At 44.8% G+C, this 72,089-nt stretch overlaps 1 pseudogene; it reads left to right on the top strand.

The window, feature by feature from the left end:
- The first annotated feature begins 13,281 nt into the window (after nt 1–13,281).
- On the top strand, nt 13,282–70,516 carry LOC120028423 (annotated as a pseudogene).
- The last annotated feature ends 1,573 nt before the right edge of the window (nt 70,517–72,089 follow it).

Here is a 72,089-nt window from a genome sequence, read left to right as displayed (position 1 = left end):
AATAAAGTCAAATAATTACTTCATCATGGAGCTTCTGGGACTTGACTGATGACATAATCCTTGGATTGTCATAAAAGCCACAGCCGAGGTTTCAGGCTGCGGTTTCATCCAACAATTCTGCATCATTTCCTTCACTGTTTTCTTTGTAAACTATATACAGTTTTTCTCCTCAGTCCAGCCACTCTACAGTGAATGGCTTTAGCACAACTTTTTCCTTGGCTTTAGTCTCCTGTGATTGGAACACATCAGATTTAACCAATGGCTGCTTGCGAACTCATATTCAGGAAATGAATGGGCCAATCATCAAAGCACTCAGACGATGCACCTAGCACTCAGGCCTCCCAAAGATACAGCCTATAGGCTTTAGCTCAGTGAGCTAGCATAGTCTTTTGGCATGCACTATTATTCTATAAGAGAACACCAAATTATACAATGAGCTCTATCGATCTATCTCTATCTCTATCTATATCTATCTATCTATCGCTTTGAGCTTCACTGATATGAAACATACTTGGCATTCCTCTCCAGCGGGAGCTAATGACTGTCATTGTTACCTCAACTATTATTCAATTATTATCGATGAGGACCAGGAATGTGCCTTGGCCCTCCCCTCATAACTGACAACATGCTGCAGGGTTCTCTGACACAACACTGGCACCCAGGAGGGAAAACACCAACATTATGTTTTAACTGACGATTGGGTGGACAGCGAGGGAAGGAGAGAGGAGAGAGAGAGAAAAGAAGGGAGAGACGTCAGCGTACTGGTCTGCCAGACAGTGCTCCAAGACAATACAGAAGGAGGATGACTTTGGAGCACCATGGGAACCAGCATACTAACCGATAGAGGCAGAGTCCGGAAGGGCACCTTATTCCCTATATCTAGTGCATTACTTTTGACCAGAGCCCTATGGTCAGCGAATATTGGCTACGAGCCTATGAGAGGAGACCTATGGGCTCTGGTCAAAAGTAATGCACTATTAGGGAATAGGGTGCCATTTTGAGTGCAAACAACCTGTTTAGGGATATGGAACCCAATTGAAATGAATTAGACATTAGTGAAAGGATTGTGAGGAACACAGTGATTCACTTCACACCCTAATGAACAGAGCCCTGTTGACACTGTAATGAATATGTCCTACTACAACCTCCTGACATCTGTCAGTATGTAGGAGTCTACAGGACCAACAGTGAATTGTGACACAATGGCACAGCATTACACCCCAGCCAACAATAGAATTCAATGGATAAACCAATTTGAGAGGAATGTTTTGTAGAGAAAGGGGGAAGAAAAAATACCCAATGGCACCCTATTCCCTACATAGTGCACTAGTGTCACGCCCTGGCCTTAGTATTCTTTGTTTTCTTTATTATTTTAGTTAGGTCAGGGTGTGACATGGGGAATGTTTGTGTTTTGTCATTTTGGGTGGTTATATGGTAAAGGGGGTGTTGGGTGTAGTGTATGAGTTTGTGTTGAGTGAATGTTTCTAGGTATGTCTATGGTTGAGTTAATGTTTCTAGGTATGTCTATGGTTGAGTGAATGTGTCTAGGTATGTCTATGGTTGCCTGAGTGGTTCTCAATCAGAGACAGATGTCTTTCATTCGTCTCTGATTGGGAGCCATATTTAAGGCAGCCATGGGCATCATGCATTTGTGGGTAATTGTCTATGTGTAGTGTTTGTGTCAGCACTATTTATATGTATAGCTTCACGGTCGTCAGTTTGTTATTTAGTTAGTTTTTTGTATAGTTGTTCGTTTCTTGGTTTTTCTCTCTTCTGAAATAAAAGAAGATGTATTTTGAACACGCTGCATTTTGGTCTTCACTCTCTTCGCAAGACGATCGTGACAGAATTACCCACCAATGCGGGATCAAGCAGCGTGATAAGCGGCAACAGGAGCAGCGCAAGGAGGAATGGCAATGGGAGCGTAATCTGGACTACACTACGTGGGAGGAAATCGACAGGTGGGCGATCGACCCAGGGCGAGTGCCGGAGCCCGCCTGGGATTCTCTGGCGCAGTGCGAGGAGGGATACCGGCGAATGGAGGCAGCACGACGACGTGGTAGGAAGCCTGTGAGTCAGCCCAAAAAATTTCTTGGGGGGGGGGCTTAGAGGTAGTGGGCCGAGGGCAGGTAGGAGACCTGCGCCCACTTCCCAGGCTAACCGTGGAGAGCGGGAGTACGGGCGAACACCGTGTTACGCAGTAGAGCGCACGGTGTCTCCTGTACGTGTTCATAGCCCGGTGCGGGTTATTCCACCTCCCCGCACTGGTAGGGCTAGATTGGGCATTGAGCCAGGTGCCATGAAGCCGGCTCAACGCGTCTGGTCTCCAGTGCGTCTCCTCGGGCCGGCATACATGGCACCAGCCTTACGCATGGTGTCCCCGGTTCGCCTACATAGCCCGGTGCGGGTTATTCCACCTCCCCGCACTGGTCGGGCGACGGGGAGCATTCAACCAGGTAAGGTTGGGCAGGCTCGGTGCTCAAGGGAGCCAGTACGCCTGCACGGTCCGGTATTTCCGGCGCCACCTCCCCGCCCCAGTCCAGTTCCACCAGTGCCTATACCACGCAACAGGCTTCCAGTGTGTCTCCAGAGCCCTGTTCCTCCTCCACGCACTCGCCCTATGGTGCGTGTCTCCAGCCCGGTACCACCAATTCCGGCACCACGCACCAAGCCTCCTGTGCGTCTCCAGAGTCCTGTGCATCCTGTTGCTGCTCCCCGCACTAGCCCTGAGATGCGTGTCCCCAGCCCGGTACCACCAGTTCCGGCACCACGCACTAGGCCTAATGTGCATCCCCAGGGTCCAGTATGCCCTGTTCCTTCTCCCCGCACTAGCCTGAAGGTGCGTGTCCTTAGCCCGGTGCCTCCAGTTCCGGCACCACGCACCAGGCCTACAGTGCGCCTCATCCGGCCAGAGCCATCCGTCTGCCCAGTGCCATCTGAGCCATCCGTCTGCCCAGTGCCATCTGAGCCATCCGTCTCCCCAGCGCCATCTGAGCCATCCGTCTCCCCAGCGCCATCTGAGCCATCCGTCTCCCCAGCGCCATCTGAGCCATCCGTCTGCCCAGTGCCATCTGAGCCATCCGTCTCCCCAGCGCCATCTGAGCCATCCGTCTCCCCAGCGCCATCTGAGCCATCCGTCTCCCCAGCGCCATCTGAGCCATCCGTCTCCCCAGCGCCATCTGAGCCATCCGTCTCCCCAGCGCCATCTGAGCCATCCGTCTGCCCAGTGCCGTCTGAGCCATCCGTCTGTCCCGAGCCATTAGAGCCGCCCGTCTGTCCCGAGCCGTCAGAGCCGTTAGTCAGTCAGGAGCCGCTAGAGCCATTCGTCAGTCAGGATCTGCCAGAGCCGCCAACCAGACAGGATCTGCCAGAGCCGCCAACCAGACAGGATCTGCCAGAGCCGCCAACCAGACAGGACCTGCCAGAGCCGCCAACCAGACAGGATCTGCCAGAGCCGCCAACCAGACAGGATCTGCCAGAGCCGCCAACCAGACAGGATCTGCTAGAGCCGTCAGCCAGCCATGAGCGTCAAGATCCGTCAGCCAGCCATGAGCGTCCAGATCCGTCAGCCAGCCATGAGCAGCCAGATCCGTCAGCCAGCCATGAGCAGCCAGATCCGTCAGCCAGCCATGAGCAGCCAGATCCGTCAGCCAGCCATGAGCAGCCAGATCCGTCAGCCAGCCATGAGCCGTCCAGCCAGGATCCGCCAGAGCCGTCATCCAGCCAGGATCCGTCCCTCAGTCCGGAGCTGCCGTCCCTCAGTCCGGAGCTGCCCCTTATCCTGGTGCTGCCCCTTATCCTGGTGCTGCCCCTTATCCTGGGGCTGCCCCTTAGTCCGGTGCTGCCCCTTAGTCCGGTGCTGCCCCTTAGTCCGGTGATGCCCCTTAATCCAGTGTGGTTAATGTGGAGGGTGGCCATTTGGAGGAGGCTACGAAAGCGGGTAGTGACTATGGTGGGGTGGGGACCACGACCAGTGCCAGAGCCGCCACCGTGGACAGACGCCCACCCAGACCCTCCCTTAGACTTTATGCTGGTGCGCCCGGAGTTCGCACCTTAAGGGGGGGGTTATGTCACGCCCTGGCCTTAGTATTCTTTGTTTTCTTTATTATTTTAGTTAGGTCAGGGTGTGACATGGGGAATGTTTGTGTTTTGTCGTTTTGGGTGGTTATATGGTAAAGGGGGTGTTGGGTGTAGTGTATGAGTTTGTGTTGAGTGAATGTTTCTAGGTATGTCTATGGTTGAGTTAATGTTTCTAGGTATGTCTATGGTTGAGTGAATGTGTCTAGGTATGTCTATGGTTGCCTGAGTGGTTCTCAATCAGAGACAGATGTCTTTCATTTGTCTCTGATTGGGAGCCATATTTAAGGCAGCCATGGGCATCATGCATTTGTGGGTAATTGTCTATGTGTAGTGTTTGTGTCAGCACTATTTATATGTATAGCTTCACGGTCGTCAGTTTGTTATTTTGTTAGTTTTTTGTATAGTTGTTCGTTTCTTGGTTTTTCTCTCTTCTGAAATAAAAGAAGATGTATTTTGAACACGCTGCATTTTGGTCCTCACTCACTTCGCAAGACGATCGTGACAACTAGCCTACTTTTGACCAGAACTCTATAAAGTGCACTATAATAGGGAATAGGGTGCCATTTGGGAAGCACCCCAAGTACAGTGGAGTAACATCCTAGTGAATTATTTGACTGGTGGACAGAGTATTATTAAGCTAATTGGTTGAGATTGGTGTTGTGTTGTTTGTCTTTGACAGCATGGTGGTGTTGCCAATGAAAATGTGCTCTAAGTATAGACCATGACGGGTAGCCTACCACACATTTGAATTCTAATCTAAAACATAATATTATTTCTCAATCATTTCAGAAAACCACAAATAATCACTTTAAAGGTTTGATGTGTTTTTGTTATAATCATATTATTGTTGTGGTTGTGTGGTTGTATGACTCTGACTCCTTTTAGAATGTCTTAAATTATATTAACTGGCAAAGCAAGGGGAGCTAGACCTCAGAAATGTATATGTGTCATTCTTTGTTACATAATTAGTGTTTGCTTGGAAGGTTTTTCCAAAAGTTGAAACGGTTTAAATAGTAGAGCCTACAGTGTAGGATCTCAGCTAGAGCTATTGATCCTGCAGTCTGTGTGTTCTCTTTTCTTGCATACAGTGCAATATAACGTCGGGCCTATTGTTAAACAGCCTAAATATCCAGATTTTTTCTCTCCCTTTTACATCCAATACTTAAAGCTCTCACCTTCAGGAGAGTTGGCAGCAGTAGCCTAGTGTTATGCCGTCTGAAAGAAGTGATTGCCCCCACAGAGGGAAACAAAATCACAGAGTTAGAACAGCAATGAGCAGAGAGGAGAGCATTCAGTCAGGGCCAGATGTTTTGGGTTATAATGAGAATCAGTTTTCAGGCAGCCGTTCCACGGTCCTGCCTGCCTGTCGATAGCAGTTTCACTAGTCGGGATAATCATTAGACGATACATAAGGTGTCAAGACCTAAACATCGCTGACAGCTGTCCCGTCCATGGGTCCTGCTGACTTCTCAAATATACATCTATTTAAGCTTAAAAAAACAACAGCACTGTTTGACAATAAATGTGATGACTGTATAACTAATCAGAGTCAAATACCCAAAATAAAGATGCAAAAACAAAAACCTGGAGTAAATTCTAGAAAACTTATAACACATTGTAAACACTTAAAAAACGTTAACTTTTGCACTTTGGACCCGAAAGAATAAAAAAAGGTGTATGGAAAAAGAAGAAGAAAGAAGACAAACGAAGAGATTCATCTTTAAAAGCATCCAAGCTTGAAAATTGTCTCGTTAACTTCATGACTGACTGTGTGTGTTAAGGGACCATGATAATGTGCTAGCCTATTCTGCACATGACAACAACGCAACGATTTGCGCTCAAGTTTTAGCCTAATAAAACGCCCATGTAACTAGTGCAATGTATAACACGTATAAACGTATCGCAACAATGTATCAAATGTATAGCAACGATTTATAATCACTACCTCGTAGTCTTCAGCTAGCGAGGTGAGACAGACATTTGACAGTAGTAGAACACTGTAACCGAGGACTTACATTCATATGCTCCTTCTCTGCCACTGAGCGCACGCACGTCCGTTAGCAAATATCCCAACAATAACGGTCGCTTCTTTAAACAAATTCCTTGTGGAGTAAAAAGGCAGAGTAAAAATCTAAACTAAAGTCAAAAACCTCCTAAATTAAATCCATTTCCAAAAGACAAAGCGGTATCCTTTCTAAATGATCCTTTAGGATGGTGAATGTGTTTTCACTCCAGCAACCTCTTGTGATTTCTTCTGTACCCTATTCCTTGTCAGGTGACGAGGGATAGGCAATTCAAAATAACTTTTTCCGCGACCGTTTCCTTTGTATGGTTAAAATGTTGTAGTCAGGACGTTATCAACTTCTCGGCATCGGGACAGCATCCACACTAACAGTTACTGCAGCGTCTAGTTGCAGAGCTGCTGCCTCTCCTTGCGCGGAGTGAAACCCGACACCTCTCTATGGCTATGGACAGCCCTCCTTCAGATTGTGCTAATTTATTAAACACGTGCAAAAGTGTAAGGTTATGTTGCTTGACAGCGCCGTGGTAGAGAGAGATGCCTCTGAGAGAGCAGAGAGGAGAGGTGGACATTTCTGAACTCTGGTGCCACCAAGCTATGTAAAAGGGAAGTGTAAGCCAATCTTCAGAATGTCTTTCGGTTCTAAATATCTCATACTCGATGAGCTGCTTGGGCTACTCTGACGCACCTGTATTCGGTAAATTACCTTTCATTTGCATGGTGAAGTAGGCTAAATGAAATGCTTCAGAATCACAATTATGTAATTGATTGGCAACATATTTTTCATTATCATAACCATCGACAAATGGATTTTGTAGCATGCCAAAATTCAGCTCCAGTAGACCGCCATGACAAGTTTGACATTGTTATTAGAACAGAAGGGTTTTTCCCTCTCAGACAATAAAAGGTGTGAAGGACATCACATGTAGAACGCCCAGACAGACACAGCCCTGTTAGAAAAAGAGAGCTAGACTACTGGGTTGTGTTCCAAATGGCAACCTATTCTCTATATATTGGACTACTTTTGACCAAAGTCCTATTGGTCCTGGTCTAAAGTAGTGCACTACAAAGGGAATAGGGTGCTATTTGGGTCTTACTCCTGCTCTCATGTCTTGTCACCGAGCCCTGTTCTTCTCTCCATCTGGCGACTGCTTGGTTGAGAGGAGCATGTTACAGCTCCGGTCGTTTATGCATCCCAAACGGCACCCTATTCTCTATATACTGCACTACGGCTGACCTGGGCCCATAGGGCTCTGGTCAACAGTAATGCACTATGCAGAGAATAGGGTGCCATTTGGGACACAGACTATGTTATTGCTCTATGTTCCTGATTCAGTTTTCTCTCTGTAAGAGCCATTCTTTTATCTTCTACAGAGCCGGAGCCATGGCCTTGGATACCTTCCTGGTGATATCAATCAGTAGAAACTAAACTTCAACGTATGTCGTTCTACAACCTGACAATCATAAGAGAATGGACGAGGAACCATGGGTTGGAGTTCATTTTTCATTCACTTCCCTTACTGTGACAGCTGCTTGACATGTCTTGGCTGTTCAAATCCAGTTCTGAATAGTCACATAATATGAATCTGTTTTTATCTGTGTCCCAACTCCTCTAGCTGCCAATACTGTGAACATAGTCTTCAGTTATTTCCTACTATGGAGACACATCCATATATTCCCATTCATGTATGTGGCTCTATACATTAAAATGAAATGTATTCTCACTATCTGGCCATCAGAAAACAGAAACTGAAGATCAATTTGCGCTTGGCCACATGTCAAGAACAACTAAAAGGCTTAAATAACTATTACAGCTGTCTTCCTGGTATGTCTGCAGATGGTAACTGTGTTTTAGCATGAGAGAGATCAAGATGATATGTCTCAATGTGTTTACTAGATTGAGATACTATATGCTTTTCGGTATTAAAATAGAAAATGAAGTTATCCTGAAAAACACAGTTTATTTATATGAATGGCATTTGGAAGAGAGACAGAGCTGGCAACGACACACAAGCGCTCGCTTTCTCTCTCACACACACACGCGCACGCGCGCACGCACGCACACACACACACACACACACATGCACACAGAGACACACACACACACACACGCACGCACGCACACACACACACACACAGAGACACACACACACGCACGCACACACACACACACACACGCGCATGCACGCACACACGCACGCACGCACACACACACACACACACACATGCACACAGAGACACACACACAGCGGTATAGTACATTGTCATGGGATGTTGGATCATAAAGAAAATTATTCGTTTTGGATGCGTCTTCTGCTAGACAGGACATGCAGGAGTGTTTCCTCCTTCTGACTCTGGTTTTCTTTTAAATATATTTCAGTACATTTTTGTTAATACTCAAGTGGGAAAATAATAAACATTTCAGAATGAATCTGGCACAGATCATCTCTCATATTGAACTCTGTAATAACACAATAACATCCTTCTACATTTATCCTCATCAACGAAACATTATATCACTCTTCACAGTCATTTACCTCCCTGTTCTAATAGACAAACCAATGGACTGGCTTTCAACCCAGATCCTCTGCATGCCTCAAGACTGTTAGCCCACTGAGCTAGGCAGTAGCTCTGGGAGGTTAACAAACACAAGTCTCCAGGTCTCAGGCAATGTTACTCATCCTTCGAACCACCTCCGTTACAGAATCATCCACACATTATCACATTTGCACCAGTTTACAACGTAACATCTACTTCCTTTGCATTCTCTTCTTCTTTAGATAAATGGGCCGAGGGTCCTAGCTAGAGACAGGGCCATCGCTGTGAAGTCACATCGTTGCGTTTGGACCTTAAACACACATACATCACTGCATATTTGTTCTATTACATTACCAGGATAATAAGCCCAGTATCCAGCCAAGTTATTTTATGTGCTTCTCCTCTCTAGTCTCTACCAACAACCTGTCAGAGCCTTGTGCTGATGGGACCTTTATTCAAAACAGACTCCTCAACCTGGAACCACTCACAACTGGGCTGCATGTTGGACCGCGTACTCAATGGCACCGTATTCCCTCCCTACATTGTGCACTACTTCTGACCAGAGTCCTATGGAGCTGCCGTTATGGGCCCTGGTCAAAAGTTGTGCACTATATAGGGAATAGGGTACCATTTCGGACACAGACTTAAAAGACTAGCCTCCTCCTCACAGGATACCATTAGGGAGGACCATTGCATGCCTCAGTTAGAACTGGAGGTAACTAAGCTTGTGTAAAAGAGCAGCAGCAGCAACAGATAAATCTCCTGTTGGATTTGTTGTTAGTTTGTAAGATGACAGCGATCTGATTGGAGACATCTATCAGGACATAGAGGAGAACAGATGTTTACAATGTAGCTGAGGGAAATAATGCAAACAAATAGGCTCAGCTCTCTGTCTGTCCTTTATCTCTGTCTGACTCTAATTTTTATTTTTTTATTTAACTTGGCAAGTCAGTTAAGAACAAATTCTTACTTACAATGAAGGCCTACCCCGGACGACACTGGGCCAATTGTACACTGCCCTATAGGACTCCCAATCACAGCCAGGTGTGATGCAGCCTGGATTCAAACCAGGCAGTGATGCCTCTTGCACTGAGATGCAGTATCTTAGACCATTGCGCCACTCAGGTTTCTCTTTGTCTGTCTGGCTCTCCTTTCTCTCTGTCTCTCCTCTCTCTGTCTCTCTGTCTGACTCTCCTTTCTCTCTGTCTCTCTCTCTGTCTCTCTTTTCTCTCTGTCTCTCTGTCTGTCTCTCTTTTCTCTCTGTCTCTCTGTCTGTCTCTCCTTTCTCTGTCTGTCTGTCTGTCTGTCTGTCTCTCTGTCTGTCTGTCTGTCTGTCTGTCTGTCTGTCTGTCTGTCTGTCTGTCTGTCTGTCTGTCTGTCTGTCTGTCTGTCTGTCTGTCTGTCTGTCTGTCTGTCTGTCTGTCTGTCTGTCTGTCTGTCTGTCTGTCTGTCCTTTCTCTCTCTGTCTGTCTGTCTGTCTCTCCTTTCTCTCTTTCTAATTTCTCTCTCTTGCTCTCTGTCTTTTCTCTCTCTCTCTCTCTCTCTCTCTCTCTCTCTCTCTCTCTCTCTCTCTCTCTCTCTCTCTCTCTCTCTCTCTCTTGCGCTCTCTCTCTCTCTCTCACTCTTCTGTCTCTGTCTCTGTCTGCCTCTCTCATCTCTCCTAATTTCTCTCTCTCTCCTTTCTATTTTTTCCATCTCCCTCCCTCTCTCTACCCCCTCTTTCTCTCTCCTCTCTGCTGTCCTGTCAAATCATTCAATAGCGTGTGTTTTCCCAGTGACACTGTAAATACCTTGAGACCTGACTAATTCCAAAACAAATATTCTCAACAGCATTTATTCAAAGGTACTGACAACCTTCCATACAGTACACCTGCTACAATGACCATATTTTCATTACATTAGGGGAAATATAGAATATATTTACTGTACTAACATGCTCCCCAGGTTGCAATAGTGAATCTTTTGGCTCTGCCTCTCTAAAACTATACTGCGTTCCAAATGGTGCCATATTCCATACAAAGTAGTGCACTATAGGTAGGTAAAAAGTGCCATTTGGGACGCATATTATCATGTATAGACATAGGACAGTCAGTGCCGTTGAAGTTGCATCCTCATCACTTTGCTGCTGATGGGTTCTCCATCTTTCATAACAACTCATGTTTTAAATGATGCCCCTGTCACACGGCACCTCCTATAAGATAAATATTCTGTTCCATTTTCATACACAGCGGCGGCTCCTTAGTGGTCGACGGTTGCTGGGCCACCGTAGTGGAAGCCTCATCCTGATCAGGCAGTGATGTATTGGGAGCAGTGGGCTGTGTGAAGCATCACTGAGGATCACACACACATGCATGCACATGCGCACACACACATAGGTGCACACACACACACACACACACACACACACACACACACACACACACACACACACACACACACACACACACACACACACACACACACACACACACACATGCACTGTGGAAGGAAGATCAAGGTGCTATAATGTAATAGAGTAGAGATCTGCTTTTCAACTTTGTAGTGCGGTGTCGTCCACATCACGGGGCTGTGGTCGGGGTAATAATGGTGTGATGGCTATTTCTGTGACATCTGACCAGGGATTAGACAGCAGGCCACAGAGCCTGGTTCCTATGGAGCAGCTGGAAGTACCAGAGAGAAATAATAAACACGGCTAGCCTAACCAGCTTCATCAGGAGAGAAAATTAAGACTGCAGTCTGAAACCAACAAACCTGGTGGCACTGAAACTTATTTTGGTAAACGGCTGAGGGATGCAGAAATGTAAGAAATGTAACCCCTCTCAAGTTTCTAGACAGAGCTATGGATGCTAGGACTGACAGTCATCAGATCAAAATGATCGTCTTAAGCATGTTTTAAAGCTGTACAGTGTTTGTTTACAATTGCAAAATAAGCTTTTATTTTGAGCTCTGATGGGGTAAAACAGCTGAACTAAGCTCATGAGGCATGTATAGTTTAGCCAATATTCTTCAACAATCAACCTCTATATATTATTCATTTAAAAGTTCAAAAAAATGGATGTACTAATTGCAAACTGTAGCTTTAATAAGTGTATGACAGGCTGCTTGGTAGAGAGAGTCATAACAGTGCAGAAATAGCATGGAGCAGACCAGCCCTGATTTCAGACTGGGCAGTAAAACGAGATGGGGGCTACTTTCCAAATGGTATCGTATTCCCTTTATAGTGAAAAGGGGGCCATTTGGGAGGCAACTGGAGTCTGTCTTGTGTACATATCACTGTCCTCATAACAAACCCACAAACTTTGAGTCATCTCATATTTATATTTGAGAGGGGTATGAGCAGATAATAGAACAAACGATTGTTGTGATCATCATCACATATTGGAAACCTGCGCTTGGCAGAACTATACAGAGACATGCCACCTTTCTCTGTCAACTGGTTTTACTGTGAAACAGAGCAGGCACTGTTTGAGCAGTGTATCTAGCAATGTATGTGTTCCAAATGGCACCTTGTTCCCTATTTGGTGCACTACTCTTGACCAGGGCCCAAAGTAGTGTGTTATATATGTATTAGGATGCCAGTTGGGACACAACCAGTGCTCACAGTACTCAATGGAATATATTAAATTGTTTTCAGTAGGAAAAAAATCTAAATACAAACATTTTATGAAAATGAACCGGCTAACAAATACTGACTGTATTAGAGCAAACCGTGTGTGAAAAGACCCAATTATAATGTATTTTCAAATCTGTTTGTTGTTGGGTTGTTTGACATTATATCCTGCTGTATATAAACATATCAGTTCTGTCTGTTGGGGTAATACCAAACATGACTATAAAACAGGTCTAGCAAACAGCAGTTTTCAGCACATTCCAGATTTAGAAACATTTTCAGTGGCTGACAATGCACCCTATTCCCTATGTAGTGCACTATTTTTGACCAAAGCCATGGAGTCAAAGGTAGTGTGCAAAATAGGGAATAGGGTGTCATTTGGGACATAGTTTAGATTTGGGTCTACATGACCATAACACATGCCACTCCCTGGTTCTCCATCAAAACTACAACCAGAGAAGGTTGTTGACTATCTCTGCTATAACCCCCATACACCTGGCTGTACACAAACTGACATATATTTATACAATCCACAAACATTACTCCATGTTTCCTGTGGTTAACTATAGCAAGTTCATTGGTCCATAGAGTTGGTGGGTCAGCCAGTCTATCCATGTTGGGGATTTGTTTCTCATTGTTTCTCAGGTTCATTAAACTGGCCTATAAACATTATGGCTGCACATGCACACACACTAGTCAGAACACACTCATAAACCCACCGCTTTCAGTGGCTGTGTCTCAAATGGGACTCCATTCTGTATATATGTAGTGGACTACTTTTGGCCAGGACTCATAGGGTGCCACTTGGAACACAGACACTGAAAGCTGTGGGTTTATGAGTGAGTTCTGATTAGTTGCCGCTCTCCTCTCCTCCAGTCCAGTGACTAGCTACATCACTATATTACGATGAGAAGTTGAGAAGTCCCAGTCCAGGTTTGGAGAATTTAGTTCCTGATCCCACTGATGTTGGGGGCCCCCGTCCTCTCTACTGGGGTACCGTGGTGTGTGTGTGTGGGATTTTGTTTGAGGAAACATGAAGCAGAAGCAGGGGGTGGACGGTTGGTTCCCCCTAGAATACTGTTAGTTATGAGGTAACCTGAGCCTGGGTCTGTTATTGTTCTCTTAATAGCTGTGAGAACCATGTGTGTTCTGTGTCTCAAATAACACTATATTCACTAGGTAAAAGTAGTGTACTATTTAGGCAATAGGGTGCCATTTGTGACGTACACTCAGACTTATTGGGGTGGCAGGTTGTGTGGATAAATACTTTCATCTCTGTGTTGTGGTGTGAAATATAAACACTTCACACACACGGCGGGTCTATAGGATAGAAATCAGATCTGTAATATAGGAAAATGAAGCACGGCACGTTTGTGATGTAAACTTCCAGAGCAGGTACATTTGGCATGATCAGTGGACTTATGTGTGTGATGTGTGTGTGCGTGCGTGTGTGCGCGTGTGTCTGTATGTGTGTGTGTGCATGTGGTTGCGTGTGTGTGTGGGTGCATACCTGCGTGCCTGCATGTGTGTGTGCATGTGTGCCTGCTTGCTTGCTTGCTTGCTTTGCGTATGTGTGTGTAGGCTTTCAGAGTGGGGGAATAGGGGAAAGGAGGGCACAGACAGAAACAGAGTTCACAGGTGGTTTCCATTAGGCTGCGTATCATTCCTGCCTCTCCATCATCTTCTGGTTCATCATCTTCAGGAAGAAGTGCTTTTAAAGAGTCTCTGTTTAGTGTTTCTGGATCCTGCCTCTGGAAAATACTACAATAAATGAATGCTACTAAACGCATGCTGAAAGGTTGGAGGCTGACCATTGACTGAGGAGCGTGCTAGACATACAAACTCTGTGCAAACAGCAACACAATGGAACACCTCAACTCCACCCACTCAAAACACCCACCCCTTTGAGAACAAACAAATACTTGGAGGATTTCTTTAGAGCCGACTACACCAATTGGTTTTGTTTGGCTATTTCTGAGAAGTCTGATCTCTTACTAACAGTGGCCTCAAGTCTATTCTTCTTCTCCTTTAGAGCTAGAGGCCCTCCTCCTACCCTGAAGAGTGGTTAACCTCAGAGAGGATAAAAAGACAAGCAGTCCATCATCATATGAGTCATAGGTTAAGTCCAAAATAGTACCTTATCAAAAGTAGTGCACTATATAGGGATGTAGGGTATAGGGTGCCATTTGGGACGCACCCATAATGTTTGTCTGAGTCTGCCCTGGGCAAACTAAATATGTCTCTTCAGCCCACTGTAGCAGAGGAGGACATGAAATGATGTCTGTCTCTCCATTCTCGCTCTCTCTGTCTGTCTCTTCTTTCTACCGTGGTTCACAGAGACACACCCTCTCTGGGGCCACAGCTCTGTGATGTCAGCTATCCAACTAACTTCATTACCTGTATTATCTGCTATTATGGGATGGAGAAAAACGGGAGACTATTGGTTCCTCATTGTGAGCCAAGTCACGGTTGACTTACAGTTAGAGAGATATGGAGATCACACACACACACACACACACACACACACACACACACACACACACACACACACACACACACACACACACACACACACACACACACACACACACACACACACACACACACACACACACACACACACACACACACACACACAGATCACCTCTTAACCCCACCACTGGTCTCCCCAGTCCCCACAGTCAGCATGGCTTCAAAGAGTATAGACTGCAGTATCAAATACATGCATCAAACACCCTCTCCCTGTTTATACAAGACATACAGTGCTATATAAATAAACACTGTGTCAGCTGCTGTGTTCTGTCCTTTATTCTGCTTCCCTCCGGACATACAGTGTTCCCCATTTCCCCTCGTAAAGTTTGATCTTTATCCTAATCCCTCATTTACCTGTTAATGATAGTGTCTCCGGATCTATCAGTGACACCTACCACCATACAATGTAATGTATTGGCTATGTACTACTGGACCGTGCTATTATTCTCAGAAACTATTAGAAGTTAACTTACAATGACAAAAACAAGCTCTATCTCCTGTCCTTGTTTTGTACCTCTGTGTATGTCTCTTCCCCAGGTAATGTCCTGATGGTGTCTGCGACCCTGGGTTGCTATCATCCGTATCCACGGAAGACTGCAGGTGGCTGAAGGCCAGGCGGAGCCAGGGCCTTTGTGCTAACCCCCTCCTCCCCATCCCCCAAACACAAACCCTCCTCCAGTCTTCCAAAATGGCACCGCATTCCCTATATAGTGCACATCATTTTGACCAATACCTATATTCCTAATAGTGCACTACTTTTGACAAGAGCCCTTTGGGTACTACTTAAATGTAGTAGATTATTTAGGGAATAGGGTGCCATTTGGGATGAAGCCTTCATCTGTAGTGAGCACATCCATCTGTCTGCTGAGGTCTGATTCTTCACACTCGGTCAGCACCTCCTTTTGGCAGCAGCAGCACGGACTGGCAGAGCCGCTGCACTATCCATCCGTACAGTACGAACCTCGCCAAGGATGAGGATATCCAACTACTGTATCAGTGGGAACTGGGAAACAATTTCTCTCGCCCAGGGAAGCGGCTATAATGTGATGCACCTAGAGGCAGACAGACTGGCTGTTGGGGGTTTTAGATGCAGAAAACAGCCATACATTCAGGTCGCCAGGATCAATTCCAACCAAGCTCCTCCAACTTGTCCAGTCAAATCAAACTCTTAGTAAAATGATAACCTGGTCCCAGATCTGTTTGTGCTCTTGCCAACTCCATTGCTGTCATTGTCAATCCATGTTTGGCATAACAATGAGTGACAGGGAGTTGCATGATAAAAAAACAGATTGGCCTTCAGGCTAGTCAAATTATGCTTTTAGTCCAAGGATATAAGCTTTGGTGGTAATTTATCGATCATTAATCAAATATCCATATATTCTGACACTAACATTCCAGGGACTTTGTTCTGAGTCTGAGTACGATTCTGATGCAGATCCCTTTAATTTTCCTCCTGGAATGTATTCTGTTGTCTACCAGTCTAGCACTGGAATGAAGCCCCCTTTCACAGACTGGCTCAGGAATTCTCTAGCAAAACAATTCAATTGTTCAAGTAAATACTTCTTTGCCAGGGACCAAAACAGAGAGAACAGAAAGAAAACGATGGCGCTAATCTCATTACTTTGAAACGTTGTCGCTTCACAGAGTCTGGAAAGTTCTGATTCTCCTCAGTCCTTCAGCAATAACAAAGTCATGACAACGGGAGTTGGCATGGTAATGGTAATGAACACCCACTATTTGGCCTATGATGTCATCTCTGCGTCCCAAATGGCACCCTAATAGGAAACTTCAGATGCACCTTTGTTTGGACCCATGCTTTAATCTCTAGAGACAGACAGACAGACAGACAGACAGACAGACAGACAGACAGACAGACAGACAGACAGACAGACAGACAGACAGACAGACAGACAGACAGACAGACAGACAGACAGACAGACAGACAGACCTACGTAACCTACAGTCATTCAGACAAGGGGATCTCCAGACAGTGTTGCTCTCACTACCATCCCACATTCAGGCCACACAAGTGGTGCTCAGCTAGTGTTTGGGATATATGTTCATGTGCATCGTGCTGAGGGAAGACGAAGATGACCCTATGTGAGGAAGAGGATGCTCTGCAACAATAAGCATGCATCCATGGACACTCTATTTCACCAGCAGCAGGGCTGTAACCATGGTCTGAGCTTTAGTGAGGTCAGGACAGACCAAAGATATTTGAAGCCCAGCCATTATCACATTGGTTGCTGTAGCTTCCTTCACCTCAGTCAAACTACGAACACATAGCTTATTAGCTATACAATTAGCTGCTTCACATGAACTCACATTAACTCAGCACCAAGATTAAAAACTGTGATTTAATACATACAGAGTGATCTGTTAGCAGAAATGTATTTTATTAACAAAAAGTAAACAAATGAGTTGCATTTCCACACTTTTTGCTATTGGGTAGGGAGACATTTTTGCAGTTATAAAGCTAATTTCCTGCAATTCTACACATTTTTCCATGTCTTATGCCATGTTAATATGATATCTGAGTGAGAGTGACTAACAAAATCCTTGGGGGCCTCCTGGAGGTCAGTGTAACGGTTGTCCTCCAGGTTCTTTGGCCGCTGCTGCTGGTTCCTCTCACGCTGCTTGATCCATGGTTGGTGGGTGATTCTGTAACGGTTGTCCTCCTCCTCTTCGTCCGAAGAGGAGGAGTAGGGATTGGACCAAAGCGCAGCGTTTGTATATGACATAATGAATTTATTAAATTAAAGACGAAACACGAAGAACACTTGAATAACTTACAAAGTAACAAAACGAACGTAGACAGACCTGAACTAGAGAACTTACATATACACGAAGAACGCACGAACAGGTACAGACTACACAAACGAACGAACAAACGAAACAGTCCCGTGTGGTGCACATACACAGACACGGAAGACAATCACCCACAAACAAGTGTGAACAGCCTACCTTTATATGGTTCTCAATCAGAGGAAACGTCAAACACCTGTCCCTGATTGAGAACCATATAAGGCTAATTACCAACGAACCTAAACATAGAAACACATAACATAGAATGCCCACCCCAACTCACGCCCTGACCAGCTAAACACATACAAAACAACAGAAAACAGGTCAGGAACGTGACAGTCAGGGCCCCTGGGCACGTGCCCTGCGTGCCCGGTCAGCAATTCGACCATAATTAGGCCTACTACAAGTTTAGATAGCTGGCTCTAACTAGACTAATTTATACATTTAAAAAAAATGTTAACTGACATGGGCTAATTGAGTGATTGTCAGTGAGTGACATATAACAAGAGGAAAAGTTCTGATGCATAACAGTTTGAAATTGCACCTTGTGTATTCTACTACTCTAAGTCTCAACAGTAACTTGAGACCAGGACTGAGTTTAAGGTTTAAAAAATATATATTATTCGAAAAATTATATAGGTCCGGACCTCGGTCTCCTCTTATGTAGTTACAGACCTGATCAACAGTGATTTGGAGTGATGAGGTCATAGCTGTAATGGTTGTGATTGGCTGATGTAGAGTTGTTTTGGTGTGTGTCCTAAATGGTAAAATTGTATTTGTCACATGCCCCAAATACAACAAGCTCTTAACCAACAGTGCACTTCAACAAATAGAGTTAAGAAAAGATGTACTAAATAAATTAAAGTAAAAATAAAAAGTAACACAGTAGAATTATATAACAATAACGAGGCTATATACAGGGGGCCCGGTACCGAGTAAATGTGCGGGGGTACAGGTTAGTCAAGGTCATTTGTACATGTAGGTAGGGGTAAAGTGACTATGCTTAGATGATAAACAGCGAGTAGCAGCAGTGTAAAAACAAATGGTGGGGGTCAATGTAAATAGTCCGGGTGGCCATTTGATGAATTGTTCAGCACTCTTATGGCTTGGGGGTAGAAGCTGTTAATAAGGAGCCTTTTGGTCCTAGACTTGGCGCTCCAGTAGCGCTTGCCGTGCGGTAGCAGAGAGAACAGTCTATGACTTGGGTGACTGGAGTCTTTGACGCTTTTTTGGGCTTTCCTCTGACACCGCCTGTTATATAGGTCCTGGATGGCAGGAAGCTTGGTCCCAGTGATATATTGGGCCGTACGCACTACCCTCTGTAGCGCCTTACATTCAGATACAGAGCAGTTGCCATACCAGGTGATGATGCAACCAGTGAGGATGCTCTCGATGGTGCAGCTGTATAACTTTTTGAGGATCTGGGAACCCATGCAAAATAATTTCAGTCTCCTGAGGGGGAAAAGGTGTTGTTGTGCCCTCTTCATGACTGTCTTGGTGTGTTTGGACCATGATAGTTTGTTGGTGATGTGCTTTATATAGAATGATCTGTCCAGTAGCGTGCCCATGATAACTAGGGACTCAGCCTTAATGTGTGTTCGCAGACAGAGGAGGCTAGAGTAGTTTTGGTGTGTGTTCCCAGAGACATTAGGCCCCAGCCAAAGTCCCCCACTCCCTTTTCTCCATGTACCAACACTGAATATGATATCCTTTTAGTTACCATGAGCACGCTACTGGACAGATCATCCTATCTAAAGCACTCAGGATCATCTGCTGGACTAGGGCCCAGAGTGTTTCCTGCCCAGGATATTCTTAGTCAGGGAAAACACTGGGCCCCAACCATTTGTGATGTGCAGTTCACGAATCATTTGTTCTTATTGAACGACTCTTTTGACTGACTCGAGAGTCATGATTTGTTGATTTGTTTTTTCGAGTGACTCTAGTCGTTGACCTGCTGACTCATTCATTTTAGTAGTTTGTTTGATACACGCTCCTCCGCATCAGTGGCTCCAGAGACGTGCTCCGACCAATAGCTGTCTATCATGTGTGTGCAGGAAAATATATCATGCTGCAGGCAGCGCAGATAAGAAGACATGTTGAGAACTGATAATTGATTGCATGGTGCAATAATTAATGCAATGATTTATTAATGAATGTTATGATGGACACATCTTTGTAGAACCAAAACATACAATTGTACACTTTATTTGGATAGTCCATCTGTATATTCTCTACAGACTAGCTACAGACTATCAATAACATTGCAACTATCTACTAACCCTAACCCTAGCCCTAACCCTTACCCTAACCTTAACCCTTATCCAAACTCTAGACTTAACCCTTACTTACCCTAACCCTAACCCTAACCCTTACCCTAACCTTAACCCTTATCCAAACTCTAGACTTAACCCTTACTTACCCTAACCCTAGCTCTAAACCTAAACCTTACCCGTATTCTAAACCTAACCCTAACTGCAACCTTAGCAAGCAGTTGCTTATCAACAGATAGTTTGTTGATAGTATGACCGTCATCAGAGCATCTACAGATTGACTATCCGGACTACCTAAAGTGTGACCACATACACTGCCTCTGCTCAACAAACTTGAGAATTAACCATTTGGGGGGCTACAGTTGGCAAAAAATATTGTGCTTATCACCCTCACGGCAGTCTAGCTAGTCTAGAATTCCACAAAGCCTGGTCTCTGCTCCACTCCGTTGGTGGAGTTCATCAGAAACTTCCTTCACCATGGAGTGGAGTTTAGTCAGCCAACGGCAGTCAAGCGACGCATTAGACCAAGAGTCGTTCACAATCTAGTCCGGTTGCAGCCACAACTAGACCTCGTTTCAAATGTATCAAGAAATAAGCTTATATCCATGCCTAGCAATCAACAAATGTATATTGTTTAAAGCTCACTTTTACAAGTCTCAGTCACAAATGAAAGCTCCAATAAGCCCCCTGGTGAACGATGTGAACAAGAGGCTTATAGAATCATGACTCTGTCCAGTTTTCGGTTCATCGTTAGTCGGTAGGGGATCCTGCGTGTTCTGGGCATTACTGACTCAAATGAACAAAATTAGACTAAAGATGTTTTCTTTGGACTGAACAAGTCGAAAAGATCAGAGTCAGTAAATAGAGCTGAACTTCCCATCACTACTAACCATAACACCCCAGAATAGTGCTAATTATTTGACTATATAGTTGAATGCATCAATGTGCCTCATACTACACAGTCCAGAGGTTATATGTAGTCTAGTGGCAATCAGGATACAGATGTAGGATCTTAATTTGATCACTCTTTTGTTGCTGAGAATTTAACTTATAGTGCATTTGAGTTTTAAAAAGGCTTTTAAAGTATGTAATTTCTTGATTTGCCCAAACACCATGTTTTATTAACCCCTACAAACATTTCCATTATTTATAATCCACATAACAATTCACATTTCCTGTTGCTGCAGGATTATTTTCCTGCTGTAGCAAACTGGCTCAAATTTAGATCCTACATCTGTAGGCCATTGGTTAAAGACAATAGAGATGGCTCTGAACTGATCTCACCCTATAGGACCTTGTCACTCTGAGTGTTATAGGAAAGGCCTGGTTTGATTCCCTACTTTGCAAACAATGGGAAGAAGTCAGATGTAAATATGGTTGTGGTTAACCTCATGACTTGGCCCATATTATTGTGCAGAACAACAACTATATTTCATATGGTAAATGCCAGATGGGATGGTTCATCTTTAGCCCAGTGAGCAAGTTGAAATGTATTTTTTTAAACAGATTGATCATTATTTGGCTAATAATGGGAACTGCAAGTAAAGAAATGGTCCGGTGTGTTAGAAATGCCCATGCAGATTTCTGCGTCCCTGGCCGGAAGGGGGAGAAGACACACATATCAGGCCTCTAGAGGGGTTGTTTTCCTAACCTCACCAACCAACACATTGTTTTTCAGGTCATGTGACACACACGGATGTGCATCCCAAATGGCACCCTATTCCCTATATAGTGTACCTCTTTGACCCGGGCCCACGGGGTGCACAATACAGTGCACTATTTAGGCAATAGGGTGCCATTTAGGAGACACACATGGTCATGGCCATACATTAACATAATGAGAAACAGAGGAGGTGAAAGGAGTGAATGGTCAGAAATGATAAATAGCTCTTTACTGAGCAGCTGGGGACAACGGCCCTGCTTCAGACCTGCATGGGTTCAGGTGGGTTCAAGTACTATTTGCATTCTTTCAGCTACTTTTAGCGGTTGCTTTAGCCTGCATGGGGTACCAGGGGGGCAGAGTTTGCACTTCTCTATTGATTATGACTATTATATTGGTTCCATTATGCCAGGCAAGCTCAAATAACCCAGCTCATTTCTGAACCAATGTCTGCCTGGCTGACTGATTTAATCCCAGAGTCAAATACCAAGGAGAAATTACACTTGCATTTAATTCCAGTTCATAAAAAAACCCGATGTGTTCAATGTTCCTGAACTACAATGTAGGCCTGCAATGTGTAAGCAGTATAGATAGTAAATCAGCCATCCTTCATATATGTGTTGGGAGGATGGATGCCCGGTCCCCACCATCCTGCCTTTGAAAACACAAGGGGCAAACTTCTCTCCCCAAAACCTTTAGAAGCTTGTCACCATTCATTCTCTGTGGTGTGAGTGTGTGTGAAACCACATGCACACACACACGCATGCACGGGCACACACCCTACGTACCAGTACCCATTTCCTCCCTCTGCTGTGGTCCAATCCTGGAGCATAGACAGATGGTGTCCCTCCCACTCAACAGGATCAAAACAAACCACTCCAAAGGCTTCTGGGAAGGAAGAGCTCTATCCGTGGTTAGTTCATTTAAATGTGTCATCAAATACATGAAAAACCCGTTTCTTTCTATGTTTGTTCCCTTTACTGACGTACTCCAACAGGGATATGAATGTGCACACTAGCGAACACACATACCCCACATGAAAAAAAAAAAATACTATAATATGGTATATATTTATATACTATAGCATTCAATGTAGTGTTTTTGCAGTTAAAAAACTACAGTTAAAAACTGTAGTGTTTTTGCGGACATTACAATAGTATTTACTTTACTTTAGTATTCTACAGTATACCACAGCATTTTATAGTAAGTACTAAACATGATCAAGGGATACATACTACAGTGTGTAGTATAGTATTCTGCAGTATACTACAAAATTATATAGTAAGTTCCAAACATGATCGAGGTAAACTACCGTGTGGAGTATATTATTCTAGAGTATACTACAGTATACTACAGTTTACTACATAATTATATAGTAAGTACTATAGTATTCTATAGTAAACTGTGGGACTGTAAGTCTAAGTCTCTGACTCCAGCAGGGTAAGGTGAAGGAAGCTACAGATGGTAAAGTTGTCTGGAGGTTATGTAGAGATAGCAGAGAGACTGGAGGCCTTATACAGACTAATTGGCAGGTAAAGGTAATCTTCTCCATAATTCTCTTAATCTCTTTCTGTCGTCTCTCTCCTGCTCTCTTTCTCCCGCTCTCTGTCTCTCCAGGTGACAGCACCTCATTAGCAATTGACACCACAAATATAAATAACAATGTCCCCATTTCCACAACAATAAGCAGTAATCAATTTTCCTTGCTTTAAACATGGCAAAGAAATCAGTCCTTAAAGCTGTTGTTGGGTAATATAGTTGTTATTGCTCCTACCCCTGATGGAGCCTAACCATAATACTGCTCATGTTACCTTGAAAAATAAATCACACCACTAGCCTCTGGTTTGACCCCAACTGAGGGCAAGGACAAAGTGTGTGTCCCAAATGGCACCCAATTCACTATGTAGTGCACTACTTTTGACCAGGGCCCATAGGTTGGTCAAAAGTAGTGCACCATATAGGTAATAGGGTGCCATTTGGGACATACAGCAGCCAAAGACAACATCCAGGAAAATGAAAATGTTGTCTAAGTTCTATTAACGTGCTTCCTCTGTGGCACATAGCTACATGATCTGAATGGACGACATTTATATTCTATAAATCCTATGAAAATAAATGATTCTTATTGGGGCCTCTTGTTTAATGTTAGTGGGCCATAGTCTTCCGCTGCACGACGTAGCCTCTCTGTGGCCTTACAGCTGCATGGTCTCAATGCATCAGACCTCTACTTCCAGACAGAAATTATTATGGGTAACATTTTCATGCTGCTAAATAGTTCAAATCTGTGCAAAAACTTCCGTAAAACTCAAAGTAAACTGTCAGTGTGATTTAATTCAACACTTTTCTTCACCAAGTGTGCGATTGTTTAACTAGTTTTGTAAACTGAACAATGCATAGACCTTCTAGTATTGCACATTTCCAAAGAAAAGTTTCAAATGAAATCTCGCTGCCAGATTATAGTATGGTTTACAGTACTTTTGCACAGATTTGTGCTCTTCTGCACTACGAAAATGTGATCCTATATACTGTGTGACTCTCAGGAATATACTATGAGACCAGGGCCTGCCATGAGTTGTACAATGCAACAGAACAGAACATCCTAGCATCTCTGTTATCTATATTTTTATTTATCCTTCAAATCAACATCTGCATCCCAAATGGCACCCTATTCCCTACTACTTTTGACCAAAGCCCTATGAGCCCTTCCTAACCTTCGATATTTCATATTGTGAAAATTCATGCTTTTGACATTGCATGCAACAGTGTACTGAGTAAGAAAATCCCATTCTTCGAACGTAAGATAAACGATCATTGAGGAGTTTAGGAACCGAACACGACAACAGTAAAGTGTCGGTAAAGCAGGGAGCAGCCAGGAAGAGAGGTACTAGGGTGGAGTAGAAGGTATAGTAAAGTTCTGTCCCAAATGGCAGCCTATCCCCTACTGTATATAGTGCATTACTTTTGAGCAGAGCCCTGGTCAAAGGTAGTGCAAAAGTAGTGCACTACATATAGTGTCATTTGGGATGTAGCCTATCTCTAATAAAGAGAGACTGGGCCCAGGGGAAGGCCTAACGTCAGCATGTCATGTTTCAGTATTAGTCATACCCAGATGGTGTATATAGACAGACAGATCTGTTATGATACAGTCAAGGCCACATGAACAAACACTGTAATCAGGCAAGGTCTGTGTCCCAAAAGCCACCCTATTCCCTATGTACTGTAGTGCATATAGCCTATAGGGCTGGTTAAAAGTAGTGCACTAAATAGGCAATAGGGCGCAATTTGGGATGCAGCCTAGGACTAAAAATACACTGATGGGTTTATAAATCAGGAAATTACAGATAAATATATAATTATTTTAATGGTCATGAAGATTAATGGCTTTGTAACCGTGGAAACAGTAAATCAGGACATCACTCCTTGGTGCTTTGATGGGTAGTCCTTTTCTCCGCCCATCCCGCCCAGTCAGGCGGTCGACAGGGTTTGGATGAGAGTCCTCATCCTTCGGGTAGGGAGTCATCTTACGGTGTGACTCACCATTCTGGAAATATAGAGAAGAATTCCAGCCAATTCATTAACAGAGCGGTGAGCGAGACAAGGAGCTGGAGATGAGGGACAACCTAGTGCTTCTGCATGTCAACAAGGTCACAGAGGAGTTATCAATGACCATCATTCTGGAGATGGAAACTACAGTATGCAGAAATACCTTTGAAATAGTGGTGATAGTTGGAAGGTGGCCTGTTATTTATTTTGACTTAATCTGCACTTTTGGCGCACACAAAACAAGCCACGGTAGAGCTTTGCAAGACTGGAGTTGAAGCACGCTTATAAAAGTTAGAGAAGTTAATATATGACAATTCTTGACATTCTAACATTCACACCAGTGGGTTCATCATCATAACAACAAAAACGAATAAAAAGTTTATTTGACATTCCATAACATTTCCCTTCCTTACTCTACGTTAACGTTAGATAAATACATACACTACCGTTCAAAAGTTTGGGGTCACTTGGAAATGTCCTTGATTATGAAAGAAAAGCACATTTTTTGTCCATATCTTTTTTTTAGATTGATTAGAAATACAGTGTAGACATTGTTAATGTTGTAAATCACTATTGTAGCTGGAAACAGATGATTTTTTATGGAATATCTACATAGGCGTACAGAGGCCTATTATCAGCAACCATCACTCCTGTGTTCCAATGCCACGTTGTGTTAGCTAATCCAAGTTTATCATTTTAAAAGGCTAATTGATCATTATAAAATCCTTTTGTAATTATGTTAGCACAGCTGAAAACCGTTGTTCTGATTAAAGAAGCAATAAAACTGGACTTCTTTAGACTAGTTGAGTATCTGAGGCGTCAGTATTTGTGGGTTTGATTACAGGTTCAAACTTTCTTCTGAAACTCAGTGAAGAGGCGACTCCGGGATGCTGGCCTTCTAGGCAGAGTTCCTCTGTTCAGTGTCTGTGTTCCTTTGCCCATCTTAATCTTTTCTTTTTATTGGCCAGTCTGAGACATGGCTTTTTCTTTGCAACTCTGCCTAGAAGGCCAGCATCCCGGAGTCACCTCTTCACTGTTGACGTTGAGACTGGTGTTTGCGGGTACTATTTACTGAAGCTGCCAGTCCAGGTCTTGTCTTATATAAGGGAGAGGCTGAGTCACAGTGCTTCTCTCAACAATAGACCTCGTCATCATAAACCACCATTCTCCCAGGGCTGGACCCACCTTAAAATCTAAACAGACAGACAGACAGACAGAGAGAGAGAGAGAGAGAGACAGACCCCTTCCAACCCTTCCCTCTCCCCTCCCAGGTGTGTATCTCAGGTTCACTCTAACTCTATATGGCTGTTTGATATGTCTAGTTACACCGCTGAGAGTCTCCTGGTAGGAGGAGGTATAGGATTAAATTGGCTTTGGATTTCCTGTCGGGGGAAGTGGACATTATAGCCCTCCCCTCTGGACTTCTCTTATTTACTCCGAACTGAGGCTCCACGTCTAACTTCCCTTCCATTCTCTCTGTTCCTGTGTCAACTGGTTGACTCTGAAGCCTTTTCTCAGCATACTCCACTCTAATCTGATTACTGGAGGTATTCCCAGTACATCATGGGAAAAGGATGTGTTGAAGCCCAGGAAGCCTCCACGACTCCAGGCCTCAGAGCGACATAGAGAGAGAGCTTCATGGAGAAGAGGAAGGGAAGAGGATCTGTCTTTTTCCCTTCCTTCCTTCCTTCCTTCCTTCCTTCCTTCCTTCCTTCCTTCCTTCCTTCCTTCCTTCCTTCCTTCCTTCCTTCCTTCCTTCCTTCCTTCCTTCCTTCCTTCCTTCCTTCCTTCCTTCCTCCCTCTCTCTCTCTCTCTCTCTCTCTCTGGCTGGTGCTGTGGAGCATCAAACTCTGTGTGTGTGACTGGGAAACCCCACACTAACCAAAGACTAACAGCAGATATACAGGAAAGGCGAGCAGGGTTACAATAAGAAACTACAGGTGGAAAGATTAGAAACATAGCTGGCATGGCTCTAGCAAAGAGACAATCTCTAAGAAACTAGCTTCTCGAGGAGACAATCTCTAAGAAACTAGCTTCTCGAGGAGACAATCTCTAAGAAACTAGCTTCTCGAGGAGACAATCTCTAAGAAACTAGCTTCTCGAGGAGACCATCTCTAAGAAACTAGCTTCTCGAGGAGACAATCTCGAAGAAACTAGCTTCTCGAGGAGACCATCTCGAAGAAACTAGCTTCTCGAGGAGACCATCTCGAAGAAGCCAGCCACAAATTCCTGCATTTTATTTTGCATCTTATCTGAATCATCAAGAAATAAACAGGCCAGACATGTAGTGAAGTTCCTTGTTAGTGTGGTAACCTCGTGTCTTCCGGATGGTAAGAGTCTGGGCCAGCGGGCTGTAACCGGGCCTGGAAGGCATTGTTGTTTCACGCATGGGGAACCATCAGCCGTATTGCCTCATTACAGACTGGTAGTGGAGTGCTCGGCACTCTCCTCCCTCCTCTTCACTCTCTCCTTCCTCATATCCTCCTCCCCCTCTCTCCTCTCCCCTCAGCCCTCTCTTCTCATTTTAAAATGACATTTTAGTAATTTCGCAGACACTCTTATCCACAGCGACTTACAATTATTTGTCTTAATATAGCTCAGTGAGACAACAACATATCACAATCGTAGCAAGTACATTTTCCCTCAATAAAATAGTTATCAGCAAAGTCAGTGGTAGCAGGAAAAGACAAGTCTCCTCTCCTCTCCCCGAGGGGCTGGGAGTGTTAGCCTCCAGACTACAGAGGAAGCAGGAGTGGCTGGGCCATGCAAAGCCCTTTCCGGACCATAAACGGCAGGTTTATTTTTAAAGTTCTGCCCAAATGTGCCCCGCTTCCTAAAATACCTTTCGTGCTAAACAAAATGCTGGGGGTGCAGGGCCTGCCAGAGCCCTTTCTCTCTGCCTGTCTGCCTGTTGGAGGACTGGGTTGATTGGTTGGTTGGTTGGCTGGCTGGCTGGTTGGTTGGTCAAGCAGGCAACAGGCCTTGGTTTCTGGGCATTGGTGGAGAGAGACAGGGGTAGTCACCTGGGCCAAATACCCAGCCACAAGTGGCCTATGCAGAATCATCATGTTGTCAACGGGTGGAACTCTGTTTATGTCTGTGTGTGCCTAGGTGTGTGCGTGTGTGTTTATGTGTGTCTTTGCTTGTATGTGTGTGTCATTGCAGTGGAATGGCGAAGCGTCGAGCTCCTACCTGCAGGGGAATGAATGGAAGAGAGAAGTATTATTTATGGTGTGGGTCTTTTCCATGCCACAATATGCTACAATACTCAGCTCTGATGTAGGACTTGAATAATATTTCAAAGATGAAATAGAGCAAAGCAACATGTTGCTAAATACATTACCACTGCCATATATCTCAAGTTAAGGTTTTTGCGGCGCTTGCAAAGACCATGCAAAGTTGGCTCTTAAATATCGCCTTCACGTGACTTAAAATCCTTGTATGTTTTACTGTATGTTATTCAGACTGGATATTCAGACACATTTTAGTGCCTCTGTGATGATGAGGGTGTAGAATTGGTATTTCAGCTTTATTTTGTTAATTTGACATTTGTTAAGAATAACTTTATATTTACAACTTATTTCCAATATGTTTTATCTCTTCTTTTACAACCCCAGTAGCTCCAGTGAGGAATGAGGCTGGTTCTTGGCCTTTGTCTGAGTTTGGTTTTAGGTATGGGTTTGTGGCGGGCGCTGGTGGAATGGGTCTGGGTTTGGGCTTGACTCTGTCTGGATTTGAGTTTCGGGCCTGGGCCTGCAGGTCTGGGCCTGGGTCTGGGTGTGACTGCTGGGTGATTTCCAGAAAGTTCCTTCTCACAGCTGAAGTCTCTCTACCCTGCCTGTTTTCACCCCGCTGCACCACAGGCCTCTTTATGAGGTTAATCCACTTCCGCTGAGCACTACACCCTCAGAGCCTGTCACGATAACACTGCCGCCAATGCAGCCGAGCCAGCACATCAAACACGACTCCACGCCTAACAAACAGACACATCTGGCCTAATCAGAAACATGTTGGGAGCGGATGGGGTGCAGCTGTCTGCCGCTACAATCAATGCCCACACCGCTCCAACTGACCGGCCTACAATTCTGGGCCACATGTGGAGAGAAAGAGGCGAAAGAGAGAAAGGCTAGAGAGAGAGGGAAAGAGAGGAAGAGGACCATCTCACGTAAGGTGCAGATGTTTCTTCTCCCTCTCATTCCTGCCTCAGAATCACCACCACAAGGAAAATTGTGCTGCTGTGTGACTATGAAGTGGTGCTAGAAAATTGTGGATGTTGGTGCTCCACCCAGATCTGATTCAGTACTGGAGGACAAACAGGACAAACCGCTGGGCTGAGGGTTGCCACCATGCAGGATGGAGGGGTGGAGGAAGGGAGGGAGGGATGCCTGTCACCACGCAGCAAGCTGAGTGAAAGCAGGGAATTTGAGAAAAACATGTTTCCCCTTCTAGACAAAGTAGTGAGTGTGCACCACTAACCACCCCCTCCACTCTAAGCTCTGCTGATAATACCGTTTGTATAGTAGCCATCTGACACTATTCTGTAAGTGACATTTAATATGACGGTCTTGACTGACAGCAGCTATCCTGCTGTGTCTCTAAAAATATGTAATTTAGGTGTTGACTGAATCATTTTTTTGCCACATAGGACCTCAGAATGTCCCTCAGATTGGGAGGATGGTAAGGACTGACAGTAGACCCTGGGTTCCATTGCTGTGTATATCCAAAATGGCAACCTATTACCTATATGGTGCCCTACTTTTGACAAAAGCCGTATGGGCCCTGCTCTAAAGAAGTGAACTAAATGGGGAATAGGGTGCCATTTGGGATGCAATCACTTACTCTCGCCCTTTCAAACAACCAACGCTATATTTGGTGGAAAAATACAGTACCAGTCAAAAGTTTGGACACACCTACTCGTTCAAATTTAACCAAAAAAGTGTTAAACAAATCCAAATATATTTGAGATTTTAGATACTTCAAAGTACCCACCCTTTGCCTTGATGACAGCTTTGCACACTCTTGGCATTCTCTCAAGCAGCTTCATGAGGAATGCTTTTCCAACAGTCTAAGCACTTGTTGGCTGCTTTTCCTTCACTCTGCGGTCCAACTCATCCCAAACCATCTCAACTGGGTTGAGGTCGGGTGATTGTGGAGGCCAGGTCATCTGATGCTTCACTCCACCACTCTCCTTTGTGGTCAAATAACCCTTACACAGCCTGGAGGTTTGTTGGGTCATTGTCCTGTTGAAAAATAAATTACAGTCCCACTAAGCGCAGATTGGATTGCATATCGCTGCAGAATGCTGTGGTAGCCATGCTGGTTAAGTGTGCCTTGAATTCTAAATAAATCACTGACAGTGTCATCAGCAAAGCACTCCCACACCATTACACCTCACATGCGGAGATCATCCGTTCACCAACTCTGCGTCTCACAAAGACACGGTGGATTGGAACCCAAAATCTCAAATTTGGACTCATCAGACCAAAGGATAGATTTCCACTGGTCTAATGTCCATTGCTCGTGATTCTTGGCCCAAGCAAGTCTCTTCTTCTTATTGGTGTCCTTGAGTATTGGTTTCTTTGCAGCGATTCGACCATGAAGGCCTGATTCATGCAGTCTCTTCTGAACAGTTAATGTGGAGATGTGTCTGTTACTTGAACTCCGTGAAGCATTTATTTGGGCTGCATTCTGAGGTGCAGTTAACTGAATTCTCTGCAGCAGAGGTAACTCGGGGTGGTCCTTTCCTGTGGCGGTCCTCATGAGAGCCAGTTTCATCATAGTACTTGATGGTTTTTGTGACTGCACTTGAAGAAACTTTCAAAGTTCTTGAAATGCTCCGTATTGACTGACCTTCATTTCTTAAAGTAATGATGGACTGTCGTTTCTCCTTGCTTATTTGAACCATTCTTGCCATAATATGGACTTGGTATTTTACCAAATAGGCCTACCTTGTCACAACACAATTGATTGGCTCAAACGCATTAAGAAGGAAAGAAATTCCACAAATTAACTTTTAACAAGGCCCACATGTTTATTGAAATGCAATCCATGTGACTACCTCATGAAGCTGGTTGAGAGAATGTAGAATGTAGAAAATGTAGAAAATAGTCAAATATAGAAAAACCCTGGAATGAGTAGGTGTGTCCAAACTTTTGACTGGTACTGTATGTAAGTGTTATATATTTTACCCTTTTGTCGAAGTTGAAATTCCACAAGTTGGTGTTTGGCGTTTTCTGTATGTAATTTCTAGTATGGCTGTTGTGTTATATGCTGCTAATGCTTCTTTACCAGAAGTCCTCTGTCTTATTCTGGTCTCATAGTGTAATTACAGTGTTGGACTCCCGAGGCATTTCCCTTACTAAACTGACCAGGATTTTTATTCATTCAAAACAGGCTGTTCTTTAAGTGCCTGCTAGTCACATAGAATCCTAAAGCTAACTGACACAACTGACTACCTCTCCTGTTATTTGACATGTCAAACAACAGTGATGTTTCTTAGTATGAATCTTTATTGTATTATTAGCCTGGTCCCAGATCTGTTTGTTTGCTTGCTAACTGCATTACTCATTCTCAAGCCATACATCTTAGGCATGACAATGAGTGACAAGGAGTTGGCATGGTAGCACAAACAATGTTGATAGTAAACTGGTATGTTTGAATCAACGTCATTGTTTCAACGTCGTGCTATGAACCTAAATAAAGAGTTATATTGAAATAAAGCGACAGTCCAATGATTCCTGCCTGAACATTGACTCCTACGGGTATATGAGGGGTAATGCACTTCAGTAAAAACAAGTCTACCATCCAGATTTTACATTTTTTTATTTCACCTTTATTTAAGGCTAGCTGCGACCTGGCCAAGATAAAGCAAAGCAGTTCGACACATATACGACAACACAGAGTTACACATGGAATAAACAAGCATACAGTCAATAATACAGTAGAAAAAGTCTATATACAGTGTGTGCAAATGAGGTAGGATAAGGAAGGTAAGGCAATAAATAGGCCATGGTGGCGAAGTAATTACAATATAGCAATTAATCACTGGAATGGTAGATGTGCAGAAGATGAATGTACAAGTAGAGATACTGGGGTGCAAAAGAGCCAGATACAGTAAATAAATAAATACAGTATGGGGATGAGGTAGTTGGATGGGCTATTTACAGATGGGCTATGTACAGGTGCAGTGATCTGTGAGCTGCTCTGACAGCTGGTGCTTAAAGCTAGTGAAGGGGATATGAGTCTCCAGCTTCAGTGATTTTTGCAGTTCGTTCCAGTCATTGGCAGCAGAGAACTGGAAGGAAAGGCGGCCAAAGGAAGAATTGGCTTTGGGGGTGACCAGTGAGATATACCTGCTGGAGCGCGTGCTATGGGTGGGAGCTGCTATGGTGACCAGTGAGCTGTGATAAGGCGGGGCTTTACCTAGCAGAGACTTGTAGATGACCTGGAGCCAGTGGGTTTGGTGACGAATATGAAGCGAGGGCCAGCCAACGAGAGCGTACAGGTCGCAGTGGTGGATAGTATATGGGGCTTTGGTGACAAAACGGATGGCACTGTAATAGACTGCATCCAATTTGTTGAGTAGAGTGTTGGAAGCTATTTTGTAAATGACATCGCCTAGGTCGAGGATCGGTAGGATGGTCAGTTTTACGAGGGTATGTTTGGCAGCATGAGTAAAGGATGCTTTGTTGCGAAATAGGAAGACGATTCTAGATTTAATTTTGGATTGGAGATGATTCATGTGAGTCTGGAAGGAGAGTTTACAGTTTAACCAGACACCTATGCATGTGTAGTTGTCCACATATTCTAAGCCAGAACCGCCCAGAGTAGTGATGCTGGATGGGCGGGCAGGTGCGGGCAGCAATCGGTTGAAGAGCATGCATTTAGTTTTACTTGCATTTAAGAACAGTTGGAGGCCATAGAAGGAGATTTGAATGGCATTGAAGCTCGTCTGGAGGTTAGTTAACACAGTGTCCAAAGAAGGGCAGAGGTATACAGAATGGTGTCGTCTGAGAGTCACCAACAGCAAGAGCGACATCATTGATGTATACAGAGAAAAGAGTCTGCCCGAGAATTGAACCCTGTGGCACCCCCATAGAGACTGCCAAAGGTCCGGACAACAGGCCCTCCGATTTGACACACTGAACTCTATCAGAGAAGTAGTTGGTGAACCAGGCGAGGCAATCATTTGAGAAACCAAGGCTGTTGAGTCTGCCGATAAGAATGTGGTGATTGACAGAGTCGAAAGCCTTGGCCAGGTCGATGAATACCGCTGCACAGTAATGTCTCTTATCGATGGCGGTTATGATATCGTTTAGGATCTTGAGCGTGGCTGAGGTGCACCCATGACCGGCTCTGAAACCAGATTGCATAGCGGAGAAGGTACGGTGGGTTTCGAAATGGTCGGTGATCTGTTTGTTAACTTGGCTTTCGAAAACCTTAGAAAGGCAGGGTAGGATAGATATAGGTCTGTAGCAGTTTGGGTCTAGAGTGTCTCCCCCTTTGAAGAGGGGAATGACCGTGGCAGGTTTCCAATCTTTGGGAATCTCAGACGATACAAAAGAGAGGTTGAACAGGCTAGTAATAGAGGTTGCAACAATTTCGTCAGATAATTTTAGAAAGAGAGGGTCCAGATTGTCTAGCCCGGCTGATTTGTAGGGGTCCAGATTTTGCAGCTCTTTCAGAACATCAGCTATCTGGATTTGGGTGTAGGAGAAATGGGGGAGGCTTGGGCGAGTTGCTGTGGGGGCTGCAGGGCTATTGACCGGGGTAGGGGTAGCCATGTTGAAAGCATGTCCAGCCGTAGAAAAATGCTTATAATTATAGTGGATCAATTATAGTGGATTTATTGGTGGTGACAGTGTTTCCTAGCCTCAGTGCAGTGGGTAGCTGGGAGGAGGTGCTCTTATTCTCCATGGACTTTTCAGAGTCCCAGAACTTTTTTGAGTTTGTGCTACAGGATGCAAATTTCTGCTTGAAAAAGCTAGCCTTAGCTTTCCTAACTGCTTGTGTATATTGGTTCCTAACTTCCCTGAAAAGTTGCATATCACGGGGGCTATTCGATGCTAATGCGGAACGCCACAGATGTCTACGTACCATGCTTAGCTTTGGAAACAAGCTGTGCTGTATTCCACTGAGCTATTATGTCAACACGTTTAGATAATGAGCAGCTCCCATACTCATTTGAATAGACTAACTAAATAGCATTGAATAGTTGAAAGTAACTCTAACTTTTCTTACACAAGCTGAATGTGAAAGTAAATTCGCAGTGAGGTTGGGTTATGTATGCTACATTGACATCTGATTTGCACAATGGAGACCATCATTTCAATAGCTACAGGTAACTGCCAAAATAAAGGAAACACGTGAGTAAATGAGGGATACAAAGTATATTGAAAGCAGGTTCAGCCAAACAAATCAAATCAAATATTTTTTGTCACATATGCCGAATACAACAGGTGTCGACCTTACAGTGAAATGCTTACTTAACCAACAATGCAGTTTATAGAAAGATAAGTGTTTAGTAAAAATATATAAGTCAAAAATAAAATTAAAATAAAAATAACAAGTAATTAAAGAGCAGCAGTAAAATAACAGTAGCAAGACTATATACAGGGGGTACTGGTACAGAGTCAATGTGCGGGGGCACAGGTTAGTCGAGGTAATTGAGGATATTATGCACATGTATGTAGAGGTAAAGTGACTATGCATAGATAATAAACAGAGAGTAGCAGCAGCGTAAAAGAGGGGGTGGGGGTAGCCATTTGATTAGCTGTTCAGGAGTCTTATGGCTTGGGGGTAGAAGCTGTTAAGAAGCCCTTTGGACCTAGACTTGGCACTCCGGTACCACTTGCCGTGCGGTAGCAGAGATAACAATCTATGACTAGGGTGGCTGGAGTCTTTGGCAATTTTTAGGGCCTTCCTCTGACACCGCCTGGTATAGAGGTCCTGGATGGCAGGAAGTGTGGCCCCAGTGATGTACTGGGCCGTACGCACCACTCTGTAGTGCCTTGCGGTCGGAGGCCGAGCAGTTGCCATACCAGGCAGTGATGCAATCAGTCAGGATGCTCTCGATGGTGCATCTGTAGAACTTTTTGCAGACCTGAGGACCCATGTCAAATCTTTTCAGTCTCCTGAGGGGCGCCGACCAAGATGGCCGCCTCGCTTCGCGTTCCTTGGAAAATATGCAGTATTTTGTTTTTTTATGTGTTATTCCTTACATTGGTACCCCAGGTAATCTTAGGTTTCATTACATACAGTCGGGAGGAACTACTGAATATAAGAGCAACGTCAACTCACCATCGTTCCAACCAGGAATATGACTTTCCCGAAACGGATCCAGTGTTTTGCCTTCCACCCAATACAACGGATCTGATCCCAGCCGGCGACCCTATGCGACGCCGTAAAAGGGGCAAACGTAGCGGTCTCCTGGTCAGGCTTCGGAGACGGGCACATCGCGCTCCACTCCCTAGCATACTACTCGCCAATGTCCAGTCTCTTGACAATAAGGTTGATGAAATCCGAGCACGGGTAACATTCCAGAGGGACATCAGAGATTGTAACGTTCTCTGCTTCACGGAAACATGGCTAACTCAAGAGACGCTAACGGAGTCGGTGCAGCCAGCTGGTTTCTTCACGCATCGCGCCGATAGAAACATACATCTTTCTGGTAAGAAGAGGGGCGGGGGGGGTATGCCTTATGATTAACGAGACGTGGTGTGATCATAACAACATACAGGAACTCAAGTCATTCTGTTCACCTGATCTAGAACTCCTCACAATCAAATGTCGACCGCATTATCTACCAAGGGAATTCTCTTCGATTATAATCACAGCCGTATATATCCCCCCCCAAGCAGACACAACGATGGCCCTGAACGAACTTTATCTGACTCTTTGTAAACTGGAAACCACACACCCTGAGGCTGCATTCATCGTAGCTGGGGATTTTAACAAGGCCAATCTGAAAACAAAACTCCCTAAATTCTATCAGCATATCGATTGTGCTACCAGGGCTGGTAAAACCTTGGATCATTGTTACACTAATTTCCGCGACGCATATAAGGCCCTCCCCCGCCCTCCTTTCGGAAAAGCTGACCACGACTCCATTTTGTTGCTTCCAGCCTACAAACAGAAACTAAAACAACAAGCTCCCTCGCTCAGGTCTGTTCAACGCTGGTCCGACCAATCTGATTCCACGCTTCAAGACTGCTTCGATCACGCGGATTGGAATATGTTCCGCATTGCGTCCAACAACAACATTGACGAATATGCTGATTCGGTGAGCGAGTTCATTAGAAAGTGCATTGACGATGTCGTACCCACAGCAACGATTAAAACATTCCCAAACCAGAAACCGTGGATTGACGGCAGGATTCGCGTGAAACTGAAAGCGCGAACCACTGCTTTTAACCAGAGCAAGGTGACCGGAAACATGACCGAATACAAACAGTGTAGCTATTCTCTCCGCAAGGCAATCAAACTAGCTAAGTCCCAGTACAGAGACAAAATTGAGTCGCAATTCAACAGCTCAGACACAAGAGGTATGTGGCAGGGTCTACAGTCAATCACGGATTACAAAAAGAAAACCAGCCCCGTCGCGGACCAGGATGTCTTGCTCCCAGACAGGCTTAATAACTTTTTTGCTCGCTTTGAGGACAATACAGTGCCACTGACACGGCCCGCTACCAAAACCTGTGGGCTCTCCTTCACTGCAGCCGAGGTGAGTAAAACATTTAAACGTGTTAACCCTCGCAAGGCTGCAGGCCCAGACGGCATTCCCAGCCGCGTCCTCAGAGCATGCGCAGACCAGCTGGCTGGTGTGTTTACGGACATATTCAATCAATCCTTATCCCAGTCTGCTGTTCCCACATGCTTCAAGAGGGCAACCATTGTTCCTGTTCCCAAGAAAGCTAAGGTAACTGAGCTAAACGACTACCGCCCCGTAGCACTCACTTCCGTCATCATGAAGTGCTTTGAGAGACTAGTCAAGGACCATATCACCTCCACCCTACCGGACACCCTAGACCCACTCCAATTTGCTTACCGACCCAATAGGTCCACAGACGACGCAATCGCAACCACACTGCACACTGCCCTAACCCATCTGGACAAGAGGAATACCTATGTGAGAATGCTGTTCATTGACTACAGCTCAGCATTTAACACCATAGTACCCTCCAAACTCGTCATCAAGCTCGAGACCCTGGGTCTCGACCCCGCCCTGTGCAACTGGGTCCTGGACTTCCTGACGGGCCGCCCCCAGGTGGTGAGGGTAGGTAACAACATCTCCACCCCGCTGATCCTCAACACTGGGGCCCCACAAGGGTGCGTTCTGAGCCCTCTCCTGTACTCCCTGTTCACCCACGACTGCGTGGCCATGCACGCCTCCAACTCAATCATCAAGTTTGCGGATGACACTACAGTGGTAGGCTTGATTACCAACAACGACGAGACGGCCTACAGGGAGGAGGTGAGGGCCCTCGGAGTGTGGTGTCAGGAAAATAACCTCACACTCAACGTCAACAAAACAAAGGAGATGATTGTGGACTTCAGGAAACAGCAGAGGGAGCACCCCCCTATCCACATCGACGGGTCAGTAGTGGAGAAGGTGGAAAGTTTTAAGTTCCTCGGTGTACACATCACGGACAAACTGAATTGGTCCACCCACACAGACAGCGTTGTGTTGTGTTGTTGTTCAACCTCAGGAGGCTGAAGAAATTCGGCTTGTCACCAAAAGCACTCACAAACTTCTACAGATGCACAATCGAGAGCATCCTGTCGGGCTGTATCACCGCCTGGTACGGCAACTGCTCCGCCCACAACCGTAAGGCTCTCCAGAGGGTAGTGAGGTCTGCACAACGCGTCACCGGGGGCAAACTACCTGCCCTCCAGGACACCTACACCACCCGATGTCACAGGAAGGCCATAAAGATCATCAAGGACAACAACCACCCGAGCCACTGCCTGTTGACCCCGTTATCATCCAGAAGGCGAGGTCAGTACAGGTGCATCAAAGCAGGGACCGAGAGACTGAAAAACAGCTTCTATCTCAAGGCCATCAGACTGTTAAACAGCCACCACTAACATTTAGCGGCCGCTGCCAACATACTGACTCAACTCCAACCACTTTAATAATGGGAATTGATGGAAATTATGTAAAAATGTACCACTAGCCACTTTAAACAATGCCACTTAATATAATGTTTACATACCCTACATTACTCATCTCATATGTATATGTATATACTGTACTCTATATCATCTACTGCATCTTGCCATCTTTATGTAATACATGTATCACTAGCCACTTTAAACTATGCCACTTTATGTTTACATACATTACCCTACATTACTCATCTCATATGTATATACTGTACTCTATACCATCTACTGCATCTTGCCTATGCCGTTCTGTACCATCACTCATTCATATATCTTTATGTACATATTCTTTATCCCTTTACACTTGTGTGTATAAGGTAGTAGTTGTGGAATTGTTAGGTTAGATTACTTGTTGGTTATTACTGCATTGTCGGAACTAGAAGCACAAGCATTTCGCTACACTCGCATTAACATCTGCTAACCATGTGTATGTGACAAATAAAATTTGATTTGATTTGATTTGATTTGAATAGGCTTTGTCGTGCACTCTTCACGACTGTATTGGTGTGTTTGGACCATGATAGTCTGTTGGTGACATGGACACCAAGGAAATTGAAGCTCTCAACCTGCTCCACTACAGGCCCGTCAATGAGAATGGGGGCGTGCTCGGTCCTCCTTTTCCTGTAGTCCACAATCATCTCTTTTGTCTTGATCATGTTGAGGGAGAGGTTGTTATCCTGGCACCACACAGCCAGGTCTCTGACCTCCTCCCTATAGGCTGTAGGCTCAGGAACCACACAGGTGTGATTCCTGAGTTAATTAAGCATTAACCAACCAAGTGTGATTAGGGTCATGTATAAAAATGCTGGGCAGGCCATTATTTTGGCTACCATGGCTATTCCCCTGTGTTACAACCCCCATATGATGACAATGCACCCATCCATAGGGCACGAGTGGTCACTGCATGGTTTAATGAGCATGAAAACGATGTAAACGATATGCCATGGGTGTCTCAGTCACCAGATCTCAACCAAAATTGAACACTTACGGGAAAATCTGGAGCGGCGTCTAATACAGCATTTTCCACCACCGTCAACAAAACACAAAATTATGGAATTTCTCGTTGAAGAATGTTGTCGCATCCATCCAATAGAGTTCATTGAAGCTGTTCTGAAACTTTATGTTGGTGTTTCCTTTATTTTGGCAGTTACCTGTAGACATACTATAATTTGTCCATGGTTGATTGGATCTTTTGAAGTTTAGAAAAAGTTACCAATAGCCCTATAAATAGGATGCCAAATTCTTGATGTGAACAATAAACTTTTACCTTTGGATATTGTGTTTTATATATGTATACATAATATACAGTACATATACTATCCAAGCAGAAGATACATCTCCTTCAAATGTTGGTATGTGGTTGTGTTCACAATTCAATATCCAGTGTGTCTACAAATGAATGATTGATATGTTGATATGCGGTTGTGTTCACAATTCAATATCCAGTGTGTCTACAAATGAATGATTGATATGTTGATATGCGGTTGTGTTCACAATTCAATATCCAGTGTGTCTACAAATGAATGAATGATATGTTGATATGTGGTTGTGTTCACATTTCAATATCCAGTATGTCTACAAATGAATGATTGATATGTTGATATGTTCACATTTCCATCTCAACCAAAAATGTATGTTGTAAAGAACAGCACCAAATCAAACTTTAAATGCACTTCAAATAAAGTTAGATTTGATTTAGTCCAATTTTTCAACTTTGATTTTTACTTTAGATGGAGACTTGAATCCAACATATTACTAACTTGTAGATTAAATTGGAAATCAAACAAACATCCTTCATATACAAAACAATATCCAAATGTAGACATGTGTTATTAATATCATGAATTTGGCATCCTATTTGTAGGGCTAATGATAACTACTTCTAAACTTCCAAAGATCCAATCAACCATGAATGAATGATAGTATCCTCGCTACATGTTGAAATGACGGTGTCCTTTGTTGGGCAAATTAGATGTCAGTGTTGCCTACATAAACCCAAACTCACTCCGAATGTACTTTCATAGACAATTGTATAAGAAAAGTTAAAGGAATTACTTTCAACTAGTCAATGCTATTTAGGTTGTCTACCTGCCAAATATTTTTTACGTTACTATGTGGCATTTTCAACGCAATTTCAATGTATACATAGTTCTGATGATTATTTTGAAATTAGATTGTTAGTCAGGTTAAGTCAATTTATTTAAGTTGAAGTTTTACCCTAATTTAAATTTACAACGCTGGTTGAATTAAGATAAAACCAGTACTGGTTGATTACTTTTTTCAAATCCAAAGTATTTTCTACTTTGATTCCAAAAACAACACTGAATCAACCAGTGTGTGCCCAGCGGGAGGATACTGTATTAAAGATCTCAAACCATAATTTCTCCATTATCTACTCCCCTGTGGATCAGATCACCATTTAATTGCATTACTCTGAGTGGGATGTTTGTTGAGACTAATGTGATGGTGATGAAGGCCTGGTACAGGAAATAGGTTTGAATGTTCCTCCTTCAAAACCTGCCTGTTCTAGCTGACTCAGCTGGCTTCTGTCAACCAATATTTAACAGAGTGTCTATTTTGCACTTTCATCAAACCCTTCCACTGAAGGATACAATTAAGTACCGTTGTTCCTTGTTAGGGCAGGATACACTAACATTTTGATCTAAGAGAGACTCTGTTGTATTTAGAGGTCAACGTGGCTATTTAAATTTATGGCCAAGCACAAACATCATCACGCACAATTTCTCTTTAGGAGAAAGACTCTGTCAGGTTCTGTTCCATTGCTGCTGGGTCCAGAGCTCAGGAGAGTAGAGGGGGAGGAAATGAGAGGAGGAAAGGAGGAGAGGAGAGGCGTGGAGCCTAAAAACAGACAATAGAGAGCTTAACTCAGCAGAAGGAGAAGAGAGGAGATGAGAAAAGAGGAGAGGAGGCATATGGGAGGATGCATAGTGAGTCATTAAGGGCCTGACATTTTAATGCAGTGAATATAAGAGAGAGAGAGCGAGAGAAAGAGAGAGAGAGGGGGGGGGAGAGGGAGAGGGAGAGGGAGAGAGAGCCTTCTGCTCCCCCAGCCTCCCTGTGGTGACTAGAAAAACACTTTGGTGGATATTACACCCTGTTATTCTTTCTCTCTGTTGTCTCTCTCTCTCTCTCTCTCTCTCTCTCTCTCTCTCTCTCTCTCTCTCTCTCTCTCTCTCTCTCTCTCTCTCTCTCTGTCTCTCTCTCTCTCTCTCTCGCTCTTGCTCTCTCTCTCTCTCTCTCTCTCTCTCTCTCTCTCTCTCTCTCTCTCTCTCTCTCTCTCTCTCTCTCTCTCTCGCTCTCGCTCTCTCTGTGCACCATTAAAACAACATCTCAGAGCCAGGTTCACTGAATGGTACATCGGAAGCAAAGTACCCTCACTGTGACCCCTCCCTCCATCCCTTCCTCCCAAGGAAATACATGCCTTTATTATTTACATCTGTTTTACCCTGCTGCTAAAGCAGGGTGGGTGAAGAGTTGTAAACAACTCTCACTGTAGTGGGGTTCTGATAACAGCTGTAGTTAGATCATTATGCCATTTGTTTTCAGTCTTACATGTAGATGTTGGCTTTGTCCCAAATGGCACCCTATACCCCTATATCCCGAATCCAGGAAGCTTTACAATAACATCTAATAGATTTATTGTCCCCTGAGAAGGAAATCATTTTAAACACAAAGGAACCACTTATCACCGAGACGTGTGGACAGCACTGTGTCTTCTGTGTGTGTGTGTGTGTGTCACCCAGGCAGCCCCGGGGGAGCTGCGGGAGCAGGCAGGGAGATGGCACATTAATGAATAGAGCTTTTCGAAGGGGATCCACTCAACAGAGGTGATTTAAATCTACATTCTGCGATTCGAAAAACAGCATTCGCAACTTGTGAGGGATGGCACTGACAGTTCATAATCAAAATTATAGTTTTAACTATGTTTTGAAGCTGTAGAGTGTTTGTTTACAAACAATCAAATAAATCAAACAAGCTTGTATTCCTTGAGAATCAATGGCTATACGTCATGAATATATATTGGCCAAAATTGGATTTATCAACCCCGGAGTGTAGTTATAACAAGACCTCCTGACATTGATGTATCACCCTGAGCCTCTGTGGGGAGAGCACAATATATTCATTGTGAAGCTAGCAACACTACCGTTCAAAAGTTTGGGATCACTTAGAAATGTCCTTGTTTATGAAAGAAAAGCAATTTTTTTGTCCATTAAAATTACATCAAATTGATCTGAAATACAGTGTAGACATTGTTAATGCTGTAAATGACTCTTGTAGCTGGATTTTTTATGGAATATCTACATAGGCTTACAGAGATCAGCAGCCATCACTTCTGTGTTCCAATGGCATGTTGTGTTAGCTTATCCAAGTTTATAATTTTAAAAGGCTAATTGATCCTTAGAAAACACTTTTGCAATTATGCTGCTTTAAATATCATGTCAAACCACAGATATGTTCAATTGACCTCAGCAGCAAAACATAATGCTTCAAAAGACAAGGGATGCATCCCAAATGGCACCATTTTACTAATATAGTGCACTACTTTAGGGTGTCATTGTAGTGTACTTTATGGGGAATAAGGTGTCATTTGCAACACACATAGGAGCTTCCAACATGTCTTGTGTTTTGTGGCTTTGTATCCTGTCTCTAGAAATAAGGACTTCTGGTACTAATCTGTATTTTAGGCACTAAAGGAAAAATATGGGCCACGGTTATGAAAAAATATGGTTCTGTGGTGAGTCAGCTATCTATCTCAGAAATGTGAAAGTGGGTGATATATGCAGTACAGGCAGTATACTGTACCCGTGCAATACAAAACAATACACATAGATTTAAAAATTAAAAAAAAAAAATAACAATTTAGAAATTAAAGAAATATCAGAACGAGCAATGTCAGTGTCCGGACTATAAATATACAGTATGAACATAATGGTGTGTATCGACAGTATGGACAGGATCTTTTTTTGTTGTTGATTTTTTATTTTTATTTAACCTTTATTTAACTAGGCAAGTCAGTTGAGAACAAATTATTATTTACAATGACGGCCTACGCCGGCCAAACCCGGACGATGCTGGGCCAGTTGTGCGCCGCCCTATGGGACTCCCAATCACCGCCGGATGTGATGCAGCCTGGACAGTATATGAATGTGAAAGGTTTGTACAGCAGTAGTTGTATGAGAGAAGTCACACTCCAATCCCCTAGCTCAGCTCAGGTTTGACATTTTTCAATTCAATACAAATGTTGATACTTGTCTCTGTCAATTCAGTGCCCCCTCCACCAGAGGAGTACAAGCCCAAGTCTCTAGCCTCTCGTCTGTCTGACAAGTTCCAGACCTCCCTCACCTCTGACCAGGAGAAGGATGACTTCCAGCCTGATAGGAAATGCATCCACACCCCAACCATGGAACAGAAGTTAGGTAGCCTTATAGAATTCAGTAGAATTTCATGTATTTTTATGGGTAGCCATATTAACAATGCTTTCACAGACGGACCAATAAGTCTAACCATTCTGATTTGTCCCTGTTTCAAGTTGCGTAGCCTTGTGCCAGGGTATACAAAATATGTTAGTCTGTGCAGATTATCAGCTCTTTACTGCAAAGACTGTCTAAAGAAGTATTTGACATCTAAGGAACTGCATAAACAAGATATTATGATCTTATAATCTACGCAGGACTTTGACACCCTTATTCTTTTATAAAAATGTTGTATTCATTTTTTTATAGGACAATGTACAACATTCACTCAATAACAAAACCCTTACTCTCTGTTCCCCTTGGGGTTGTAAGAGGAGGTGCTTGGAGTAGGGAGTGGTGTTTATAGATGATGAGCCAGAAGGAGAGAGACCAGTGCCTGGAGCACTGACCTGGACAGTGGAGCTGAATACCCAGGCACAGACTATAGACCTGCTCCCTGAGACACACTGCTGTGTGAGTACATCTATCTAAACTAAGGATATGGTGCCACTTGCCGGAAAGTGCTGATCTAGGATCAGCTAAATTGATGGACCTTCCCCCCCTGAGGCTCACTACTGTGTGAGAATTTCTAGTCTAAACTTAGGATATGTTTCTTTTTAGTGCTGATCTAAGGATCAGCTCAACTGATGGTAGGGCGGGGAAATATTTTGTGTACAGTATACCGGTACGGATACTTATACCGGTAGGGAATTTTACCGTCTACAAAGATATTTTATACAGTGCTAAATTTAATGAAACGTTCTAGAAATTGGACTACTTTCAAAGGCAGTTGTATCCTCGTTCTGACATTTCTTGAATTTTGTTTAGTATTTTTGTATTATTGTGTACTCTTTGACATTTTGCTGCATTGTTAGGAGCTAGTAACATAAGCCTTTCGCTGCACCCACTACAACATCTGCTAAACTTTGATTTGATTTAGTTTGGTTGAGCATAAAGCCATCAGAATGTAGAAAGCCCATTCAAATCGCTTATAATTAATTTGCTGCCATCCTAGGGTCATGCACTACTCATAAAACATATTTAGAACTTGTATTATTCAGAAACAAAATACAGTCAAATACTGTTATACAGTCAAACATTTGAAAAATATTCTGATATGATATTTTGGCAATATCGGCCAGACCTGACCGATAGACCTGCCCTCGTGAGGCACAGTACTGTGTGAGTACATCTATTCTAAACTAAGGATATGTTGCTTTTTAATGCTGATCTAGGAACAGCTCAACTGACTACCACCTTAATGCCAACCATTAGAGTCCATGAAGATAAAGTAGTATTTGGGTGGCTGTACAACACACAAATATTTGTGTCCACTTGGTGGCAGCATAGCCCACTTATTCTGTGGCTCTGCTCCATCACATACCTTTGGCATTGTTCTCACATTTCTTGTGTGCCAAGTGAATGTGTCATGTGATATAGGTTGTGTTTAGGCTGCATACGGCAGGAAGAGGAGGGGGAAAAAGGAATAGTTAGAAGGAGGAGAAAGTCCCCTCCCGCTGTTCGTCTTGGGTTTCCCCTGATACCTGACCGGCTGCACTCTGCTGTGAGCTGCTGACTGACGTCCTGAATGGGGCTCTTTGAACGGACAGAGCTCCACTTTTTAATTAAGAGGGTTTGCCTCGCCGTTGATCTGTGAAAGCCAGGCATAAATATTGAATGGGGTTCACCCGCTGGTTACTGAGCCCCGGGACCTAGAGGGATAAACCGCTGCTTTCTGAGGAGGGAGGGCTGGGTGGCCATTCGGGGGGGGCACAGCCTCACACCTGTGCCAGTTGCAGAGCAGGGTGCATCCCAAATGGCACCCTATTTCCAACATAGTCCACTACTTTTGACTACAGCCCTATGGGCCCTGTTCAAAGGGTAATGTATTATATAGGGAATAGGGTGCCATTTGGGGGACATACCAGAGCAGAGGGGTGATGCCTAGTTTGTGTCCTGTCTCCTAAGGTATTTGATCAGGATGGCACTGCAGTCATCTATTTGCGACTCAGCCAGCCCACCCCCTGTGTGTGTGTGCACTTTTTCATGTGCATTCTGAACCTTGAAGCCTGAGGACTGAGGAGCGAATTGGCATCCAGCGAGCCAGCCTGTCCCCGCCAACCCCCCACCACCATCACCTGGCCCCCCCGAAGTGTAAGACTCCTCTCAAGTGTCAGCTGTGCAATGCTGAAACTCAAGGCACACAGGGCTGGAATCAGCTAGGTCTACGTGGCCAAGAGTATACTGAGTGACTGAGAACCACACCACCACCACATCCAGGGCATGGTTCTGACTCACTCTGCCCTGACAATAAGGATGAAACTAGTACTGTTTGGAACACACCGGGTGATATCTTTAAAGAGGGGTTTTCTTATGAACACTATAGGCAGAAGCAACGTAATAGGGTACCATTTAGGAGGCAGCTCCTGTGAGTTAAGGGTATAAAGAGCCCTGAGCTGACATGATGAACAAACAGAGGGGCACCTAGTAGGATCAGGTTACAGAAGGGCCACATCATTGGAAAAGACCAGTTATACTGCTCAGCTCTGCGGATCCGCTCCTCGCCTGTGCAACAGAGCCCGATCACCTTAACTGCTGCTCCTGCTGCCACGTTAAATAGACCCCTCCACATATCCCTCCTACTGCGAAATCATGGCAAATAATTACTTATTCATAGACAGGTGGGAGGATGGATGGGGGGGGGGGGGTCACTGCTGAATAGAGGCCCTTGTCAAGAGGCAGGAGCAGGATACCGTTGACAAGAGTATCCCTTTACGTGCCCGTCCCCGTCTGAGATGCAGACCGACACGGTTTGGGGCTCTGCTGGGCTCAGGAGCGAGCAGACACCCCCCTGGAATGGAATGTAGATAACTAACAGGGGGCCTGATGTTGTTGGCTGCCCTCTGCAACAGACACATACCGGCTCATTCAACACTGGACAATTCCACCCACTGCCGCTGAGAGCGAGGAAATCGGTTTACCACCCAGAGTGAATACCTGTTCAATCAAGGGAAAAGTGGCTGAGCTCCTTTAGGGCCCCCTAACACACATTGTAATATTTAATGGCAAACACTTTTGGAAAAAGAGTGGAAAGGAGGGTAACCTGAAACGCCTGGCCCTTCTAGTCTCTACTGAAGCACCACAGGCTCAGCTTGCTGGAGGTGTAACCCACACCCTGAGCTTTCCTTTATATGGTGAGGCATATGAACCGGTTGGTGCCAGATTGTAAAAGATGGAAGAGATGAAGTGAGGGATTTCTGATCATTTAAGACTTGTGCAGTCACTAAGCTCAAGGTTTAGATTCAGGGTTACTTCAACAGTGTCATAAGAGAACATTTGACTTCCTCTGATGGAAACAGCTGAAGGACACTATGTGGTTAGCTTAGAACTTTGCGGTGAACAGTACTATTTGAGGTTGGCTTGTTTAGTCTTCATGGTTTGGTACCCCTTTCACTAACACTAATGCCAATTATTTGCGTTAGTGAAAGGGGTGGAAAGTGTCCGACTTAAAAGAGCTCAGCACCTGACTGGTATTGGTTTCAGCAGCGCTGTTGGCTACGCTTCACCTGTGTGTCAAGAGAAGGTGACGCCACACATCCCCTGTGGTTACTAACAGCCAATTAAAAAGCAGCTACACTTTCACATCCCCAACAATGGCAACCTATCAGCTTTCAGCAGTCAGGTAATGTAATCTAACCATGACTGACAGGCAGTATTGTGTGCATATACACATGCTTGCTATACTTTACTATATATTCACCAATGGAGCATATAAAGTTCACCAGTTGTCTGGTATTGGTGATTTTTGTTTGGTCTCAATATTTTTATAGTGAGCCATGTAAAATAAAAATAAAAAATTCGCAATTTTCTGAAGAGATAACACTCTTGAAATCTTGTTATTTTATCTTCCTTCTCCCTCCATGTGTCCACCAGTCCTCCGTGGTGTCCTGCTCTCTCTGTCCCTGTGCCTCGTCCAAAGGCGGCCAGAAAGTAGCCGAGGGAAAGTCTTCTAAGGAGAAGGACAAAGAGAGCAAGAAGAAATAAGTTCCCAAGATAATCTTCGGCACTCGCTCCCACAAACAGATCACTCAGATGGCCCACGAGATGAAGCGTACGCTCTCTACTCTTCCGCCCCCATCATCATCGTCTCCAGTAGGGACCACCCCTGTGTCCACTCAGAGGTGGTGCCTCACTTCAACTGGGTTTCAGCATGAAATCTTTTTTTTACACATGTATATATTTTACTATGTCAGTATGTATTTGTTGTCGATGTTTCGGCGTCAAACTGATGGCAGTTGTGAAAAAAGTTAATAGTTTGAAGAGTTAAGAGTTAATAGAAAAATAATGCCATTGTTGATTAGATGCTTTTTTTCATTAATTAGGCAATTTTCTCTTGAACCATATTTACTAGAAACTCACGGACAATATAGACACAGATATAAAAAAATGAATTCTATATATGAGTCATTTTTTTTAAGTGATTCAAAATGACGATAGATTGCCATAGTTTTTCTCTTAATTACCTAAATTATTTTTGGTAAACTACCGGTAGCTTTGCAACCCTATACACACAAACCTGGGATTTTAACTGATGACTGTCCAGTTGCTGGCCCAGTTCCCTAACTTGTAGTTTCGCCAATATAAGGGTCCTGTTGTGTAGAGCCGAGGTCAAGGCCTCTCGGCCTGCTCTACCCCAGGGCTTAGATCAGCTCAGCTCCTAGCTAGTCTACATTAGTGTTGCCCTCATACCTCTCAATGGAGGTCGTTGACTATTACTGGGCCTGAATTTAATTATTTTGAACTGAGATTCACCTCAATCCAGCTGTGAAAACCATGACCTCTTCAGACATGGAAACACACACACCTCCGATCATGAGTTTGAGTGGTGTTTCTAATCCCAGTGACAGACACTTAAAGGGAGTGAATTTGAGCTGCCTCTGAGCTCTAGAAAGAAAGGCTTCGTAACCCAACCCCACAGTTAAAGGACAGGCAGACAACCCCCATCACTGTCGCCCCAGGTGACAATCACACCCCATAATATCCCCAATTGGTCAGTCTCTAGCACGATGACGTGTCACGAGTCTTCAGACAGGTTTTGTGTCGGTTGGGAGACTTTATAGCCAGTGTAACTGTTACAGTCCTAACTTCTGTTCTCTTCAAGGTGAGGGGGCTAGTGTAATGAGCACACACATACACACACACACATGAGTCAGCCTGATCGTATAATAAGCCCCTATTTCGCTGTCACCAGAGGTGTCTATCTGTCCTGTCCACCTCAGCCTACAGTCGCCACGGTGACAGTGTTACATCCTGATCTGTTACAGAGAATAGATGTCCCCGCGATAACCCTAGAGGATAGAATGGCCACAGCTCCATCACACTCATCTTTCTATCAGCCCTGTTTATCCCCCCACTCTCTAGGCCCTGTCTAAATCCAGTCTCTTGTTACATACACCTGGCTCTGACTGAGCTTAGTTGGGTTAAGACTTCCCTGTTGTGTTTTCTCTTTTTGTGGAGTCATGAAGTCAAATCACACCCCTAAGCTGCCATTGACCCAATATAAGAATTACTTGAGTGGACGCTAATCCTTTAACCTTCGCCACATGCGCACTCGCGCATACACACTGAACCGTTTGAAATAAAACCGTTTTAGGTGCAAAAGTTTATCCATGATGTGTTGCAGAAAGTGAGCACCCATCCATCCCTTTGATAGCTGCCTTTCTTTCCATGCCTTTGGCGGTAACGGAGTATAGTCGTCACGTGTGTGTGTGTGTGTGTCACCGGGGTGCCGGCTGGTTGTGACATGGTGGTAGATGAGGCGCCTCTGATGACCGGGTAATGGGCCTTAGTACATGAGACTGGAGACTGCCGCTTGGGAATTACCCCGAGCTATTGGTAATGCCAGAAAAGTTGTTGTTGGTACCGACCTATATTGAGTGTGTGTCTGCACATGTCCTATGTGTATAAAGCATGATGAAGGTATTGATCAGTGTTGGTTCTGAGAGGTCCTCAAGGTCACCAGTGAGCTGAACTTAATTAGTTTTCATGTGTGTATTGTCAAGGATAAAAACAAGCCCTCTCTCTCTTACGTACCACACGCAGGGCGTGAAACGGCGTGCACAACATGCAGGACCAGAACACTGCACTGGGTCCATGGTCTCAAAGTCCTGGGACATAGAGGACCTGGTTTGGCTGGGGGGAAGGCTGAGGGCCTGCTCCTACTACGCTGCCAGGGACCTCATGCCTGTATCGTATTCTGTCCCTACAACTATCTACTGGACCTCATCAGGGAGAGCTTGGGTCTGGTGGGAGAGGCAGGCATGGTGAGGGGAGCAGAGAGACTGGGATAAGGAGGAGTGAGAGATGGGTGTAGTCTTCTATCCCTAAAGCTACCTACTGGACCCCTTCATCAGGGAGAGCGTGAGTCTGGTGGAACGAGGGACGCAGGGAATTGTTGTTGGAGTTAGAGAAGGAGTGAGTGATGAGGATGTAGGCCTGATGAAAAGGTGGTTTCACACATTAAAGAATAGATGTGTCCTTTTACTTTTAGCTGAACATATTCCTTGAACACTACCTGGTCAAACCCACTGCAGGTCTACTAGGGTGGAGCGGGAGAGGAGTGAGGGGAGGCTATCTCCTTCCCCTCCTCTCTTACCCCTCTCCTCCCCTGCAGATTCACATCAACCTGAAGGGTCAGATTGGGGTTCTGGATGAGGCCCACAACATAGAGGACTGTGCCAGCTACACCCTGAACAAACCCCAGCTGCTGTCTGCCAGGGAGAAGCTGGATGGGATGGTGACCCATAACATCAGATGCTCCAACCACGAACCACTGCGGGCCTTCTGCTGTTCCCTGCTCAAGTAAATAGACCCTAAACTCCTGGAGTGAGTTAGACCTTAACCCCTCTGGGCCTTCTGCTGCAGCCTGCTCAAGTAAGAGCTCCCTCTCATCATCACCTCCTCCCCTACTGAAACTACTGTAGTGTTTCTCTACCTATCTATTCCTAGTACATTCTTTCTAGCCCAGCACTAGCACAACTGGTCTACTAATCAACCCATCTTGGTTAAACATGAAATGTAATCAATACTTGTAAAGAATGTCTTCACTAGACTTGCTTTCCTCAATATCAAACAGTAGTTCTAAGATGGCCGCTCTCGCGCTCTGTCAGTTTGTCTGTTCCTCCTGTGGTGTAGTTGGATGCAGGAGAGCTGCAGTGTTCTGGCTGAGAGGGAGTATGAGATGTCCTGTAAGGTGTGGAATGGCAAGGAGGTTCTGGGATTCTTCCATACCGAGGGCATCACCACTGACACCTTTGCCATGCTGCAGGTCAGATAATGTTGTTGATCACCTAGGTCTCCTCTCACCTGTCTCAATCCCTGTCTTTTGATCTCTCTCACTTTCACCCCCTTTTTTTTTGCAAGACTTGTGTGTTTAGGGAGGCCTACAGCATCTATCTTTTCTCTCCACATCTCTCCTTCCCTCCCTCATCTCTCCCTCTATATAGAAGCACCTAGCAGCGGTATTGGAGAAAGAGGAGGGGTTGGGCTGGTGAATGGGAGAGAGGACACATTGGAGGTCCCCACCATCAGCTCAGCCAGCTCCTCTGTCCTCAAGAGTCTCTTCATTGTGCTGGACTTCCTCTGCAGGGAGAAGAGCAGGTCAGAAGCAGTCTGTGAACCAGTCTTTAACAATCAGTCAGTATTTGTATTGTCCTAATTGGGAAATGTGCATTGTAGTCAGGGTGAAAAACAAGATCAACATAACGACATACTACAAAATACATTATACTAACACTTTCGATCACTGACGAAGACTTCTGTCCTGTTCATGTTCCCGTGGTCAGGTTTGCAGAGGACTACCGCGTGGCGCTGCAGCAGTCCTACACCTGGACCACTGCTCCAGACGTGCCAGATGCTCAGGGCTTCTTCGCCAGGCCCAACCGCCGACGCCACAGTGCCAAGACCAAGACCCTCGTACACACACTCAGCTTCTGGTGCCTCAACCCAGCCCTGGTGAGTAGCATGAGAGGATGTACTGGAGCGTAAATGCTGTGTATACAACTTTTATATTGGGGGATAAAAGTACATGTTACTCATAGCGTATTATTACATTACGTGGAGCGCTGCCTGTCCTAAGGGGCGTGGTGGTGTGTGTGTGGTGGCAGGCGTTCTCAGACATCTCGGACAGTGTTCACAGCATCGTGCTGACCTCAGGCACATTGTCTCCTATGGGATCCTTCTCCTCAGAGCTGGGGGTCAAGTTCTCTATCCAGCTAGAGGCTGGCAGCCATGTCATCAGCAAGTCACAGATCAGAAGAAACCTCCAACCTTAATTTCAGCCTCACCACTGATGTTACGTTTCATGATTTTTTTCATAGTATCCAGAAACAATCTGATGGTTAACGATGCTCAGAAAGGAATTGGACTATGTAGCCAAGCATAGCGCGTTTTGAAAAAAGTTCAATAGATTTTCTTTTTCCGTTGCAAAACGTTTAGCTTCAGAGTGCCATAGTGAACACGACCATTGAGAACCACTGAGCTGATGTGTTCCTAATTTTCACTCACCACTTTCTCCTTTAAATCATCTTCAGTTCCTACCATTTACCACCAGGAGGGGCTAGAGACCACATATTGAGGTCGAGTGTTTTAATGTACTCATGATATCCTTGCTGTGTGTAAGCAAGTTTGGCGCAACTGGTATGAGGTTGAGATAAGTAGAGAGTAAAGACGTTTTGTTTGATTTCAACAGCATGCCAAAGGAAGAGGTCCTAAGAGTCCATAGCAGCTGTAATATACACTAACTTTCAAAAGTTTGGGATCACTTAGAAATGTCCTTGTTTTTGAAAGAAAAGCTATTTTTTTGTCCATTTAAAATATCAAATTGATCAGAAATACAGTGTAGACATTGTTAATGTTGTAAATGACTATTGTAGCTGGAAGCGGCAGATTTTTTATGGAATATCCACATAGGCGTACAGAGGCCCATTATCAGCAACCATCACTCCTGTGTTCCAATGGCACGTTGTGTTAGCTAAACCAAGTTTATCATTTTAAAAGGCTAATTGATCATTATAAAACCGTTTTGCAATTATGTTAGCACAGCTGCGAACTGTTGTTCGCAATGAAACTGGCCTTCTTTAGACTATTTAAATATCTGGAGCATCAGCATTTGTGGGTTCGATTACAGGCTCAAAATGGCCAGAAACAAAGACCTTTCTTCTGAAACTCGTCAGTCTATTCTTGTTCTGAGAAATTAAGGCTATTCCATGCGAGAAATTGCCAAGAAACTGAAGATCTTGTACAACGCTGTGTACTACTCCCTTCACAGAACAGCACAAACGGTCTCTAACCAGAAAATAAAGAGGAGTGGGAGGCCCCGGTGCACAACTGAGCAAGAGGACCTGAGCAAGAGCCTTTTAAAATGATAAACTTGGTTTAGCTAACACATCGTGCCATTGGAACACAGGAGTGATGGTTGCTGATAATGGGCCTCTGTACGCCTATGTGGATATTCCATTAAAGAAATCTGCTGTTTCCAGCTACAATAGTCATTTACAACATTAACAATGTCTACACTGTATTTCTGATCAATTTGATGAAAAATGAGCTTTTCTTTCAAAAACAAGGACATTTCTATGTGACCCCAAGCTTTTGAACGGTAGTGTAGGCCTATGTAGACCTAATAGGTGTCTCTTAAACAGCTGTAGGCTGACAAATACCTTACATAAAACCCGGTATTGTCTTTCAGTTAACCAGACACTTCTAAGGGCCCATTGATAAATACTTTGTCCTCCTTTGTTTGTTATGCTTCCCTCCATGAATAATAGATTTCCATTCAGGCTCTGTGTCTCTGTCACATCACCACCACCAGTCCACTTAGGGACCAGCTGGCTCTCTCATGTCACTATGGCTGTGTGTTGGTGCTCGCACGTGCACAGATACGTGAGTGTTACATGTGAAGGTTTGTTTGTGTTTTTGCATAGTGCTCCATACCTCTTTTGTGTGTCTTCTTGTGTGTCTGTTTAGTGTCTTACAATGCACACATTCTTTATGCTTATTTACAATAGGCCTATGGTTTGTATTTGACCCTTTGATGTTGTCAAAGCTTAAGGTTTTCCCTCTAGTTGACTATCCAGTTGAGACTATATCAGTGCTATCAGAATATGAATGTTTAAAGTCTCCTATTAGGATGCAGTTTTGTCTCTTTCCCCCCAGCCATGACGCCAGGCAGGCAGAGACAGCCACAGAACAACTCTAGGTGGGTATTGTGTATTATTGATGACTAGTGTAGGAGCTCTATGCCCTCTGTGCATTAATATTTAATGTGCAGACAGACGGCTCTTAAATATGATGAAGAGATGAGGGGTATTAATTGTAGAGTCTGTTGAGGCCCTCTGGAGCCGGTGAGCCGTGTGTGTGAGTGAGACAGAGGATGGGTCGTCTCCAGGCGCCCCTCTCCAGTGTGTCTGGATGATGCCTATCAGAGAGGCAGCGGTATGAAGGACAGAGGCCACAGTCATACAGTACTAAGATCACACAGCAAGGCCGCAGAGCCTCTCGGCTCTGTCAGTCGCCCTCTGACAGATACACACACACACACTTCTGGCAGACACAGTGAGGGTACATACGCACACTGAACATACAGTACAAGTCAAGAACACAGTTAAAGGTACTCTCTCACGCATGCACGCACACAGGCATGTGTGTGTGTGGCCATGCACACACACTACTTGCAGACATTACACACTCAGACATCTCCCAGAGCCCTCCTGGAGCTGTGGTTTTGTAGCACTTGAGCCTCAACAGCCCCCCAGTTAATGCCCATTAAAACCACGGTACCGCTCTGCCCGCGCCTCGCAGTCTGGCCGCACCGCAAGAGGAAAGGGACAAAACACAGCATGGGGGGTTGGAGAGGAGAGGTGGGCTTATTAAAAAGTGTTTTCCAGGGGTGAAAAGATCAAAAGGAAACACAAGATGCTTTTAAAGCAGATTGAGATAAGGGCCATTAGGGTGATGTCACCTAGCTGTATGTGTGAAAAGGCCTCCGCGCTGGCGCCTGAAGGAGGCTGAGGAGGAGGTTGGACACACACACACACACACACGTTTGCCCTGCTGTCTTCCAGCCACGCTCCAACATTATTAGTCAGTGTAAGGTGTGCTGTCATCTCTATAGGGTGTGTCTCTTCTCTATCTCTGGGTTTATGGGTCACCTTGCTCAGACGGGGATGTATCCATCGTTACTGTTCCAGCTGAGATGTTTTATATGGCCTTTTACAGTGGAAACCTGAGGTGCGCTGCTGCTAGGCTAAATGTTTCGCTAAGCTACAGCTTTGAGGGGGCAAAGCTTTAAAGGGGAATTCCACTCAAACTATATTTTGGTGGGGGGTTTTTCATTATTGATACAATCCCAAAATGTTTTAAATGTCAGCAGTCAAGTTTTCAAGATATTGGACTTTCAAGAAGCAAAGTGTCACCGACCACATCATCATGATGACCCCTGTCTGTGCTCACTAACAGCTAACCCTTCTGGAGAAAGAGACTACAAGTAGATACCAAGAAGATCTTCTTCAGTGCTTAACTTTGACAGCCCAAGCTTCACGCTCGAGGTGTGGACACCAGGGGAGGGGTGGCAGGTGGTGCGGAAGCCACTTGGTTGGCACCGCCCTTGGCGTGAAGGTTGCTGTCATATTTAAACGGAATAATTTAAGGCTGTAACACATTTCCCGCTCTCAACCACAAAGCAGCGTAGGAGCAGGCAGGCCTGCATGTTTCATTAATGCTACAGTCGCCCAAGACCCCTTCCATAATTTAACGGGCGCTATCAGAACAGTGACGCGTCGCAACACAGCCCACCGACATCAGGGATGGGAGGAAGGGCAGAAAGAGGGAGTGGAGAGGAAAGAGGTGAAATATGGAGATTGTGGGTCCATGGAGGGAGGGAGGGAAGACGTGCACAAGAGAGAGGTGTAGAGTTCAGTGCCTAAGAGTGGCATTCGTCCCGCCAGACTAGACAAAGCAAAGATCTGGCCCACTCTACCAAGTTGTTTGTTGCCAGAACCTGAGCGTTGCACACACGCACGCACACACACACACCATACCCAGAAATCACCATGAATTATTCACTGTTAGTTGTGCCTGTTGGTTACTCTGAGACTGGCCAAATTCTGTAGTCCTCCTCATGTCATGTTGCCTGGATCCTTATTGTGTGCCTTGTAGAATGAGGGGCCATGCTAGCACTGGCCTGCTGCAGATCCAGTGGTTGTGGACTACACATTGCCACTAGGGGCGGGGGTTTGATTCACACATTTACCACCTTCAGTTTGTTTCCTCTTCATCTATTTCCTTCATATTTGTTTAAATTAAGTACACAACCGGTAAATTCAAAAGGAGCCATTTTACTTTAAAATGTCTGTGTGTGCGTGTGGTGGTTTGCCCCTCTGTGGGTCGTTCCTGTTGTGTTTGTGCACCTGGGCGCCAGCCGAGTGTGCAGATTGACATTTACTGTGGCGCTTCAGCAGACCCTGTGGATACGTCACCTACCCGTCAGATAATGCCCTTAAATTAGTCATGGAGGCCAAGTTACACACACACACACACACACACACACACACACACACACACACACACACACACACACACACACCCGCACACACACACACACACACACACACACACACACACGCACACACACACACGCACACACACACACACACACACACACACACACACACACACACACACACACACACACACACACACCCGCACACACACACACACACACACACACACACACACACACACGCACACCATGACACACAACGGCATCCTTCCAGTTATACTATGTGTACTACGTGTGGACTCGGCCACATAAACTCTACACAGGTCCTCACTTTGGTGTGCACCGATTGCTTGTGCATAGTTCTTGCAAAATTATATTAGCTGTCATTAGTTTGGTCAGATCAGTTAGAGGTCAAGGTGAGCTGTCTGGCAGAGGAGACGAGCCTTGATGAATAGCTAGGTGACTGTCATGTGTCTGCCTGCCTCTCCATAGAGTAGTGTAGCACCGTCTCCTAGACCTAGCCAGCCCTCCTCCTTGTCTCGTCTCCCTGCCAGGCCCCAAGTGTCCAGTCTGGAGCGTGAAGTCAGAAGCGCTGCTGGTCGGCTACTGCATAGCAACCTAGCGGCGCCAAAAGCCCTGGTCTGCCCTAGAAACCCTATGTAAGTTACGATCACCAGAATGGCGATTTTTTTTAAAATTTTTTATTGCGGTCGTTTTAGGCTTTAAAATTAGTTTATTATGATCAAGTTCGAACCCCACGGTAAATTCTTTAAAGTTCACCACAAATCGAGATATTTAATTAAAATTGCACTGGGCAGAAATCGCTCCTCCCATTTCCTGACTGCTAAAATTGGAATAGTTCGCCTAATTTCAGTTTGTGACAAAACTAGCAAGTATAGTGTAGAGAATCATTCTACCGTCTAAACCGATGTGAAATATGTTTTTAACAACCCAAAATATAGTCTTTTCAGCTGTTTGAACCTGGTGTACAAAACTTAGAGTAAAAGATACAAAACTTAAAAACGGGAAGCTTAGAAATAACGCAGATAGAACAAATCTGTCGCTTCTTAGACTTGCTTTCAATGAGAGTGACGGATCTATAACTCAGATTTCTATGTGAATTTTGTCAGAATGCCCCAAAAGCTTTAATGAAATAGTGACTACTAGATTTGTTGTCACACAGGACCACGTGCTGACACAGGCAGGCTACGAGGAGGCTCCCTGGTTGACTCTCAGGCAGGATGAAAACAACCTCATCGACTATGATCCTTTGCTAGTTGTGGCCACTTTCACCATGATCCTTAACAATTGTTTGGTGCCATTCAACTCACTGAGATATAAGAGTCAGCCCCATTCAGCAATACGGCACATTTCAAATACTTCATGAGCAATCGGGAGTTTGCATAGGAATACTTGGATGATGTCAGCGCTATCACCATCTACTGATTTTAATGTTTATGCTCCCTGCCTGTTCTCTGCTCTGCCTCGCCTCGTCGCCTTTGAACCCAGCTCTACTCAGTCAAGATTAAGGAAAATGTGCTCGTAATTAAATGGCAGCATCAGTTGGAGCAACGAGACAGAAGGTTCATCCTAAATGGCACCCTATTCCCTTTTAAAGTACACTACTTTTTTGGCCATGGTCAAAAGCACTGCACTATGTATGGAGTAGTGTGCTATTTGGAATGCAGACAGAGTGATGTTTACTCTTAGTGTCTGAGAGATAAAAGCATTAGGGACCATTACCCTGGGCCCTGCTGCAAGCCAAGTGGCTCCTGCTGGAGTGGCACTGACTGGATTGTATTTCACCCCCCGCTTTTATAAGGGCTTTACAAATTACAACTCGGGGAATATAAACGACAAGCTCTGCACAAAGACTGTTTGTGCTGCTCAAGTGCATGTGTCTCTTCATGTGTCTCAAATGGCACCCTACTCCCTTTATAGTCCACTACTTTTGACCATGTCCAATAGGGGGGCCTAAAGAGCTCTGGTCAAAAGTAGTGCGCTATATAGGGAATAGGGTGCTATTTGTGACTTACACTCTGTGTTTTAAGAGCCCTGGCTGGCGTTTTATTATCGGGTTACTCTTCCCTTTGTAATCAGGTTACTCGCTGTTCCCTGGTAGAAGTTTTACGTCGGCTGCATAAAGGACAATCTCAACAATCCAAGATGCTGACTACAGTGACCCAGACCATCAATTAGATCAGTGAGAGAGTGAGCTTCGCATGTCGAGAGAGTGAGCTTCCTCTTCCATTCCTCCTTGAATCGGCCTCTCCTCTGGTCTTCCTCAAGTGCAGTGTGGCAGATAATGGCTGTTTTGTTTCCCATCCTAAAGTACATAACATGAATAATTCACCCATTGTCAGTCAGGATTGGATCGGAAAGCAATTGTTCGGACAACCAGTTTTGTGGAGGAGTTGTGGTGGTTGACGAATGAAGCGGGGGGCCCTTGTCAATGTAACGCTGCGGCTTTTGTGAAAGTGTTGTGTTTTATTGATGCAAATTTTCCTGTTTCCCGGCCCTCCCGGTTGTTTTGTGGCGCTGAGCGAGGCGACCTGATGAAATACGCCTCTGCTTCATTTCACAATCACAGGCAGGCTGTAGCTAGTCAGTCATCTTGGTGTGCCAGGAACTAGAGGAACTATCCATCCATCCATGCGCTCGTAATGTTTCATTTCCCTATCTTTCACTGTGTTAGAGTAACCGACTAACTGCAAAAAATGTTTAAATACTACTACTTCTTTGTCCTAAACTATGTACTGCCTGGATGCTTTTTTGGTGTCGTCTCTGGGTACGCCGCTGTTTTCTGACAGTAACGGCACATTTACACTTAACAGGACAGTTGGATAATGGCCTGTACAAACACCCCCTCTTCTCTTTAGCTATCTCTCTTTCTTTGAATTTCTCTCCCTGTCTTTCGGTCAATCTCTATTTGTTCTGGTCTCTCTCTGTATCTCACTTAATAACATGGGCCAACGAGGCCTGTATGAAAACACCTTCCTCCATTTTATCTTCCCACTGCTTCACTGCTCCTGGCTGGGGCCTACTACTCCCAAACCCAGACCTGTTGCGAGAAGTTTTTCTGCTGACTACAAGACAAGAATAACTTCTACTTGACCCTTCGAACACATTTCCAAACCAATGAAGATGCTCTTTGATTGTGAAGCCATGCAAATAATCCGCTACGGTGGAGACATGACTAGATCTCTGCTAGGAGCTGACGAGGAGAGGGCTTTTAGATCAATGTTCCTCCCTGGAGAGACTGTGACTTTTTGCACTAACAGCAACAGCAACAACAGTGATTTTATTATGGATGGAGGAAGAGTGGGGGGGTTTAAACGCATCAACTTTGTGGAGGAAGGGGAGGGGGAAACTGAGCCACAGGAGGGAGAACGACTGGCTGGGGGACAGAGGAGCTTCCAGTGCCATCATGATGTGAACTTTGTTTCAGACTTTAAGACACACACACACCTGCAGTGTCTGGATGCCAAGCTGTTAGGACAGTGTACTGGATGCCAAGCTGTTAGGACAGTGTCTGGATGCCAAGCTGTTAGGACAGTGTCAGGATGCCAAGCTGTTAGGACAGTGTCTGGATGCCAAGCTGTTAGGACAGTGTACTGGATGCCAAGCTGTTAGGACAGTGTACTGGATGCCAAGCTGTTAGGACAGTGTACTGGATGCCAAGCTGTTAGGACAGTGTACTGGATGCCAAGCTGTTAGGACAGTGTCTGGATGCCAAGCTGTTAGGACAGTGTCAGGATGCCAAGCTGTTAGGACAGTGTCTGGATGCCAAGCTGTTAGGACAGTGTACTGGATGCCAAGCTGTTAGGACAGTGTACTGGATGCCAAGCTGTTAGGACAGTGTACTGGACTGTTTAGCCCTGAAAGGATTCAAGGTGCCCCCACTAGCTCTGAAAACAGTTTAGAGTTCTAGAAAGAAAACCTGGAAACCTATTTCTCTGTGTGTCTTGTGAGAGGAGAGGTTGCTGCTTTTGGCTGGCAGACAAACCTCAGTATTTATGCTGCTATGTGAAAGGTTTTCTCAGGGGGCTCTAAGGTGGACCACATTTCTTGGTATAATATGGCCATAGTTTTTTCCCTGTTTACTGTAGTCTCAACTCCTGCTCTGTTGCTTCATTAGGTCATTAAGACCCATGTGAAGAATAGCTTCCATCCCATAGTGGTGCCAAGCCTGATTCATGTTAGGACCAATTGATAGTTATTTATTTATTGGAAGGCTATGGCGTGTAGTCTTCAGGAATCTGCTGATAGCTGAGTTTTGAAAAGTATGCAATTTCTACCAGCCAACGAGTAAACAAATGAAGAAATGTTAAGAAAAAGATTAATTGAAAAGATATGAACAAATCACACTGTTTATTATTTTTGTTGATGCATCCATGAAGCCCTGCTCTGTTTGCTGGTGTTCTGTTTTCTTAGATGCTTGACAAGCTGTGTGACCGCTTGACCAACACAGGGCTGTGGGAGAAGCTGGAGGAGAGGAAGACGGTGATCACAGAGCCTAGAGGAGGAGAGAAGAGAGACTTTGATGAGCTGCTGCAGATGTACTATGATGCCATCAGAATCAGTGGAGAGTTTGCATGGGACAGAGGTGAGACTGGGCTGTCTCTGTCTCACTCGCTCTCTTTCTTCTTCTCTCTCTGTGTCTCTATCTTTGTCAGTCTGTCTCTCTGTCTGTATCTCTCTTGTGCAAGGGATTGAGCACCAATTGGTTTGGTGTTGGGTACCCTTTTAAATGTGGAAGAATTCTAGTCATATCTGTTTAGGACAGATGACTGGGTTGATGTTAGGGTTGTTTCTGTCCCCCCCAAATGGAGCTCTGTTGATGGCTGTGTGTAGAGGGAAGGTGAGTGAAGAACTGGACTTCACAGACAACAACGCCAGAGCAGTGGTCACCGTCGGCATCCCCTTCCCCAACATCAAGGACCTGCAGGTAAGAACCAGAGACAAGTTCTTGGTGGTGAGCCCATCAGGTCTGTTTCACAGCAGAGGACCCAGAGAGAAAGACCCCTGTTTACCGTTGTGTCCAGTCAGTCACATACAGGTGGAAGCGCTTCACAGAATCTGCTGGCTACCAATGTGTTTTCCTACAGACCTCCAGAGCCAACACTGAAAAAGTTCTGAACACACATACGCACACTGGGACACACACACACACTGGGACACACACGCACACACACACACACACACACACACTGGGACACACACACACACACACAGGGACACACACACACAAAGTGCATCCTCCATCCTCTTCTTTTTCTGGTGCTCTGTAATATAATCCCAAAGTGATTGTTCTGTCTTGAGCAGATAGTTTCTACCTTTGTCTTCCTCACCCTCCCTCCATCCATCCCTCCTCCCTCCATCCATCCCTCCTCCCTCCATCCATCCCTCCTCCCTCTGTCTTCCCTCCATTCTTCCTTACCTTTTTGTCATGGCCCAGTGTTGCCTAATAAATCTGACTGTGATGCCAGCTTTCTGTGTACACAGTCTGAATTAAAGCACTGCAAACACTTGGAAAGTTTCCTTACAAGCCAGAATGTTGAATAATGTACGTTTGAACTTGCTCTACCGGTTGTCTGTGCGGTTGGTCCTTCGGGTCTAAAAAATATCCATAGGAATGTTTTATTAAACCGACTTTTCAAACTGGTACTGCCGTGGAGATTTCTATCACCTTGTACATGCACAAAACCATGTAAACTATGCAAGCCCCTGTAAGACTGGTTAGTATGCATGCATCGCGTGCGGGTACTTTCTTTATTGTGAGCGTGCCTTAGGTGAAGATGAGCAAATCGTGATAGCCACACACAGAGGCAGGTGGGTTAATAACACTTTTCTGTGGATATTTTGTCTCATATTTACACCCGAATAAGGACGAAATCAGAAGACAATAGGTAGAGTAAGTTCAAATTAAGGTCAGTGTCGCGAGGCCCAGCATCAGTATTTAGCCTTATCGTGTAGCCTGATCGCAGGCTCCCTTTTTGCAGGCTACATTTTGAGTAGCCTTGGAGGGATGGGAGATGAGTAGGCTAGATGTGGCCGAAGGAAGGAGGGGGGAGAGAGAGAGAGCTATGGGCTCCTGGGGGATACTCATGCTGAGAAACAGGTTCATCCAACAGCACAGCAGATATTTTCTGATAAGTTCTCTTTCCTCTCATCTATGGTGTAAATGGCAGTCCGCATGTCAGCTCTCTTGCTCTCTCCTTTTTATTTTCTTCTCCTCCTGGTGTGTCAGCTGCCTGTCCTGGCCCCAGGGGAGCCCTGAGGGGGTGGTAAAGTCTGCTAGCTGACCCCCATTACCAGAAGAGGGGACAGGACATGACACTAATGACTATCAGGTCCAGGTCACTGTGACTGTTTGTCCCCACGGCCCCTCTGACAGCTACGCTAAAACAACCAAGCAGGCGCCGGGCAGGCAGGAAGCCACAGGTACACAGCAACACAACGCTGCCTCGGCTATGACGGGGATCTTAGAGGGGTCAGATACACACTCACATGCACGCATGCTCATATCACACTCACATGCACGCATGCTCATATCACACATGTAGTGCACACTTTCACAACTACACTTATACTACACTCAAATGGTCTCGCTCACATGCCCACAGCCACAAAAGTACATATATTCTTACTCTCCCAGCTGTTTAACATTTATGCCTTTTATGGAAGCACATATCGACATTCCCTTCTCAGCACACGTTAACTTGGACTCACTGACCCTGTCCCACATTTCAAACATGTACCCCCTATAGCTTATGTAGACCCCTCATGTAGTGTGGACGCCTACCTTCGTGCCTAGACTGCTTTTCCCAGACCCAACTCTCAGCAAAACTTTAAGGTTTTAACCGAAGCACAGAGCAGCCCTGCGTTTACTAGCCTGTTATCGTGCCTGAGATCAAAGGTGAACTGTAAACAGTCCTCCACATCGAAAGCTCTGCTAAGCTACTATTACATTTTAATCTGCATCCCAAATGTTACCCTTTTACCTATTTAGTGCACTACTTTTGACCAGAGCCCTGCACTATATAAGGAATAGGGTGCCATTTGGGACGCACACAATGTTACATTATACACATGTACAGTTGTTTTTTCCACAACAGGCATGTCTTACAATACACAGTCGTGTGTGTGTGAGGGAGAGAAACAATCCTCTGGTTCAACAGGCAATGAAAGGCCACTGATACGGCATCTCTGTGTGCTTAATGAGGAGCACAGCAGACATTTTAAGACACAAACATAGTTTTATAGAGACCTAGTGTCTCTGCTTTGATACTTTATGGAGGAGGAGGGCCAGACAGTTTAGGGGGGGGGGGGGGGGGGGGGGGGGGGGTAAGAATGTGTGTGCGTGCTGGGTAGGTGCCTGTGAGTGTGTGTTCACATCTTACAGGGACACACTGAGGACGAGGCACCCAGCTGTCAGCTCTGCCACATTAGGTAGATGGAGCGCTCCACAATCTCACTGACAGGCACAAGATGGTTAGGCCTGCCAGGGGGGCACACGCAAACCGGTCCGCTCAGCTGCAAACCATGCTTGCTGGTCAAATGTATGTTTTTAAGCATGAACAGGTAGCGGTGGGAGGACTGGGCCAAAGCGAGCATGCGACTAACGATCTCCTGACATTTTAACTAATCTCTTCTATCTGGCGGTTTCTTTCACATTTAGGAGGAGATTCGCTAGAAGCTAGAATTGGCTTTTTCACATATGCATCCTGTCATGTCAGATATGGTTTTCACTTGGGGTGGGACGCTGAAATGGACTCCCATTGGATTTCGATGACATTGGCGGCTCGGGGATACTGGCCATTTCCGTTCGTGGTCTCAGAAGCAGATGCGTCAAGCCCTCTGGTGTTTAACAGACTGGATGAGACATCTCATCTCACCATACAGCCACTAGCCTGGCCTCGTGAGCCCCCATGACATGAGTAGTATACATCTGGCCAGGAAGAAAATGGAGTGGCTTCTACAGGTCCATTTTGACATGGTCTAGTGAGGCGTTTCTTCATTTTTTTTTTTTTTTAATGAATCTAATTCCTGTTCTTTATTTGGCTCAGACCAAATATGGACGGACTCATCCAGACCATGATGACATCCAGTAATGACACACCTCTCTGCCCAGGACAGAAAGCAGAGAGGGGAACAGTGTGTACATGCCCGTGTCATTAGGGGACATGGTGCTCTGGGCTGTGAACACACTGCACCTGCCTGTCAGTCCCTGTTGTTCGCTGGCATGTCCCATATGTCCCGCCCGTCAGACGCCACATGAACTTTTCACTTGTCAATCCCAAAAGGTTAGCGCTGAAAATCCAGGAGAGACTAATTGATGGATGGATGCAAATTGATGGAGATGGATGCTTTCGTGGCCTTTTTGTGGCATGGCGTGTTGCTCGTCGTGTGTTGACTGGACCACCTTTTCTGCCCCCCTACCTCCTGTCTCACCATCTCTTTGCCTGTTGCTCTATCCTCCCATCTTTCACAGCAGATCTGTTTTCCAGATCAACTTCATCACTTGTGTTGTCTAGACCCCCTCCTACCTCCTGTCTCTGCTCTTCTTCATCTCCGCTGTATGCCCCCTTTATTCCCCCTTTCACAACAGATCTGTCTGAGGGGGAATTCTGGGCAGGCAATAACAAACCTCTTCAGGCTCTTTTTTTTTTTTTTTACAGGGGGTTGGCGTCTCCCCCTGAGATTCCAGTCTGCCCCTCACCTTCCCACTCCACAGCCCACATGAATCACATTAGTTCTCAATGGATGTGCCCTGCCTGATGCCTGAAAGGTGCTGGATGGCAGGTCAGAGCACAGGTGATGGCCCACAGCTATGGCTAGCCTATCAGCCCACTGGAGCACATTTGGTGGTTTTGTGGTGTCTGACAAGTAGCGATTTGTCCTTCTCACTTCATGTCAAAGATAATTCTCTGGGCTACACAAGATGCAGTCAAATGTTATGATGTTGTGTAGATTGCTGAGGATTTTTTGTATTTAATCCGTTATAGATTAAGGCTGTAATGTAACAAAATGTGGATAAAGTCAAGGGGTCTGAATACTTTCCGAATGCACTTTTTCCACATTTTGTTACGTTACAGCCTTATTTTAAAATCGATTAAATTACAAAAAATTCTCAGCAATCTACACACAACACCCCATGATGACCACCATGCTTCACCATAGGGATGGTGCCAGGTTTCCTCCAGATGTGACGCTTGGCATTAAGGCCAAAGAGTTCAAACTTGGTTTCATGAGACCATAAAATCTTGTTTCTCATGTTCTGAGAGTGCTTTAGGTGCCTTTTGGCAAACTCCAAGCGGGCTGTCATGTGTCTTCCTTCTGGCCACTCTACCATGAAGGCCTGATTGGTGGAGTGCTGCAGAGATGGTTGTCCTTCTGGAAGTTTCTCCCATCTCCACAGAGGAACTCTGGAGCTCAGTCAGAGTGACCATCGGGTTTTTGGTCACCTTCCTGACCTAGGCCCCTCTCCCCCGATTGCTCAGTTTGGCCGGGCGGCCAGCTCTAGGAAGAGTCTTGGTGGTTCCAAACTTCTTCCATTTAAGAATGATGGAGCCCACTGTGTTCTTGGGGACCTTCAATGCTGCAGAAATGTTTTGGTGCCTCGACACAATCCGGTCTCGGAGCTCTACAGACAATTCCTTCGACCCCATGGCTTGGTTTTTGCTCTATATATAGACAGGTGTGTGCCTTTCCAAATCATGTCCAATCAATTGAATTTACCACAGGTGGACTCCAAGTTGTAGAAACATCAAGGATGATCAATGGAAACAGGATGCACCTGAGCTCAATTTTGAGTCTCATAGCAAAGGGTCTGAATACTTATGTAAATAAGGTATCTGTTTTTAATAAATTATCCAACATGTCTAAAAACCTGTTTTTCGCTTTGTCATTATGCGTTATTGTGTGTAGATTGATGAGTAAAAAATTGTATAAATTAATTTTAGAATAAGGCTGTAATGTAACAAATGGTGTAAAACGTCAAGGGGTCTGAATACTTTCCGAATCCACTGTAAGTCTATTCAACACACTATCGTTCTTAGAATTTCGATTTTACAAAGAGAGTTTGTGTTATAAGAAATTTTAGGAAGACATGCCATTTGGCTGTAATGTAACAAAATGTGGGAAAAGTCAAGGGGTCTGAATACTTTCCAAAGGCACTGTATATGTGATCATATCCAAATGTAAGCTAGGTTTGAAATTATGTTTTAGTCAAATACTATATCTGTTTGGGTTTCTTGCGGTCAATTTGCAGTCTACAAATTATTTGGAATTATGTTTCGGCCCCTGACCATCCTCTCCAGAAAAAAAATTGGCCCGCGGTTGAATCTGATTCCTGACCTAAAGACAATTTCAATGGGGGAAACGGGGTCCCGACAATTTGACCTTGCTAGCGCACGCACCATTTTTGACCAGGGTGCTAAAAGTAGAAAATACAATGCAACGGAGGGAGATGAAGATAGGCTAAGTGAGCACATTTAATGTTGACGATGTTTGCTAAAGTTAAAACCAGTTTGCTTATTTGTTACATTGTGGTTAAAATTATGAATGTAAATCATACTCGTAATGAATTAATCAGATGAATTTCGTGAGCGTGTCATTTTTCCAACGCACCTATAACGTTCGTAGTTCATCCAAACTGTCAAGTACAAGCATATTGAAGCTATAATAAAGTTCAGATGAATGATTGGATTTGATTATAATGACATAGGGTAAAGAAAACCGTTTTCACATATCACCCTCTTGAACTGACCCATATTTTCCTTCATTCTAGAACACTTAGTGGACTTGTATTTATTGTCCGTTTGTTTAATTAGAATGTAGGTCTGTAAGAAATGTGCCTTACGTGTAGACAGTGAACTACAACTGGAAAACAAACCTAGCTGAAACAGATGGCCAAAAGTCTGGGGTGTATCGATCGACTAAATATCGATGTAACATACACAAATAAATGTTTTGCCGTTATTCACACTAGCGATTAGTATTTTGTATCTATGCGCTCTCTTACGAAACTTTCGGTACAGTGTTGAACATCTACACTTTCTTTAAATCTATTAGTAATCGTGTTTGACAAGAATTGTGGGGATAGCGGGAAATGTTCATACATTGTTCACATGCAATTGAATTTACCACAGGTGGACTCCAATCAAGTTGAAGAAACATCTCAAGGATGATCAATGGAAACAGGATGCACCTGAGCTCAATTTCGAGTCTCATAACAAAGGGTCTGAACCTGTTTTAACTTTGTCATTATGGGGTATTGTGTGTGTGTATATTGATGAGGAAAACATGTAATTTTAGAATAAGGCTGTAACATAACAAAATTACATTATTTATACATGTTCATTTTTACAAGCAGACAGATAACAGCAAACAATACAACAATAACACCCCCACCCCCTGAAAGAAGACAGGAAAAACAAAAACAGTGCCTTGACAGAGTAGAAAATAATCGGCACCATTTTTTAAATTGAAATTTGGGGTGGATTGCAGACTCTGTGTCATGTTGCCCATCACATGATAGATAAGACAGAAAGGGTTGCCATATCTTATCAAATGTGATGGATCTGCCAGAGATATCATGCTAAATCCTTGCCATATGTAACAGACTAGTGACTTCAGCTAACCAGATTTTAAAACGGGACAAATGTTTTCTATTATTAATCTTTCAATGTCATTGTAAGCATACCAGTCGGTCTCCCGTTGTCTGTTCTGCTCTTTTTCAGCTTTGATTTGGTCTGTGGTGGCAGTATGGCAGTGTCCTGATGACCCGTCCTGTGACGTGTCTCCATCTAACATTCCTGCTGTGTTTTCAGGTGGAGCTGAAGATGAAGTATAATGACCAGCACTGTAAAGCCAGGGGTCTGCTGTCAGGCTCCCGCTGGTATGAGATCCAGGCCTACAGAGCCCTCAACCAAGCCTTGGTCAGATGCGGGTCTCTTTGTGTTCTTGTTTGTTTCTCTGTCCTCGACTCAGCCTATCACAGGAGGCTTCTTCCTAGCTCACAAATCAGGCTCATGATCAGTAAGCATAAAAATGTTTGATCATTTTGAAAACCAGGAGGTTACTACCTGAACTTGAACATGTTTTTACTAGCACAGGTGTGTCAGACACAAGAATGACTGGGGAGCCCTCATTCTGGTAGACGACCGGTTTGGAAACAACCCCAACAAATACATCTCAGTACTGAAATAAATGATCGCAGGTTGCAGCCACTCGAGCTTGAATTACTCAAACAAAACCTCGAATGTCTCCGTTGCCTGACACAATGTGTAGTTTCTTATCTTGGGCACTTGGTGGTGATGCTTGTCCACAAGATAGAGGTGTGTTGTGGTTTTAACCTAGAGGATTGATAAAATAAGTGTTATTAGAAAAGTGGGAATAATTTTGTTTTTATATTTTATATTCCACCAACAAGATTGGTCTCTGTTTACACCAGGTCTGTACAAGTGGGTGCATAACCTTTTCAGGCACCACAACGCCTTCATCTGTGCTATGCAGTCGCTGATGGCCTTCTCCAGGTGCCAACAGGGGGCAGGAGAGACCCATGGAGCAGGGAGCCAGACGTTCAACAGCACCACCATCCTGTCTCCAGCCAGTCAATCTCTAGTGACTGTGGAAGATCTGTCCCACTGTCGGCCCAGTCCTAGCCCCAGCTCAGACAGCCTTCTCTGGGCAACGATGCACCACACTACCATACTACCACCTCTCAGGTCCCAGAGCCCCACACCCAGCTACAGGGGGTCAGGTCCTGGTAGATTTTCAGTCAGAGGTTTGATTGGTGCATAAAAACATATGAAAGCTTCATCCAGAGCTCTTTACGTTAGCTCCTTGTATACGTGGTTCCTAATGAGTCCATTGCATCAGTCAGTCTCCCACTACCTCGACTACATGATCTCACTGCAGACCAACATCTGGTGTGTTCATCTATCTTGTTATTCATGATGGGATGATATTATTAGAACAGTTCTGTCCCAGTAAAGTGGATGGGAACAGGGGAACAATGTGAGGCTTTTTGGATCTACTTCTCTGATAAATAAATGTAGTGGAACAAAGATGTTAGGGTTGTAGAGGAGCAATGCCGTTGCCGTTTCCTCCCTCCAGGGTTTCCTTTGACCAACGTTCAGGATTCTTCGCTTCGGTTTTAGTCAAAACATTTTACATTTCTTCCTCTTTAGGAATGTTAAGACATGTTGATGTACAAAACGTTGTGTATATATGTTTTAGGTAAGCGAGCGTAAATGCAGCGAGATCAGGTTTCATATGGTACCTTGAACCTCACTGAGGATGGATCCATAGAAAAACATGGGTCTGAACCTAACGGAATGATAGTACTATGAGGTCACTGGGTTTGTAAATGAGGTGGATACACTCCGTTCTAGAGCTCCAGTCTATTGTCTGTCGCGTTACTTGGGTCGCTGTAAGGCTGAGCTGTTTGCTCAATTGTGTTTAGAGGGGTGGGTGGGGGTGGCAGGAGCTGGATCAGGTGGGGGGAGTTTGTGTGCACCAATCTGTCTCATTACTACGAGACCTTCTACATGGCTGAGTGATGCTGGGTTGGTCTGAGGCAAGCAGGTTGATGAGCAGATGTTAGACTGTTGCTTTTAATTAAATCACATTGACCATTGTTTGTGTTATATTGAGCGTGAAACGGTGGTGGTGATTTCTTCTCCTCTGCACTGTTCTGGAAAAGAGTCAGAAAGACATCCTTTGCCCACACACCTAAACCACTAAACATGTGTAGTGTACTGTACACTAACCTAGCTGTTACGGGCCCAGCATATAGGATCCTTGAGGCCAATGTTGGCATCGTCAATGTACTTTCCCCGTTATTTTCTCACCTTTACTGTCAACACCTGATGACTGCTCCAATCAACTCCTCAGCTCATCTGAATTTCTAAATGTATTATAACAGTCTTCATACAACTGTGTTGTCTTTCTTTTCTATGGTTTCCCATAACGTGTGTATTCTCTGTGGGCACGTGACCAGAAGCAGACACAGCAACACCCCTCCGCTCATCTGAAGAGTGATCCCAAGGCCCCTCCCCCACAGTCTCCACCACCACCTGTACCACCTCCACCCCTGTGAGCTCCACCCGCTTCAAGACCCCCCCATCTTCCAGGCCCGGGACCCAGGCCGGCGTTGTGGTCCTCTGGTCAACCCGCCTCGGCCTGACTCTGTGGAGGAAGAGAACCAGGAGAATGTAAGTCTGGATCCCCTGCCCAGGAAGGAAGGCCCGTGAGGGGCCGGCGCTACCCCTCCCAGCCAGGACCAGGGTCCGGTTCTAGACCCCTCCCCTGTGGAGGTCCCTGCCAGTTCTGAGCCCAGACGATCTCACCCTGCTAGAGGAAGACCAGAGAATCTTCACACCTGAGATGTTTGATGATTAAGAGGATGTGGACCAAGCCTCTCCCCAGGACAGTGCAGGGGACGATGACAGGGGAGGGAACTGGGCTTGCGGCCAGCCTTGCTCTATCTACCGGAACAGCTCAGGCTCTGTCTGAGGACCTGTTTGGCCCAGAGCAGGGTCCCAGGGAGGGCACAGGAACGGTCACTACCACTGATACCCAGAGGGGCGGCGCTCTTGCTCCCTCAGCTAGTAGAGACTGTCAGTGTGAGATGGGAACAGGACAGGCAGTGAGAGTGGTGACAAGGCCCAACAGCAAGAGACCCAGAGACAGGAGGACCAAGGTCAGGGAGAAGGACGGGAGGTGAACCAGACCCAGACGCAGGGTCAGACCCAGGGGGGACCCAGGGCCAGAACAGGCAGACAGGCAGCAGGACACGCAGGCTGTCCAGGTCCAGACAGAAAGCATCATAAACTAACCAGCTAATTCTCTGTTGTCCCTCAGGTTATATCCATAGATGACTAGACACCAGCTTATAACTGTAGATGACTAGACACCAGCTTATAACTGTAGATGACTAGACACCAGCTTATAACTGTAGATGACTAGGCACCAGCTTATAACTGTAGATGACTAGGCACCAGCTTATAACTGTAGATGACTAGGCACCAGCTTATAACTGTAGATGACTAGGCACCAGCTTATAACTGTAGATGACTAGACACCAGCTTATAACTGTAGATGACTAGGCACCAGCTTATAACTGTAGATGACTAGACACCAGCTTATAACTGTAGATGACTAGACACCAGCTTATAACTATAGATGACTAGACACCAGCTTATAACTGTAGATGACTAGGCACCAGCTTATAACTGTAGATGACTAGACACCAGCTTATAACTGTAGATGACTAGACACCAGCTTATAACTGTAGATGACTAGGCACCAGCTTATAACTGTAGATGACTAGACACCAGCTTATAACTGTAGATGACTAGACACCAGCTTATAACTATAGATGACTAGACACCAGCTTATAACTATAGATTACTAGACACCAGCTTATAACTGTAGATGACTAGGCACCAGGGCCTGTATTTAGAGGCTCAGTAGGAGGGCTGATCTAGAATCAGTGCTTCGTTTTAAATCATTATTAAAATGATATGGACAGGGGAGACATGATCCTAGATCAGCATTCCAACTGAAACTCTTTGTGAACACGGGCCCAGGTTCCAGGTTATTACTATAGACAACTAGACGACACCAAAACGCTCAGTAAAGCCAGTTAGTTCTCAGATCATCATGTCTCATTATCTAGCGTGACACCATGGCTGGGTCGTCTCGTCTGACTGACATTATCTGTTTAAAAAGTCTGGAGCTAATGAACGTTGCACAAATTGCGATGTTAACGTGCAGTCTTATATTTTTGTACACATCATTAAAATGCAAGATGAAATGCGTCTT

This window comes from Salvelinus namaycush, chromosome 34, assembly GCF_016432855.1.
Source record: "Salvelinus namaycush isolate Seneca chromosome 34, SaNama_1.0, whole genome shotgun sequence".
Lineage (NCBI taxonomy): Eukaryota > Metazoa > Chordata > Actinopteri > Salmoniformes > Salmonidae > Salvelinus > Salvelinus namaycush.
This window is presented reverse-complemented; position numbering and strand designations above follow the sequence as displayed.